This window comes from Trifolium pratense, linkage group LG4 (genome assembly GCF_020283565.1).
Source record: "Trifolium pratense cultivar HEN17-A07 linkage group LG4, ARS_RC_1.1, whole genome shotgun sequence".
NCBI lineage: Eukaryota > Viridiplantae > Streptophyta > Magnoliopsida > Fabales > Fabaceae > Trifolium > Trifolium pratense.
In genome coordinates this window covers 20222808-20292534 of record NC_060062.1, presented here as the reverse complement: position 1 = coordinate 20292534, position 69727 = coordinate 20222808, and the positions used below count along the sequence as shown (strand labels likewise).

Here is a 69727-nt window from a genome sequence, read left to right as displayed (position 1 = left end):
AAGAACACCACCAACCAATTATATCCAAAACACCGCCAACCAATTAAGAAGTTTAAATTACAAAAATTAAATTTTAATATTAATAAATCATACTCCCTCCGAACACAAATATAAGCAAAAAAAACGCTTCAAATTTTGGTCATTATTATAAGCAAAAATTAACTACTTTTAAACTACTTAATATTACTATTCCTAATATACTCTTATTTAATTATATTTTATTTTAGGCATTTATTTCACTTTTACACTTTTCAAAATGGGTAATATAGTAAACTTAAATCATGTTTTACATTAAATCAAGAAAATTAACTACACTTAACTAAATTTCTTAAATACCGCGTAAACAATTTTCTTTCTTATATTTGTGTCCGGAGGGAGTACACAATTGTCTCATTCTCATGTATTAAATATGAGTCATAGAGTCCTGCATATCAATCACAAAAAAATACGCAAAACCAATTATCACATGCATAACCCCATTAATATATTAGAATTCATTCTCCTTCATTTTTCATGCAATACTAAATTCATAAATATTTTTCTCTTATTTCTTTTCATATTATTTTTTGTATTTTTTTTCTTTTTTCCTTTCATCTTTTTTGCATATATAAAGGCAATTGTGCAAAATTACGGAGTACATTGCTACTACAAAGCCAAAAATATATATTAAATAACTATTTACAATACAAATAAATTAAATTTATCTTCCTCCAATATTTATACATATTATATATTTTACCAATAAATATTTTGACGGATATTTATTTTATAAATTTATTTTATCTTCATATATCCGCTAAGCTATTTATCTCGTGCTTATCATGATTTTTATCCACAACCACATTTGTCGTGTCGTGTGTATGATTTTTTGTTATTTTATGGTTATATGTACCCATTTTATTCATTCTATACATATATTTTTGATTTTTTTTTGTGAATTGTACTTTTAATTTATATTTCAACAAAATTTATTAACTTTATACTTTAAATTTATTAAATTATAAATCTAATTCTAATATAATAAAACTGATTACTATCAAGTTTACTACTCCCTCCGTTTCAAATTACTTGACGTTTTAGAAAAGTTTATTTTTCTCAAATTACTTGTCTTTTTGATAATTTAAGGTTATATTTTGTCTATTATACCCTCATGTAAATTTCAAATATTTAGGAGTAGTTGTTGAAACCGAAAAAAATTTAATATATATTTGAAAAAACTAAAGTTTTTTTTTTATTTTTTTTGGTACATAAACTATTAATTTTTTTTGGTACATAACATATTAAATTTATTGGAAAGAAAAAGTGTATGCAAAAAAAAAAAATTGGTAAATTAAAATAAAGGTATAATAGGAAAATAAGGTGCAAAAATACACTTTCTTAATTTCTTGTTTTTTTTTCTAAAACATCAAGTAATTTGAAACGGAATGAGTAATTTGTTGGTATTATTATTTTTAATAATATTTCAAATTTTATATCATTCGTTGTAATTAAAACGGTCCTTGAGTTGAAATTTTTACTTACATGTCAAATTTCTAATGTTCGTTCGTTTAAATTTTTAATAATATTTCAAGTTTTTACTAACATGTCAAATTTTATATTGTTCGTTTAAATTTTCACTTTTAAATTAAATTTTCATTTTCTATAAAAATAAAAACAAAATTATTTAAAACTAGAAGTTAAAAGGGAAGGAATGGAGAACGCAAACTAGCCATTGAAAGGGGTAAAATCAAAATCAGGGTTCCTCCATTGTTGAATGTAAGAGACAATTTACATGTTCAATTTATTTGTTTGAAATAAATTAAAAGGGAAAACAATTAGGGGAGAGACTTGTTCAGGAACATAGAGAAGAATCACAAAGAACAAAATTGTGCTTCTCTAATTAATCAAACTCACACTAACACATCAACAAACACACGCAAGAAAGAATAATGTGATTTTTATAAGAACCGTTTGAAGTGTTTCACTATCATTTGGACAAAAGTTTATTCCAAATTGGAAAGATGAAATTGGAAGAAAGGTATGGTCTTTGAACATGAAGATGAAAGGGAAGAAAGATAGTCTTCAAACACTAATCGTACCATTATCCAACCATCTTCCCGGCCATCTTCAAGAAACATGAACACAAATTTATCAGTAACTTTTCACAATTAGCATCTGTCAAATAATAAAAAATTAGACATAGCCAAAATCTTTACTTCCAACGATTTGTTTATTTATTTATTTTGTAAGTTTTGAGATTTTGCAAGGACTTAAATCAATTTTTTTGCTTATAAAAAAAATCAATTTTTTTTTACAATGACCAAAATCAAAACGGACCATATTTACAAAGACCAAAATCATATTTAAACCTTAAGTCAAAGTAAAAATTTGGCTAAGTATATACAGCCATGCATGGCACTAGTATACAATATCAAGCTTAGAGGTAATCTTATTATGCAAATTTATGTTCTCATAATAATTATAAAGTTGTATTCCTAACTATCCTAACAATTACCAACTAATATCAATTCTTAGACCGTCAATCCATGAAGAGCATTAGTCACAAATAATTTGATTCAAAATCAAAATTTTCCATCATGTTGAATTCAGAAAAATTAATTTTCATATGTCAAAATAAGGTTCATCTGATCCTTCCCTAAAATATCGAATTACGCTTGAAAGTTCCCTCGGCTGCTTTATTGAGCATAAAGTATAAAATAATTCTAAATAGCAAACAAATCAGCCCCAAAACCTAAGCATTTGAGTCAAGACATTGTGTGGTTTTCTGTACAATACACAAAGTGTCGTATATCACTTTTAAGATATTTTGGTAAGTACCATTTCTTCACATGTGTATTAAAATATTGCTGCTGGATTTACACAACTATTTTCACAGTCTCGCTAGTATAATACAAAATCATGGGACTGGATCAGTATTCTCTATCATAATTTATAAAATATAAAAGAACCCACATATACCGATGCAATTTTCAACGTAGTGACAAGTGGAAAATGATGCAGATCCCTGTAATTTTTTAGATCGCCCAATTTATCATTTCTGTCGAAGGTCAATCACATCGAACTTCATGTTGGCATTCATATAGACATGAGAGCAGTGCTCATATATTGGACTTCCATCTGAAGGCTCTTCATGGGGATGAAATCCACGTTGTTGACAATTACGAATTACAGAAACACCACCTGGATCAGACAGATGAAATATGCCATGTGGACTGCAACACCAAATAAATGCAGAATTATTGTAGATGTTTCCTTGCTTAATGCATAATGATCATGATTCATAAATGTCAAATTAAAAAAGGTACCTTTCTGTATCGGTAGGAGCCATGACTATTGCAATTGCCTCCGGTAACATGATCTAAAATAAAACCACAAATGCACACTATCAGCTAAATACATCAAAATGAAAGAAATGTTACATATAGTTGCTGATTAAATGTTGGAAGAACTTCAAAATTAGGAGTCATCTATTACCTGATATGAGTAATGCGTATGCAGATCCACAGATGACATGAAACACGTCTGAGACGGGTGTGTCTTGAAATCCAAATATAAAAAAAAAAAATTAGTTTAACCAATTCAATTATATGAGCAGCAGAAGTGACACAAATTTCATAGGTCACTAATTAATCAGCACACAGAAGCCTTGTAGTAGGACGGTACAGAAGAATAAAAATCAATACTAGGGGTAGGGGAAATGCTTAGTTGGACACAAACCCAAGAAAAAATTATTTAGGCACACACACTCATAAATGAAGAAAAGTTAAAACAAAATTAATATTGTCACACCATTCAATCATTTTTTCTTTAATTTTTTCTTCCTCATGTTTGTGTGCCTAAATAATTTTTTCTTGGATTTCCCAAGTAAGAATTCCTCCAATACTAGATATGTTATTTGCTGCTATTGTACAGGATAGAAAAACAAGTTACTCCCGAATATAACATCCAAAGATAAAGATGCACTTACATGTATCCAACCTAGAGGAAAAAGTGACAAGCGGTCTTGAACGTCAAATATTTCTCCTTCATCCAACGTTTCACACTAAATAATAAAGTCAGTTTAGATGCATTAGTGCCTAATGGAAAAATAACATTGCAGGGTAGAAGAAAAAAAGCATCAATGAGCCATATTTAAATTACAAGTCTTTGAATTTTGGTATGTATTTGGTAATGTCAGATTTTATATTGGGCCTAACTCATCCTCACAAAACCGGCTTGTAAGGTGAGGGTTGCCAAAGCTATATAAACGCTACACAGGCCATATCTCTTAGCAATGTGGGACTAAATCCACCCCTTCACACCCAACACAATGAAGGTGTTGGAGGCTGCAATGAAGGCAACCCAAATGCCGCAATTAGGCAGATGGGGGCGGACCGCAATGAAGGCGGAATATCCAACACACCCCCTCACGCTCAGGCCCAATGGGCCTGAAGCGTGGACGATGCGGGAAGCCCAACAATAGATCTAGGATAGACTCTGATACCATGTCAGAAATGTGTATTGGACCTAACTCATCCTTACAAAACCGGCTTGTAAGGTGAGGATTGCCTCTAGTATATAAACACTTAGTCAGGCCATCTCTCAACCGATGTGGGACTCTTAACACACCCCCTCACGCCCAGCACTATTGGGCTTGGTGCGTGGATATAAACGGTGGGTGGCCCGATAGCAGAAACCTGATAACAGGCGGCACATTGGATCTTGGAGAGGCTCTGATACCATCTTAGAATTGGGTATTGGGCCTAACTCAACCCTACAAAACCGGCTTGTAAGGTGAGGGTTGCCAAAGCTATATAAACGCTACACAGGCCATATCTCTTAGCATTGTGGGACTAAATCCACCCCTTCACACCCAGCACAATGAAGGTGTTGGAGGCTGCAATGAAGGCAACCCAAATGCCGCAATTAGGCAGATGGGGGCGGACCGCAATGAAGGCGGAATATCCAACAGGTAATATGTTAGCTAACTCACTCTATGTATATATAATATGCATCAATCCATATTTATCTAATATAAACTCAGATATTTGATTAAAACAATCAAAATATATCCTAATCACAACTAGAACCGCTGAAAAATCACTCTCTAAAACAAAATACGTGAAATGCACTGCATCACTTTAAGTTAAAAAATGAAAAAAACTAAATCAAATAAAGCTTCTCACACATTTCACTTTTTTCCTTTATTCTGCGTCCTTTGTGATGTCACCCACAGGGTCTACTTTTGTAATTTGTACTTTTATTTATTTTCCCCAACTTGCACCAATTTCTCTATACCTCAAAACATTATTTTGAGACATTATTTTGGAAGAATTACATTCGTGTCTATCAGTTTCTCCTGTGAGCTAAGTTGGTGGTGTTTATTGAAGTTTAGGGTTAGCAGTTTCAAATATTTTCAGCATCATCATTTCTTAGCAGGCCTCCTTTGATTTGGTGGCCAGTGGCCCTTGATGTTATTTTTGAACATGTACATTATGTAGCCATAAGGAGGCTGGTGTTGGATTCATTTTGGGTTGTATTATAACTATAACACTTCCTAAACTTTTGTATGGTGTATTTTGAAACTTCTGGTTGGTGACATCTGCATTATTATCAAATGTTTTTATGTTTTGACATAGTTATTTGTGATACTATTCTAAATTTCTAATGAGAGTATATGATTCTGAGTATTAGGATTACTAGGCTACGTTTACGCAGCTTGAGTTTTCAGATCCATCACTCAACTTCTGCATATATCTTCCCCCTCCCTTCTCTTCGCACATATCCCCCACTCAACCTGGCTAGTCACTCATTTTCCGCTGTCATATAGGCAGTCTGTAACACTGCCGGTCATTAGCTTGAATATTCTCCATCCAACAGCTACAGTAGCCGTGAGCTGATCAACTGCCTTCCATTTTATCATTCCTCGCATCTCAGTGGCAAGGGCCAGGGGGTTTATCACAGTCATTGGAATTCCCAAGGACGACTCTATTAAAACTGACTAAAGAACCAGTTGTCTTAAAAATATGTGTGAATTATTCAAACTTACATAACTGATGCAGGTTGAAACGGCATTGTGACTAAAATGTTAAGAAATCATCTCCAATATCAATAGTTCCTAATTATGCCATATTCTACAATTACAACATATGTGCAGCATAACCTCAAAGCAGATAAATGCAGAAAAGGTAGTCTTTTAATGTTGGAAAATGATAGGAATCAAGAATAAAAAGTGAGCCAGCTGATACCAAATGCGGATAATGTGCCCAAGGTTTGGAGATGGCAAAAGAGGGGGTTGAATGTCACGCGATGACTTGACTATATAAGATAAGTGGCTAAGGAGAGAGGGTATCATAGAATTATGTTACAGTGAGATAGTGGGATCAACGAGAATCTTTTGTAGACTTCATTCTCTCAGATTTCTATTTTATTCACTTGAAATTTGCATTGTTTATCATACAAATTACTGGTTATTTAGTATTTGGCATCCTCTTGAGACAGATATTATGATGGCATATATAATTACTTAAAACAGAAAACTGTATCACAAGCACTTAAATATGACCATCTTCTTACCGAGTCAGAAGTCGATTCCTGCTTTGGGATTATAAGTGTTGTGATCTGAAAAACCCTGTTTTTCTAGAGCCACCCAAATTGCAAGCACAAATAATTGTTAAAGTTAGCACCAAGAAATTTTCTTGAATCCGGAGGTACACAAAATTACAACGGCTCTTACCAGAGACCCTGCAAGAACACCACACGTCTCTAAGTTCTTTCGCGTGTTTGCTGAAGCCAATCTCAGAAAATCTTCCATCATTTTTACAGGCTGCAAAAACAAAGCAAAAGTATGATTTGCACAATGAATGAAATAAACAAACCAAACACAAATAAGAAAAAGTTCCAGTGAATGACCAAGAGAGTCCAAGATATATGGTGCAAACTTCTAGTAGAAAACTAAAATAGGCTTACAATGTGTAGGTGTTGATATGTAGTGGGACCATGTCCAGAATCATGAGAAGATTTCGCCGGTCCTGGCCTTGGATCTGCAACTTTTGAAGGAGGAATAGAGGCACGTTCTGGGTGAACCTGAGCAAGAACAGGAGGAGGCAAAGGTTGCTTGATGTTGAGCAACTGTAAGTAGTCCTCCCTTGATTCAGTTACAACAGGAGAACAGGACTCATCCATAGGATGCGACCATCTACCATCATCCAAGGAAAGAATTGAATCCATTGTGGATGTAACTGGCCCTTGGTCACCATCTTTAATGCCAACAAGGTCATACTTTACAACGCTATCAGCATGAACAACACAATAGTAAGTATGTGGCCTGTTATATTTTAGAGTAATAAAGCTGAACAAAATCTGATATTAAGATTCCAACATATTCCCATAATCAGTTTTTTTTTTAAGATTGTCTTACAATGAGAAACATATTAAAAAAACATGAAAAAAACAAAACGGTTTTACTAAAAGAAGTACTCTTTGTAATGGACAGAGAAATGCATCACATGATCCAAAAGATTGAGAACATGAGACTTGTACAATTTGCACAGCATTAATAAAGAAAAACGACGTTTCAACTTCAAATCAAAATAAACAGAGTTCAACCTTGAATCCTTGGCATGCGTAAGATCATTACTGCTTGGATATTGAACCTGCACAGCAGCAAATATGAGTTGATAAGTGTCCAAACACTTAGTGAACCCTCCCTTAAGAGCTAGTTATCAGGGGAGAAGAACCAAGTCACTTAAATACTCCACCAAAGAACATCTCATACCATTTGATGTGGGACTTGGCCCCATAGTACCCAAAGTCCCTATCATCGGTATTGTTTAGAACTATGAAAAATTATCTCGTAATATCTCTATAGCATCTTCACAGTAATTCAAAGTATCTTAGATTATCTACTAGGGTATGTTTTCATATCTCCTTAGATTTCATGATTTGTTTCCTCGTGTAGTTAGATAAACTGCAAGTCTAGTATCAATTTACATATGAGCTAGTGCTATATGCTTTGGCGCACATCATAAGTCAATATCAATTTCAGAGCATTCAGTTTCTATTCTCTCCTAAAACTCCATTGTCATAACAAATATTATATCAAAGATATATATTATTCATGATCACTTAACATAACAAAACCCGAACTTCAACTTTACCTTAATTTCTGCACTAGGTCCAAGCCATTGTCCCCGAAGACCATTTGGTCCTAAAAATGAGTGTCTTGACAAGGTCTCCTTATTTGGTAGTGGCAGATTCATAGATCTGCAAAGTCCAGAGAACAATTATCATATTTCGTCCTTCAACACAGCAGCATGTTTTTCTTTTGAAATATATCTAATGTTCAATCAAGACAGAACCTCCTCAAATCACGACGATAATAGGAACATATATGCTAATGAAAGCAAAGAAGAATTATACACTAGATGTCTGCTGAATGAAAACGGCTAGGAATGGAAATAATATATAAGCAACCAAAACATACAAATAAAACATTACAATTAGATTCAGTTAGGTGTAGAAGTAGTAATGCAATGAATTCTTCCTCTGATAACAAGAAACACTTATGCTTATTCTTTACTTTTTCTTTTGGGGGGAATTGGGGAAGAAAAATGGGAAAAACAACTGATAAACCTACAACATGAAATCTGCTTAGACATCTAAGTGAAAAAATAAATTTTGTTTGAGGACTAAAGAATGAGCACAGGCAATGCCTATCCATAATCTGTAGGGGTGGCCAAATGAGTTGAACCCGTCGGGTTGGCTCAGTTAACCCGCCAGTGTTTGGCGGGGTGGATTGAAATTTTCAACCATTCAATTTGTGTTGACCTGCCCCACATAACCCATAGAAAACAGAGCAGGTTGACCCGTCATATTCATTTTTTTATATAGAATTAATAATGCATTTTTTATATACTTTTTAGACTATTTTTGCAGGCCAACCTGTGGTGGGTGATATGTTTAACCCACCATCGTAATTTAACCTGCCCCGCCCCATTTTAGACGGGTTTGTTGTGGGGCAAGACGACACAGGTTTAACCATTTTGCCACCCCTATTAATTTGACCATCATAATATTTATCTCAGAATTGGCAAAACCCCAAAGAAACCACTCCTAACAAAATAAGGCCCTGTTTGGCCCTACTTATTTTCTACTTCTCCTTAAATGAAATAGAGAAGTAGAAAATTGTATTTGACCCTACTTTTCCTTAAAAGAATTAGAGAAATAAAGTAAAGAAGTAGAAAATAAGGAGAAGTTGGGTCAAACACAATTTTTTACTTATTTACTACTTTTAAGGAGGAAAAAAAAAAGTGGAAATAGGGCCAAACGGGGCCTAAATCACTTACTAACAGGCCTCATGTAAGTTATAGAAAGAATAACTGTTAGGCAGAAATACTTACAATTTCTGAAACTGCTTATCAATAGGCGTGGAAATTGTAGATAACATGTTATTAGGTTTCGATGAAGATTGTGAGCCCAATCCAGCAGACTGCAAATATGTCAGGGAAAAGATGAAAAGTTGATATCGGCAAAAGGTATAAACCAAATGCAAGCAGTTGAGAGCAGAAAAGTATGAAATCTTGTGCAATATGCACAACTCCTTCACAAATGTATATTGATTGCAATGTAATGAATAAAAAATATAAATAGAGCCCACAAAGATTTTAAAATTTTCAAGCACTTCAAGATGTATCTAGATCAGGCACCGTGGAAGGAACAGATGAAAATAGGTAGAGAATTTTCAGTAACCCGACAATTGAGATAAAAAAAATCATGCAGTCCTCACATGTTTGAAATCCATGCTTGAGTTATATCTTTTATTGACAGCTGGCCATTCCAAACTTGAATTTGCTGGACTCTGCATAACCATATTGAAACCATTTTCTTCAGGCAATGGAGCTTGTACACGTGATTCATTCAATTTGTCCAACCGACGTTTAAATTCAGGCTTCAAGGACTCAAGCTCATCCAATACTAGTAGTGATCTCTAGAAAGGATAAAAATGACATAAAAAAGTAAAAAAAAAAATATTAAATTAAGAAAATAAAACTAAACACATGGACATCTACCATAAAAATTTGGCAAAGCATCTTCTCACCCTCTTATATGCTGTTCTTTCATTGGGAAGTGAAGCTTGGTAATCTCGGTGATATGGTATTGTCTCAGAAACCAAACTTGAAAAGATACAAAAAAAAGAGTACAGTAAGGGGGAAAAAATGGATAGGTTATACTTAATTTAACAGCAAACTTATAAGTTTAAAGAATGCCCATAAACTATCAAAATTGTACCTTATAAATCTAAGGAGTATGATGTACAGGTCAACTATATTATTCTCCTCCCTGTAGACACTTGCCTGTTGATAAGAACAAAATTAATCACACGGTTAAACTCGCCTAGAAGGACTGAATTTAGTGTTATTAGTGTAATGCAGGTTAATCCACACAAAATTAATCACACGATTAATCCATACACAACACAACTTGTGGCACTGGCACCTATCAATGCAGGTTATTAGTGTAATGAATTTAGCATCTATCTTTCCAGAGAGGTTCCGCGTTGCGTCGTTTTAATGAATCAAGCTACCAGCATTCATGCACCATTTTCATATCAAGTTCCACGACTAACATTATAAGTAAAAACACAAGTCCCACATTGAATAAAGATAAGGTCTAAAATGAGTTTGTTGGCATTCTTCACGTTACTAGTCAATTTTGTTTTGTACGAATGAGTTAGACCTGGTATAAAAACCCAAGTCACCCACCATTGACATTAACATATCAAACCTAATAGTGTCTCAAATGAGTTCATAAAGAGTGACACTCCTTATCTTACAAACCAGTTTTGCATAAGTGAATCAAGTCCAAATATAAAAACCTAATAAACATATAAGTTTTATATTGATTTGTAACAGTAGTGGTGCTGTGACAAGCTAGAAGAGGAACAAGCTACAGTCTCATAAAACACATCCTACCGAATCACGCCCACAATCGGATCATCGGTGAGCCACCGCAATTTTGGCAACAAAAAAAATAGGATTGGCGGCGGAATTGTCACCAAGATTTTGGCAAAAACTACAGTTTTGGAGCTTCTAAAGAATCACGATGGCACCGTGATTTTGAAAAAAGCACCACTCATCTAAACATACAGTTATGGTTAGAAGCGGACACTTTAAAGTTATTATAATTCATAAATAGCATGAATTGGCACAATCATTAGTCAAGCTTCCCTAAACCTAGAGGGAGAAAGTAACAGAAATTATCGTTCAAATTAGAATTCATCTTCTCGGGAATTCGAGAAGAATCGAGATTAATCTCGCAAAGCCCTAACGTAATTGAGGAAGAATCAATTTGAAATCGGAAGAAAGAAGTACCTGCTTGAGGAGATTATCGGCAATTCGATAGTAATGACGGAGAGGAATGCGATTATCAACATCGACTCTGCGAGTTTTCGAATCTAAGTCGATGGTCATCTTCTTCGGAAAGGAATGCCAGTGCTGAAAAATTTCAATTGATTAACGAACCTTTTCTGTCTCTGGAATTCACGAGCAAGGAAGGATCAAAAGTGTACGAGCCAAGTTGCCGTTTGGGATACGGGAGAGGGAGATACTAGTCTATTGCTGTATTCTTTCATTTATATGACTGCCATACACGACATAGTGAGGTAATCGTAATACTCAAGAAAAGAGATGAAGAATCCTACGTTTTTTTTTTACTCAAGAATTCTACATTTAGGGTCTGTTTGGTTCAACATAGGGGGAGGGGAGGGGAGGTATTTTAATGAAGGGGAAGGGAGGTGAGGGGAGGGGAGGTGAAATTTGTACTTACACATATGTTTGGTTCAAAAGAAGGAAGGGGAGGGGAGGTGAGGGATTTTAATTAGATATATGTTTGGTTCAAGAGGGGGAGGGGAGAGATTTTAAAACTAATTTACTTTTTTCTCCTTATAATTTTCATGTAGTCTGACAATTTTATAGCTACTTGGTGCGAATTAACCTATATATCCACAATATTTTCTCAATTTTTATGATTGATCTAACCCAAAAATAATATTTATAAGTTTAAATTACCTATAAATATATTTAAAAGAATTTTTTGATAATTATTAACAAAAAAAACCTTGTACTAAGGGTCCGTTTGGTAAAAATAAGCTATAAGCTAGCTGATAGCTGATAAGCTAGCTGATAGCTGAAAAGTTAGCTTATAGCTGATAGCTGAAAAGCTAGCTTATTGAAATTAAAGTGTTTGGTAAAATTAGCTTTTAAAGTGGTTATTAAATATAAAATTACATAATTGATAGTGGGTAGTTTATTTTTTAGAGTGCGTAGTTATTAAATTAAAGGGTAAAAATGGAATAAAGTGTAAAAAGCTATAAGCTATAAGCTCAAATGCTACTTGAAATAGCATCTGAAAAAAAGCTATAAGCTAGTACAAAAAGCTTGTTACCAAACACCTCTAATTTTTTGAAACAAGCTTATAAGCTCATATAATAAGCTATAAGCTAGCTTATTTGTGTTACCAAACAGAGCCTAATACTAATATTGTACAAAAAAGTAATATTTATTTATAAGTATAAAGATCTTGTACTAATACTAATATCGTAAAAAAAAAAAAACTTTTGTATATTATAAGTTATAACGTAACAAACTTAATGATATTTTAAAAAATATAATAGTGCATATAAATACTAACTAATATGATGCAGGTAAAAAGTAAGTAACAACGTTGATTTTCTATAAAAAAAAAATAACATCGTTGATTCAAAAAATTATATGAACTTTACAAGATAACAATGTAATACAAAAAAAATTAGCACAACAGTTTATGAATATAAAAAGACATGCGTAACAATAAAAGAAAAGTTTGAAAAAAAAATTAGAACTAAAAAATGGATAATTTAGGCATTTTAAAATAATTATGAGGACAATTATGTCAAAATAATTAAAATGGTAATAATATCTTTCTCCTTCCCTCCCCTCCCCTCCAAATCCCCCCAATTTGGGGGGAAGCAAAAATTGGGATTTGGAGGTATTTTGCTCACCTCCTCTCACCTCCCCTCCCCTCCTAAAAATTGAACCAAACACAATTAATTTAAAATATCTTCTCACCTCCCCTCCCCTCCCCTCCAAAACCCCCGAACCAAACAGACCCTTAGGGTGCATTTGATTGTAAAACAGCAAGGACGGGACAGAACAGTACAGGACAGAACAAGATAATACAGGACAGGACAAACCTGTACCGGAAAGATATAGGACGATAATATTTTTATATTCGAAAATAAAATGGGTATTTTCGTATTTTTTATATTTGTACTGTGGACAAAAAGTTATCCCGTGGTTTAGTGAGGGACAAAAAATCTTGTTTTTGTCCTGTCCCTTGCTATATAATTTGTCCAGTCCCATAACAAATTTCAAATCAAACAGAGTACAACAAAAGTTGTCCTGTCCAGTCCCCTGTTTTTTAGCAAATCAAACGCATATTATATAAAAAGATAGAAAAATGCTAATATTTGTGTACTAGCTTGTTAAATTTTAGCTTTAAATTTATGTATTCAATACTTTAAAAAGCTTAAAATAATTTTGTCTTTTACTATCATATGTATTTCTTCATTCTATTTTTAAGTTTTTAGAAAGAAAAAAAAAAGCGATGAATTGAAGAGATATACCAACAAAAGAAAGAGTTATCAGAAAGAAAGAAAAATACAAAGTGAAATAGTAATCTATAGGAGTCTACATCTAAATATCATAAACTTCACATTCTCACTCAGTGACGGAGCCAGAAATTTTTAATAGAGGGGGCACTAGATCAAATAAAATTTAAATTTTGCTTATATTTAAAATTGGAGGAAGTAATATCAATCATCGTTACTATACTTGTGTGATTTGTTTCTTTTTTCTTTGGTCAAACAACCATTTTAGTCTCAAAATGTGTGAGACGTTGCCACTATAAATTCTAAATGTATCGAAATTGCAAATATATCTTTAGTGTCCCTATTATTAGTAATTTTATGGATTAAACTGATCAATAAAAACTACATTTGATGACTAAATGAATTACAAAACAGTCTTGATGATCAAAATAACTAATAATAAAAATATTTATGAATATGTTTACCATTTTGATACATTCAAAGATAATGTAACAACTAATTATACTATGTAAGTGGATTAATGGAGCAGCTTATACAATTTCTCTTGGGTGTGCAATATCAAATAGTAGTAGTATGCTACTAGAAAAATTTGCTTCTAAAAAATAGTGCAGGCATGAGCCCCCATTGTAACCAACGTGGCTCCGTCCCTGTTCTCACTCCACTAATGATCCATTTAAGAAATAGACCATTAGTGGCGTAAGAAAAATGAAGTTTATCATATTTAGATATTGACTCATATAAATTATTTTTTCTTATGGTATACTTTGTTTTTGTTCTTTCTAATAACTCTTTCCTTTCTTGGTACATCTCTTCATCGTTTTTTCTTTTTTAAAGACATAAAAACAAAATGAAGAAATAAATGAGAGAACATGTTATTACTAGCTCTTATAATAATCTATTTTTTAAATAATAGGGACTAGTGGGGTGAAAATGTGGAATATATGATATTTAGATGTTAACTCTATAAATTACTGTTTCCCTTTTTTTTGTTTTGTTGGTGCATCTCTTTTTCTTTTCTAAAAACATAAAACTAGAATGAGGAGATAAATGAGAGAATAAGTTATTACTAGGTCCTATCATAATATCTTTTTTAAATAATAGGGACAAATGGAGTTTATGATATTTAGATGTTTACTCATATAAATTATTCTTTTCCTTGGTATACTTTTTTTTCTCTCTTTCTAATAACTCCTTTTCTTTTTTTTGTACATCTCTTTATCGCTTTTTCTTTTCTAAAAACATAATGAAAAAATAAATGAGAGAACATGTTATTATAGGTATAAATAAATATTTACAAATGATTTTCAAAAACACACACTAATTTTTGTATTATCTTTATATATAGGTATGATGAGCCATTAGGAACATTATAAAATGAGTCGGGACTCGAATTTTATATTTTTCACTTTTCCACATTTTTAATGTGATTCTGCCATTAGGCCACAAAAATCTTAAAAAAGAGGGTTAAAAATGAGCTTTCATTAGGTTTATTGGTTGGAAAATAGGAGTCAGTAGAAAATAATTTTTTAAATCCAATGAATAACTTTAATATTTTTTGACAAAAATAAATAATTCTAATAAATACTGTAAAAGAAATAACTTTAATAAAAGAATAACATATAGAAAATAATATAATTTTTTTTTAAAATCCAACAAATAACTTTAATTTATTTTTTGACAAAAACAAATAATTTTAATAAATACTGTAAAAAAATAACTTTAATAAAAAACAAATAAATTGAGTTAAAAAAAAATTAATCCAACAAATAATCTAACAAAAAATTTTAAAAATAATAATCTAGGAGTAACAAATAAGAATGAAGGATAAACCCTGTCGCTAACCTTGCGCCGTGATAATTGAAGAAGGTACGCCCTAGCACCTCGTTCCCGCGCCGTCGTCACCATTGCGTAAGTCATTGTCTCCATAGTTGCACCGTCAACTAAAGTGAACCGCTGCCTCTGCCGTGTCACGCAACTTTCCTCAGGTGCACGCATCCAGTGGCGGAGATGCCACCCGGCATGCCCTGGCACTTGCCCGGGCTGCCCCACCCCAAATATTTTTTTTTTTTTTTTTTTAAAAAAAAAAAATTAATAAAAGAAACAAGAGAAAAAGAAGTAACCAGTTTGCGTTTCTCCTTCTCTCCGTTTCATTCATTCCTTTCGCCATCGACCACCGCAGCACCGCTCTCAAATCCGCTCTCAAATCTCTCTATTTCTCATTCTCTCAGTCTCAGGCCGCTCTCCGCCGCCGCTCTCAGCCTCTCTCTCTCGCAGTCGCAGCGCAGACAGGTAAAGTAAGCAACCCTAAAATTGAGAAATTGCATAAAATACTTAGAAATTGGTATTCCAATTATTATTCTATGTCTAACTTGATGATATTAATCATTATCCTTTGATGTTGGGTTGTAGTATGAGAAAAAATATGATTCCTGTTTTAGGTTATTTAGAAAAAATTGGGATTTCAATCAAGGTCTAAACTTGGTGGATTTGTTAAGAATTATCCACAAGTTTTGCATGCTAGTGTTATTGTTGAGCTTGCTCCTGTTATTAAGTTTCTTAGAGGGCTTGATGTGGAGAAGATGATATTGGGTTTGTGTTGCAAAAATCTCCTGAACTTTAGGCTATGCGCTATGCTCCTGTTATTAATTAAGTCAATATATTTGCAAAAATATTCTTAGCTTGAAGGTACTATGAGTACTTCAGTAGCTTATCTTGTTAGTATTGGTGTTAGTCCTAGAGATATTGGTCCAATGGTTACACAGTATCTGTGATAATGTTGTTTCTTTTTCTGCATTTTCTCAGCAGTATCCTAACTAAAATTGTTTTAAAATTGTTATTTTGTGCATTATCAGTTTGGCTAAATTTTGTATCATTTAATTTCATAGATGAGGAGGTTTTTGGTTCATTCTTCAATTCAATATATTTAGCCATTTTAAAAAAAAAAATTCATCTCTCTTATTTGATTATGTTTTGCTGGTTTTTTCTTATTTGACGCGCCAAAAAAATATTGCGGTTAAAATTGTGCCCAGGCTCCAATATAATCCTGGCTCCGCCACTGCACGCATCTAATCTCAGGTGTTAATTTCATGCTCTGTTAATATCATATTTTAACAGTGATTGATAAATGTTACATTTCAACTTCGTTACGCCATTTCTGTTCGCATATTCATGCTTATACTTGGTATTAGGGTTTCATAAATGTTATTACATTGTTCACATTTTCATTAATTTCAAAGTGTTTGCTTACATTTTCACTTGGGCTGATTGCGTGAGTGGTAGTTAGGAATTAGGGTTAGGGTTATCTAGGTTTTCTTATCATATTCTTTACTTTCTGATTTCTGATAGGAGAACGAGATAGAGATGAGAGAGATTCAGTTACAGTTGAGTCAAACTCAGAAGGTCCGTCTACAGAAGGCTCTAGAACACCTGGAATCTCTATCTTCTAAGGTGAATTCCGATGCTTCGGTGACCATAGCAGATTCTATACCTGTCAACCATGAAGACGGCGTGCTCAAGGGACACGGAACTGCCGATCTTGAGGGAGAAGTCGTTGCCACGCTCTGTGGTGTTGTCGAGCGTGTTAACAAGCTTGTTTATGTCCGCACGTTGCGGTCAAGGTAGTCGTTCTTCTTAACTTGTTTGCTTTCTTCATTTGTTATGTTTTTGTTTGTTAATGGAATCTAGTGACTAAATATTAGGTACAAACCTGAGGTTGGTGACATTGTTATTGGGCGTGTCATTGAGGTACAGTTTTATTGTGTCAACCATTTTCTGCATTTTATTTGAAGTTTTTCCACTCTAGGAACCGGGAGGGGATTGTCTCCCGTGTAAATACCACGGGAGAGTATCCAGTTTCAAAATCCACCCTTCATTACTTTTTTTTGTTATGATTGAACACATGCAAAAAACAAAATGGGTGGTTTGGATTTAATGGGAGAAAAATGTGACTGGAGACAATCTGCTCCCCTAGGAACCTTATTGTTTGTTGTGTTGTGTAGGTTGCTCAGAAACGTTGGAGATTGGATATTAATTACAGTCAAAATGCTTATCTGATGCTTTCTGCTATGAATATGCCTGATGGTGTGCAGGTATTTTGCAACCCTCTTTATGAATATGCCTGTATAGCAAGCACAGTTCTTTGTTTTCTTTTTTTGAAATTGTTAGGGCTCTTTGCGTGTTTTATTGAGGAAAATTAGTGTCTTTCTAAATAAAAAAATGTCTAAGAAATTTTATGGTAGGTAATTATGTTTCAGAAAATGAAAGAGGAAAAAAAATCCAAGAAAAGCAGATTAGTATGCAGATGAGAATTTAACTATTTTTTACAACTGGGTGTAATAGAATTGGAAATCATTGATGAGTTTTTTGCTGTATTGTTGCCATAGCATAATGTTATTGTTGAGTGGAAGAATAGATGAACAAAAAGCAGATATGTATTTAGTAGTATTTATATAAAATAGCAATGAGTGTATGCAGTTCCTAATGAATTTTGGATTTTTGGTGAATTGATTATGGGTAATTCTGCAATGTTAGATGATTGGAACAGTGCCTTGGGATAGATTTCGGAAGCTCTTAGTTGCAGGGGCAAGTTCCCCAATGTTAGCAGTTTGATCAAATTACGCTACGCAATAGTGCTATAGTGCCGCTATAGTTGCTATTTGACAATTTTTTGTACTAATTAGTGTATCGTGAAACAATAGCGGATTGTTCTAATTCTGCTATGCTACAGCGCCGCCATGGCTGCTATTTAACAACGATATAAGTAAACCTTTTCCCTATCAGTAGGATCATACGGTCCGTGCTACGATCCTTGAGTTACGATATTTCAATCCCCTCCCGATCTTGTGTAGACTCTTGATTTTCAAAACACTGGTTGATATCCATTTTTCCTGTTGCAGTCTAAACTGATAGTCTGATATGTTGGTTGAACACCTATTATTATTTTTGACCTGAATTGTGTATTTGGTGTGTGTCAACTTTTGATTTGATTTTTATGCTTGCATAAAGAAACTGCAATTCTGGAAGAAATAATACTAAGTTTAAATTCAAAGAAAGTAATAGATGATGGTGAGGAGTAAAAATGTAATTGTAAAACAATTATGGTCATCACTTATCAAGCAGTTAAGTCCTGTGTAAGTTTTGATAAGCACAGAAATAGGAACTGTGCACAATTACCTTCAGTTTTGAGAATACACGATTGGGTTTCTTTCCTTTTTGTTTTTGTATGTACCATATCATATTTTTGGATTTCTTTCCCAATTAAGCTTGAATACCCCTCATTTATAATTTTTCTTTACACTGGTAGAGGCGAAGGACAGCTTTGGATGAACTAAATATGCGCTGTATTTTTGAGGAGGCAGATGTCATTTGTGTAAGTGCAGTCATGTTTATTAAAATTTACTTTCTTTTATGAAGGAAGTAACAGTTGACTAATATCGTAAATTATGTACATGTCCAAAGGCCGAAGTTCGTGGTTTTCAGCAGGATGGCTTACACCTTCAAGCAAGAAGTCAAAAATATGGAAAGGTTAGTCTTGAAAACTTGCTTCTTATTCCCCGAAAAAATCATTGTTTGCTTAAAAAATACAAAACTACATGACTTACTGATACCTGTATATATGATTGAGATGTAATGCAAGCATCCTGGAATGACGGGGTGTATACAAATTTTGCTAACTATGGTGCTTACAGTAATTTTATGTAGGGCTTGTAACTTTGTAATACATTTTGGGTTCTTAAAATTTGTTTCAAATTTTCAATTATATTCTACCGTCTGTTACTAATGGCTTTCAGTTGTATTGCAGCTTAGTACTGGTCAACTGATTACAGTCACACCTTATTTAGTGAAGAGACAGAAACAACATTTCCATCATCTGGAGCAGTATGGAATTGATTTAATAATTGGCTGTAATGGATTCATATGGGTTGGGGAACATGTTGAAGTCAGAGATGACATGGTAGAAGATCAAGTGAGCCAATCTGATCCACAAGTTTTAATTCCCAATAAAAATTCTGTGAGTCTTGAAGAACAAGAGAAAAACTATACGGCATTGGAGACAAGAAAACACATATGCAGGGCTGCTAATGCTGTTAGAGTATTGTCCACTTTAGGTTTCATTATAACTTTGGAAATCATCAAGGGAGTTATTGATCTAAGTCTTTCTATGAATCTTGATATACACGACATGCTTGGTTCAGAGTTCTGTGTTCTGGTTGCCGAAAAAGAGGCAGAAAGAAGAAGCTCAAATAAAAAGAAGCGGTAGATTGTGAAATCGTGGTTATTATAAAAGCCAAGTTTTACTATTCCTTTGCTCGTCTGCAAATTGGGTAAAGAAGAGTAAAGGAATCCTTCTAATTGTAGCAAGTTTTTCTTCAATCATGTTGGATGGACTTATTTTTTATGTTAAAGCTATTGCACCTGCAGAGATGTTAAAGCAGGTATAATGAAATTGGGTGAACTGTTTTCCTCATTGGCCGTTGCTACCTTGCTTTTCAGGATTCACACTAAGTGACCTGTGGCCCTTGTCTGTAATCTGTATTGTTTGCATAGTCTTATGGGTTGTTTTTGGATCTTCGATTTGTATACTGAATTAGAGCAAAAACATTAGTATTGATACTTTCATTATAATTTACAAACGCAGATCAAAATTTTTATGGACGTATTTTAATTGTAGTGGTTCCAACAAGAATGTTTAAATGCGATTTATCTCCAACCAGACCTGTGGTTTAAAATTTACATGAATTTTTTTAGTGTAGAGTTCGTGAATTCCATGAATTATATAGTTTGCAAATTTTAATTCATGTCAAATCTTCAATAATATTTTTTTTATAACTCATGTCAAATTATAGTTTGGATTTTCTTGCTGTTTCTGGCGCAGGGCGCAGCCATGTGTGCTATTTTTGTGTTACGCCATTTTGTGTTTCACTGGTCTACTTTTTTTGGTACGGGTTTCACTGGTCTACTTGGTTCCTCATTTTATTTCCTACTATTTATTTTCTATTACTTAACCAAATCTTAACATGTGCTAATCACTCGTCCTAATCCTAATATGACCCATCAGAAGCTATGTTGAGCTATGTTTGTTGAATTTCTGGTATTTAAGCGAAAGAATGAGAGAAAATAATAAAAAAAGCATGTCTTATATTATAGTGAGTTTGTTAATAAAAAAAATTTGCTACTAAAAAAAATGTCTTATGTTATGGTGAGTTTGTTAATAAAATAATTTTTCTGCTAAAAAAAAAAAATTTAAGGGTATTGTTGGTATTATGAAAAATTCACACCAAATTTTTTTGTATCCTCTTTATATAGGTATATATGATGCTAATGACCTAAATATATTATTTAGGAAATAAAATAGTATGATACTACCTTTTTGGTATTTATAACAAGTGAATATATTTAAATCTACATTAAATCCCTTAATTATAGGGAATAGAAACAGACCTAATATTTTCTATTCTAACACCCCCTCAAGTTATAGCTTACTAAGCTTTAAGCCTGTTACAAAATTAACCCTGAAAATAAATTAAATCCATTGATAGCATAGTCAACGAAGAGCAGCAACCAAAAAAGTAGTAGAGCAACGGCCGAAGCAATGAATCCATATCAAATTATGTAAACATACTCGTGGATTAAAGTATGATAAACGGGATGCCTGCAGATTAAAGGATCACAAACGGGATGCCCCGCGGATTAAAGTATCACAAATGGGATGTCGCGGATTAAAGTATCATAAACGAGGACCCGCAGATTAAAGTATCACTCATGGGGATTATTAGACCACCAAAACAAGACCAAGAGAGACTAACAATCGATTTGGAAAAAGCAGTGGCTAAAGGTAAAGTATTCATGAAAAAGTGGCGTGTGGGATGCATGTGTCAGCTAACATATGAATAAAAAACAAAGGCAGTAAGAAAGAACCACAAAGGTGGAACAAAATATAAAAAAATCCTAATGACGGCTAACTAGAGTTTATATGAAAAAAAGGAAAAAAAGGTAATGCTATTCTTCAGGATTATTTAGGTGAAAGAATGAGAGAAAATAATAAGAAATATAAATATTATTGATATGATGCTAATAACCTAAATACATTATTTACATAATAAATAGTATTTTTTGTTGTGTAAAAAAAAATAGTATTTTTTTTTTACAATGAGTTGAAAATCGTACTCATGACCTATAGCGTACTACCCAAATCTCTCACCACTAGACTAAACTTAGTGGTTTTACATAATAAAATAGTATGATACTACCTTGGTATTTATAATCAAGTGAATATATTTAACCGTATATGTGAAAATTGACTTGAAAATCAAGAAACAGAGATTATGTTTGTTATTAAACTGGATATGTTTGAAAACACTCGATATGTTTGAAAACAAAACGAGATTTAGTTTGTTTTTAAATTGGATATATTTAAAAATAAATTGAGATTTTGTTTTATTTTTAAAACAAAATTGTTTCTATTTTCATGGCTTGTATTTTTCTATAAATAAGATTGTTATATGCTTTGGAAAATAAGAGAGTAAGGGAGAACAAACTAAGATTAGGATTTGCCACCAAGCTGGTTTTTAGAGAGAAACAAAATATATTTTCTTTTGGTATGTTTTTAGGGTCGGGTAGATTATCTTTGTATTTACCTTGTGTAGTCTAAATCATTGAATCTCTTGGGCACTGGAAGAAATTTCAGAAAAGGGTAGAATTAGGATTGAAGACTAATTTTTGTAGCAAAACTCTTTATATAGTGGAACAACTGGCTACTGCCCCACAAACGCAGGTCATTATTGGAACGAACTGAATAGGTCATTATTGGATTGAACTGGATAAACAATATTGTGTGTTACTTCTTCTCTTCGTGTTGCTTGTTTTATTTTGTTTGTAATTATTATTGCCTTCCTTTAGTTTTTTTTAACAGCAAATATATTATTAATCAGGTTTCTGCACAAGACGAAACCGATAAAAAAGAACTACAAAACAGATGTGTCATATATAGGCGGAACATCGAAAATAAACACCAACCTGACCCAGAAAGTTGTCACTAGACACTAATTTCCGATCTCGAAGCAAAAGTGTTGGCCTATCAGAATCCAATAAACAACTCAGTAGGGCAAAGACTGACACGACCGAGGAAAATCCGTCGTCACCAGCGCAATAGATCTTAACCAGAGACAAAGATTCCTGCAAATCTATAGATTTGAAAACAATCGGAGAATCAAATCTATATCTAGAGAACCAACTAGTTTCGAAACCGCCAGAACCAAGCATCAAAGAACACGACCCGCGGAAAATCATTCGCCACCGGCGCACGCGGTAGAGGTCAACCAGCTGCAAATCTCAACAGATTTGAAAACAATCGGAGAATCAAATATCTAGAGAACCAACCACACGCGACAACAACCAAAACACCGAAGACTACCACCACCACGAGGGCGACAATTTCGAAACCGCCAGAACCAAGAATCAAAGAACACGACCCGAGGAAAATCAATCGGCACCGGTGCGGTAGAGGTCAACCATAGACAAAAAATCGGAGAATGACAAAGATTCCTGCAAATCTATAGATTTGAAAACAATCGGAGAATCAAATCTATATCTAGAGAACCAACTAGTTTCGAAACCGCCAGAACCAAGCATCAAAGAACACGACCCGCAGAAAATCAGTCGCCACCGGCGCACGCGGTAGAGGTCAACCAGCTGCAAATCACAACAGATTTGAAAACAATCGGAGAATCAAATATCTAGAGAACCAACCACACGCGACAACAACCAAAACACCGAAGACTACCACCACCACGAGGGCGACAATTTCGAAACCACCAGAACCAAGAATCAAAGAACACGACCCGAGGAAAATCAATCGGCACCGGTGCGGTAGAGGTCAACCATAGACAAAAAATCCTACAAATCGAAGAGTCAAATATCTAGAGAACCAACCACACGCTGAAGACTAGAAATCACCACCACAAGGGCGGCAGTTTCGAAACCGTCAGAACCAAGCATCAAAGAACACGACCCGAGAAAATCAATCAGCGCCGACGCAGTAGAGGTCAACCAGAGACAAAAAAATCCTAGAAATCTCAACAGATTTAAAAATAATCTGAAAATAGAAAAATCTAGAAAACCAACCACACACGACAAAGTATTAGTGTGACTATTATGAATTCACAACAATATCCGGTAATAGATATATTTAGAGATGTCTCTCGAATATTGTGAGGAAGGAACAACTACAAGTGAAAAATATATTTTGGGTCCGTTTGATGGTAGAGATGAGATGATATGGTCAAAAAACCTTGCTGTCAAACTCTTTGAAAAGATGTCATCAAACCATAGACTTCAAAATAAAATGCACAAAGTTCACGCATCTTTGAAGTCTAATTCTAAACATCAACAGGTACATTTACAATATTTATACAAATATTCAAATTTGGTCTATGGTATCTCCGGTTGACACTGACAGGATATGCTGTTAACATTTTTGTTTTCTTTGTTTAAATTAACCATTAATTTGATATTTAAAAATGAATGACAATCGTCATGTAATTGATCCGAGTAGTAAGAAACTCAGACACCTTAAATAAATAGTCATATGTTTAATTTATAACTTTGTATGCAGAAAATCCAATTAAAGAAAAGAATAGACTTTGTGTGTCTAGTAGATTTTTTAACAAAGAATAGTCATTATTAAACCATTGATATTTCATTACATGATTATAAAAACATGAATGACATAATAATTTTAGGCTCTCTACACTTTTCATAAATTATATAAATTTTTACTACATTAGATACACACACTTTAAATTATACTCCATTTTCTATTATAAGCAAAAATTTAATTTTTATGTTCATCGAAGAATTTATGTAAAAAATCATAGATTTTTGCCTATAAGATAATAGAGAGAATTCTTCTCTAAAATGTTTATAGGTTTGTGAATAGTTTTATTTATAATAGGCTCAATTATTATTTTTATTTTTATTTTTAATTTCAGAAGAGGAAATTTGATCAATACATATGTGATGGTATATTCACTACTAATTTTGAACCGATCAATAGGGAGAAATATGGTAGTGAAAATGCCAAAGATCATATAAGAGGCTCATCTTCTTCCCTTTCATGTTCAACCCTATTTGATAAAAAGCAGACTCTTTTACAAGGAACTTTAGATGACAAAGAAGAATATAGTGAAATTTGCAAGGAAGACAATGCTCACCTTAGTGACTCCGAAGACTCTATTAAGGAGTCAAGTTACCCTATGTATCAAGGGAGCATGAAAATCCAACCTAGAGATTTAATGGCTAGTAGTTTTTCTATAAGTACTAAGGCGTCATTAAAGGATAACCAAAAAATGGAATTTGTGGAAGTATCAAAGTCGTTGATTGAAGAAAATTTTATCGATACTTCACTTTCATTAAGCTCAATAGAGGAAGATACAGAACTCGTATGCAACCATTTTTTACCTTCCAGGGGTAATTATCTTCCAAGACTAATTATTCCCATTGGTCCTAGGTTTCAAGTAGAAGTTCCTAATTGGGAAGGCGGAATCCACATAAAACAACAATATGGTGATGATAGTTTGAAGTGGTTGGGTACCCAAATTTGGCCAATACCTATTATTTCTGAAACTAATATAGAAGGTTCACGAAAAAGTTTGCGTGTCGTTAACTCTTGAAGTTATGTCTGGCACATCAATGAATGACAATTTAATAAGGAGTGGAATTATGAATGTTGGCTCTCAATTTTATAGTCTTGACCGTAGATGTGTTGAGTACGACATCTATTTTTTGGTTGTGAGGGCTCTCATAGGATGTGGTGTGGTGTGCGGAACTGGTTGGATATTCAAGGTGCTCTTACCAACAATGCTCTTTCTCATGCTTGTATTTTCAGTGGCCTCTGGTTGCATTTTTTGAAGATCAAATATAGCTTTAAAGTCAGTTTTGGTTAGCGACAATTTGGATGCTTTGGAAAGCTAGAAATAATCGAGTTTTTAATCAGAAGGTTTTTGATGCGGATTTTGTGATTCACAATATTAAATTACAGGTGTGGTGGTGATTTAAAACACGCTTCAAGAATTTTGATTGTTCTTTTTACATGTGGAATACGAATCCCTTAATTTGTTTAGGGGCAACATGACATGCTTCTCTTAAGGCACTGTCTCTATTCTTTTTTTGGGGGTTCCCGTTGTAATTTGACTTTTGTCTAACTTCTTTATTGTGCACACCTTATGCTAATGGGGAGTGTATTTTAATTTAATATATGTGGCTCTTTAGTTGATTAAAAATATATATAATATGTACCGTATATTATATATAAGCCGTGTAACGGTACATATCCACATATATATACATATCCACATAATATATATGTATCAGGGTGTTCAGTGAATTTGAAAGTTTATATCATATAAATCATCCATAAAAAAATTTATTATCGAGTAACCGCCTGAACCACTAAAGTGGCTAAATAGTTATAAATCCCATTAGTAAAATAGCCCTATATGTATCGGACTGTTCACCTTATTTTTTTTCTTTAATAATTCAAACTGAAGAGTCTGGAGGGTGTATGTTGACTTATGTTCTATAGCAAACATATGGCGGTGGTCGGCCATGTTATCTCCCAAAGCATTATTTAACGAACACCTACTCCATAATTATATTCCAATTTGGTTGATGATATAATTAATTAATCACAGTCTCACATTTCATAACATCACTTATCACTGGTCAATACATGTACACTATGATATTTTAAGTGTGAATATTTCATTGGAGGAAAAAATTGATGTTGAACACTGAACCATAGACTTTAAAATTTTGAATTAAAATGTGACGTAAAACTCACAATTATTTTGTTGTACAAAACTTGATGATCTCATGACCCAACACAGTATATATAATCTAACACCGAGTTTCCATTACACCGTGTGTGTGAAGTAATGGAGAATCAAAGTTCCGTAGCACTAGTCGTCGGAGTAACCGGAATGGCTGGTCTAAGCCTAGCCGAAGCCTTAAAGCAGCCCGATTCTCTCGGAGCACCATGGAAAGTTTACGGCGCAGCTCGCCGCTCCCCCGACGACTGGTTCCCTTCGTCTATCCTTGACGGCTTCATAACCTTCGACGCCGTCAACTCAGCCGACACACACGCCAAGCTATCACCCATAGCCCACGAAATCACCCACCTCTTCTGGGTCACATTCCAGTTTAACGCCGACGAAGATATTAACATCTCCGTTAACAAAACCATGCTTCTTAACGTTCTCAACGCTCTCAAATCTTCACCGTTATCCCCTCTCAAACATATAACACTCCAAACCGGAACAAAACATTACATGGGTCCGGTTCAAGATCCGGTCCAGTCCACCCAACTAATCACACACGAACCGCCATTTAACGAAAACATGCCACGACTACCTTACCCGAATTTCTACTACGCGCTTGAAGATCTTGTTGCTTCATACGCGCCTAAAATAACATACTCAATCCACCGTTCCTCTATCATAATAGGCGCGTCGGTGAGAAGTGCACACAACGCGCTTATGATGTTAGCAGCATACGCTGCCATATGTCGCCACGTGGGATTACCGTTTCGTTACCCGGGAAATAAGTACACGTGGCATCATTTCTGTGATATGACGGATGCGCACGTGTTAGCAAAGCAACACGTGTGGGCTGCGGTTACAGAGAAAGCGAAGAATGAAGCGTTTAATTGTACAAACGGTGATGTTTTCAGTTGGAAGAGTGTGTGGAAGTTGTTGAGTGAGGTTTTTGATGTTGCGTTTGTGGAATTTTATGAGAATGATGAGTTTGATTTGGTTAAATTAATGAGTGATAAGGGTGAGGTTTGGGATTTAATTGTGGAGAAATATGGGCTTCATAAGACCAAATTGAAGGAAATTGCTTGTTATGAAGCTATGGTCCCAGTTGTAAGATTTGAGTTTCAACATGTGTCTAGTATGAATAAGAGTAAGGATTTTGGGTTTTCTGAGTATGTTGATACGTTTAAGAGTATTAGATTCTGGTTGGCTAAGCTCAGGGAGATGAAACTCATACCCTCCTACTGAACTACGTACATTACATTGTTTTTTGTTTTATCTCTTTTGTTGTTTGTTGTTGTTGTTGTTGACTTCTTGTGTTGTAATAATATCGTTTGTTTTTATCTTGTGTATTGCTACTATGGGTGTCAATTGTAAGGTACTAATTATAAGAGTAGTCATTTTCTAATAGGTGAGATCTATTTAAATTTTAGCTACTACTTAACAAAACTTTTCTCTTAATTATATGGGCACTGTTGCTTACAAATACAAAACTATACGACTTACTGCTAACCGGTATATATGATTGAGATGTAATGCAAGCATCCTGGAATGAGGGGGATGTACAAATTTTGATAACTATGTCTATGGTGCTTACAGTAATTTTATGTATGGCTTGTAACTTTGTAATACATCTTGGGTTCTTAAAATTTGTTTCAATTATATTCTTCTGTCTGTTACTACTGTTACTAATGGCTTTCAGTTGTATTGCAGCTTAATACTGGTCAACTCATCACAGTCACACCTTATTTAGTGAAGAGACAGAAATAACATTTCCAATTGCTTGTTTGAATTTTTTTTTTTCCTTTGCTCGTTTGCAAATTGGTAAAGAAAATCCTTCTAATTGCACCTGCAGAGATGTGGGGTGAACTATTTTTCTGATTGGCCGTTCCTACCTTGCTTTTCAAGATTCACACTAGCTAGTGACCTGTGGCCCATATCTGTATTGTTTGCATAATCTTATGGGCTGTTTTTGGAGTAGTTTATAAAGAGCACTACTTTTGGCGCCCCTGTGTTTCTCGTCCGCTCTACTAGTTTTAAATTTTGCTCTTCCGCTTTAAGTAGCAGATTTTATAAAAATGATAAATTTTGACCTTTTTTTTAAACCATCGTTCGCTACTAGTTTAATGGACTTCTTTCACTACTTAAGTAGCATATAAATTGATGGTCAAGTCTTCTGCATCAGTCTATAATTTGTCAAAGGGCCAATTTTAATTAAGCCACTTGTGCGACCATAAGATGACATTGACCAATGGGGAGCCAACAAAATTTCTATTAAACCCCCCTCATTCTCTTCTCTCATTCTCTTTTTCCTGTTTTTTCCCCTTCACTAGTTTAGCTTGTAGTTAAAACTCTTTTATTTTGACACCTAAAGTTTTTTTGGAGGGAGTCCTATTTAGGCATGTCAAATAACCAATTATCCCAAAAGCTTAAGCTGTTAGGATAGGGCCATATCAATGGTTTTATATTATTTCTAACACGCCCTCTCACGCAAGAGCCCACTTGGGCTTGAAGCGTGGATAATGCATAGGCCCACCTACCATATGCTTAAATTCCACTTTTTAATTAGAAAGTGAGGGGAGTGGGGATCGAACTCTAGACCACTTAGTCATAGAGGCTCTGATACCATGTCAAATAACCAATTATCCCAAAAACTTAAGCTGTTAGGATAGGGTCATATCAATGGTTTTATATTATTTCTAACAAGGCACTTGAAGTTGAAACAAACACTTGTCTTTTAAGAAAGCCTTACAACCATGAAAGTAGTAATTGGTTGTGAATAAACTCGTTTTATCTAACAATTGCTTGATGGTGGTAAGAACTTCACACATGCGCGCACACAGGAGAACCATTGTGCATCATGATTATGTTTTTTTTTAAACACAGGCATTATGATTATATAGATCTTTTGATTCTTTTTATCATGTAGCATCAGTGAGGCACATGGTTCCTTTACTTTATGAGAACAAGAGGCACATGGTTTCTGAAAAAATTTCTACGCAATGATAGTGTATATATTGCTATCAATGTACTAGGTTGAGTTCCATCAGTTTTGGGCCGAAAATCATGAACATAATAAAAATTATAATCCCTTAATTTAGACTTTTGATCATATACATCTTCAGTTTGTTTGAATATTGAGTCATGCGGATGAGATAGAACGAGTCAATTTTAACGGGTTCGATTGAAACTTTATAACAAAAGATAGAAGAAATAATTAAACAACAAAGAAGGTGAGATTATTTTGTTTGAAATTTATAAATTTAAAGATAATAATAGATCACCAGATGAGAAGTAAAAAATTAAAATAGATATATTAAAATAGATATGGAATATTATAGTATATTATAGTATCTTTTTATTTTTGATTTGTTCTTTTAGGGTGTGTTTGATCTGTTAAAGGGTAAGTACTGGACAGAACAACACAACACATGATAGAACAGCACAGAACAAATTTTTTGGATATTGAACATTGTTTTGTCTTATACGATATTTGGTTAATAAAATGGTATTTTGGTATTTTAGACAATTTGTACTGCGGAAAAAAAGTTGTCCTGTCCGGTCCCTTATTTTTTAGCATATCAAATGGACCCTTAGGTTAGAAGAGTGCTTATAAGCAACTTTAACCGCTAATTTTATCAAACAATATAAATCCAATCAACTAATTTATTTTTGATTTGTTTTTTGATGATGTGTCGACATACTAATGGGCTGGAGCTTTCTGATTGACATGTGATTGTCCTTTTTGATGGATATGATATGAATAAGAGCTTCATAGTTAAGTAGAGGCTAGAAGGCTATCACACACTTTTTTCTCTTTTCAATGACCGGTAAAATATAGTCGGGGTGGACAGCTGTCCTTTAGAAACTTTTTGTGCACAGTGCACAAATTGTACAATTTGTGCATGCTAAATGCCACCCATTATGATTATATAGTTGACTGTTTCACACATGCCGATGCATAACTTTGACGATTAATATTTTTAATTTTATAATAGTAAAAATTATAATAATTTGATATTTTGAAAATACTCATCGAGACGAATCAAACAACATCTTATATGCTAATATTTATTTTTGTTTATTAGTAGAAAAATAAGATCAAAGCAACATGTGTGAATAGTGCACAACAGTCAACTGTGTCAATCAAATTGGGACGGAGAGAGTAATTAATAATAACTTTTTTAGGTTAGAAGAGTGCCTATAAGCCACTTCAACCGTTAATTTTATCAAACAATATAAATTCAATCAACTAATTTATTTTTGATTTGTTCTTTTAGGGTGTGTTTGATCTGTTAAAGGGCAAATACTGGACAGAACAATACAACACATGATAGAACAGCACAGAACAAATTTTTGGGATATTGAACATTTTTTTGTCTTATACGATATTTGGTTAATAAAATGGTATTTTGGTATTTTAGACAACTTGTACTGCGGACAAAAAGTTGTTCTGTCCGGTCCCTTATTTTTTAGCATATCAAATGGACTCTTAGGTTAGAAGAGTGCTTATAAGCAACATTAACCGCTAATTTTATCAAACAATATAAATTCAATCAACTAATTTATTTTTGATTTGTTTTTTGATGATGTGTCGACATACTAATGGGCTGGAGCTTTCTGATTGACATGTGATTGTCCTTTTTGATGGAAATGATATGAATAAGAGCTTCATAGTTAAGTAGAGGCTAGAAGGCTATCACACATTTTTTTTCTCTTTTCAATGACCGGTAAAATATAGTCGGGGTGGACAGCTGTCTTTTAGAAACTTTTTGTGCACAGTGCACAAATTGTACAATTTGTGCAGGCTAAATGCCACCCATTATGATTATATAGTTGACTGTTTCACACATGCCGATGCATAACTTTGACGATTAATATTTTTAATTTTATAATAGTATAAATTATAATAATTTGATATTTTGAAAATACTTATCGAGACGAATCAAACAACATCATATATGCTAATATTTATTTTTGTTTATTAGTAGAAAAATAAGATCAAAGCAACATGTGTGAATAGTGCACAACAGTCAACTTTGTCAATCAAATTGGGAAGGAGGGAGTAATTTGATGAGAATGATGAGTTTGATATAGTTGAGTTGATGAGTGATAAGGGTGAGATTTGGAATTTGATTGTGGGGAAATATGGGCTTCATAAGACAAAATTGGAGGAAATTGCTTGTTTTGAAGCTATGGTGTCAGTTTTAAGATTTGAGTTTCAACATGTGTCTAGTATTAATAAGAGTAAGGAATATGGATTTTCTGAGTATGTTGATACGTTTAAGAGTATTAGATTTTGGTTGGCTAAGCTCAGGGAGATGAAACTCATTCCCTCCTACTGAACTACAATACCTCCCTCATGCATTTAGAGTACAGGAGAAAATTTATTTTTTTAGATATATTAGTAATTAATCTATCTAAAAAGTAAATCTTCACTTGTACTAAGTTAGTACATTATTTTTTGTTCGGCTAAATTGCATTTTGATTTTTAAATTTTCAAAAATTTGCAATTTTGGTCCATTAATTTTTAAAATAGCATTTTTGACACTTTAACTTTCGCAAACTTGTGATTTTTGCTCCATAATCAAGTCAATGCACGTGTGACAAGTGATTCACATGCCACATTAGCATGTTTTGTCACGTGGACAATGACTCGCATGACTCGTCAACATGTTTTGCCACATAGACATTGACTCATACGACATATGTGGTAAGTCGTGCTGATGTGGTCAAAATTCTTTTTCAAGAGGGACTAAAGTTATGGGATAAAATTGTAAGTTTGTAAAAGTTAGATGCCAAAATTGTAAGTTTGTAAAAATTAAGTAGCAAATGCAATTTAGCCTTTTGTTTTTTCTTTACTTTTCTAATGTTGTTGTTGTTGACTTCTTGTTCTTGTTGTAATCATATCGTTTGTTTTTATCTTGTGTACTTGTTGTTGTTGTTGTTGACTTCTAAGGTGTTAATTATAATAAAGATGTTAATCATAATAGTCATGTTCATATAGGTGAGATCTATATAAATTTTAGCTACTAAAATATGGTGTTGGTACAAAAATATTTGAGTGAAGGTCGGAATAAGAGTGTGTATATTTTTTTTAAGCATAGTTGGTCCTTTTATAGGTTGTTGAGACTGTCATGACTCATGTGGATTTTAGTGGTTAGACGATTGTATTTTTTCTGGTGTAATTTGGGTGATCATCTTTTTTTGGTGGTGATCGAGGTGACCATTTAATTATTAATCAAAGGGTCTAGATTTAATCCAGATGTTTTTCTCTCTGCTTTGCTGTCTCACACCAGTAGTGATGATGGTTCGTAGCTAGGTTAGACGGACGTCTTATTTGGCCTTCAACCAATATGGATATGGATTGATGTAACTTCGTCAGAACATTTGAGTTAAACAATTGATAGCATATATGTGCATTCATGTAGATTATGTGCCACCATCAGTTTGAATGAAAAAATGTAGAAAAGGAACATGATACTATCAGTTGTTTGAGCACATAAAAATAAAATAATGAACTAAACACATTGCATTGTTAAGGAGACTTGAGTACCTTCCAAGGGAAGGTAAAGTTATATATGTACTACTTAACAAAGCTTTTCTATCAACAAGTAATAAACATGTATACTATACATGTAAGTTGTGCCATACATGTATACTATACATGTAACAACATGCAAGTTTAACTTCAAATATGTGTTGCTTGGATTATCATAAGACATCTTCATTTCCTTGCACAAGTTCATGTTCATGTCTGCATAATCAAGCTTTACTTACAATGTTGTATCTAATCTAACTATGCAACTGACTAACAATGACTTGAGTATTTATTTTTGCTGTTGAGTAACAGCATCCTTAACCATGCAATGACTAATGTATCATTGGTTACAGATAAGATCATATCATATAGTTAATAATTTGTAGAACTCATAAAGTTTGTATATGCTATAAGTAGAGTTGAATAGAGAAGTTCATTCCAAGAGTCTGGAATTCCAGGAAGGCACCAATGGCTGCAATCTTGAACCATTCTATGACCTTTGTTATCACTGAAACCTGGTTCTCTATATATTGAAGGATGTCCATCTTTTCTATAATCAGTCATTTTGGTAATGTTGAGATAAAACACCGGGGTCTTCATCTCTGCTATAACCTCTTCAACAATTCCCATTGTCCATGGATATGCCGAAAGATAGCTCTCATTTGTAATAGGTTGTCTCTCCCCATCACATTTACCTCCAGAGTTCCATTGCCCCCCTCTGCAAGTTACACACATAAAATCAATTAGTCCAATGTATTCAAATGTTAGGGTACGTACCTGACAGATTTTCGTTATTTCGTATACTTTAGGGATTAAGATGGCGGATTTTATATACTTCACGGGATGCTTATCATTTTTATACACTTAAGGTACTAAATTGGAGAGACTATGGAATCATTCATAAAAATCTACCTGTAATGAGAAGCTGAAAAACCAGTGAAAAAAACTCGTGTGCGCGTGCTATCAACTGTAGTATCAACCCACTTAGCCCATGTCTTCAATGCTTTTCTTAGTGCTTCAGAAACTTCTAATCTCTCATAGACATGATTACCTTCTTGAAAGTAATTTCTACTGCAAGTATGAAAATTTATACTAGTTAGACTTTGAATATTGTTTCGAAGCAGAATTGTTTTGTTAATAGTTACCCATTTTTGGTCTTGTCATGATTCCACCAATGTCCTGTGTTGAAAATGATTATATCAGCATCATAATACTGAGACTTAGAAGCTTGAATCATGTCAAGCCTGAGAGTTTCTCTTTGAGGAACTCCACCGTTATGTACCACTCTCCATTCTTGAACTAGAAACGGCGATTTCACAAAGTCTATAGAGCATCCATAATCCTAATTAACATAACAACAACAAAAAACACAAAATCAAACCTTAACAATGCAAGCACTATAAAATTACTTATAAAAAACAGCTTGCAAATTCTTTTGAACTTACTTTGAATTTGAAAGAAAAGAAACCTTGAATCCTGAATTCGCGACGTCCTGAAACTTCGTAGATTCTGCTCTTATCTTTAAGAGAAGCTCTCAAAGCACATACCAAAGATTGCCACATGTTCCTGTTCAAGGAATCTCCTACAAACACCACTCTCTTGCCTCTTAACATATGCAACATTTTCAACCCATCAAACCTATACATATATATTGATGAAAAAAAATTCAACTTTACTACACAAAACATAAAAAAATAAAAAATAAAAAATCAACTTTACAAGGTAGAGTTAAGAAACTACAGAACCTTGGAATTTGACATCCATGTGGCTTCCAACGATATTTAAGAAACTCGTAATCTGAACGTCCATTCTTGAAGCAGTTAAAAGTATCATCAAGAAAAGGACATGACCCATGATGATAAGGGGTTTCATGAGAATCATCTTGAATCCAAGAGCCATCAAAGATATCACATGAATCGAGGTCTTGCGAGTCTCCGTCTGTTGAATTTCCTCGTGTTCTTTCTGCTGCTGTAACAGAAGAGAATGTGTTGCTCTGTGATGATTCTGAAACTGTGTAGGAAGTAAACGGTGCGTGTGCCAATACATTGTTCAAAGAAAATGAAAAACGAGAAGGAATGATGATAGTGTTGTTGTCACTGATAGGTGAGTTTGTAGTGTATGATGCTGAGAGGAGAAAGAGGGAGAGAAGGAAAAAAGGGACTGTTAAAAGGTGAGTTCTTGGACGTAACAGAGGGTGTTGAAGAGTTCTTTGAAGTTCTGATGAATTTAGCAATGGTTTCTTGAGTGCCATGAGAATTTTCAAAGAAGAATATACATGTGGAAAATTTGAATATATATAATGAATAGTGGAGGAGCTACTTATATATTTTTGTATTGTATTAATGAGACTAATTATATACTTAGTCGCTTTTTCTTTTAATATTTGGTCTAATTTTAGAACATATATGATTATACAAACCCAAATTCTGTAGGAAATAGAGTAGGAATCAGTGATGGAAAATTAGAACCCAAAGTCTAATAACATTTCACATAGGTTAACTACATTCAACTAATCAATAATAACTTTAACTACTTCTAATAATAATAAGACTTTATGTATCAATCAAGGAGTATTTTCTGAAATATGTTAGTACTATGAAAGGTAGGATCCAAATGACATTGTAATAATGGAATAAAAACATTGAACTACTTATAAGAACAGCTAAAAGCTTTTTATTATTATAGGACAATAATTCTTATTGATTTTCACAATTCTAATGATACATCACATAGGCAGCAAGAACTCGTAACTTTTTTCGACATTATCACTATAGCTATAACATGATTACAACTTGCTCATCTTATTCTTGACAGGCCCCATTTCCTTTGCCTTGGCCCTCAGCAGATGCTTCTGTACCTTCCCAGTAGCTGTCTTAGGTAATGGTCCAAAGACAACCGATTTCGGAACCCAATAAGCAGGCATCTTGGCCTTGCAGAATTTCAGTATATCATCAACTAGACGCTGCTCGTTACTACTATCCACTCCTGGCTTTAATGTCACAAACGCACACGGAGACTCACCCCATTTCTCATCTGGCCTTGCAACAACCGATGTCTCCAGTATCGCAGGATGCGAGTACAGAGCATTCTCTACCTCTACACTGCTGATATTTTCAGCACCCGAGATGATGATGTCCTTTGATCTGTCTTTAATTTCTATATATCCATCTGGATGCTTTACAGCAAGATCGCCGGAATGGTACCATCCATTTGCAAAGCTCTCTTCATTAGCTTTAGGATTCTTTAAGTAACCTTTCATCACGGCATTACCACGCATCACGATCTCACCAACAGTTTTGCCATCAGCAGGAACAGGCTGCATGGTTTTCGTGTTTACTACGTCCAGGCCTTCCAAAGCAATGTACCTAACCCCTTGTCTTGCATGGAGTCGGGCTCTGGATTCTGGTGGAAGTGAGTCCCACTCTGGTTTCCAAGCACAATAGACGGATGGGCCAAAGGTTTCTGAAAGACCGTAAGTGTGTGTGACACGAAATCCTCGTTCAGACATGCCGGAAAGCACAGAAGGAGGAGGAGCAGCACCAGCAGTATTCACATGTACAACATGAGGTAGAGGAAGTATGGTTTCCTCAGCTGGAGCATTAATTATTGAGTTAAGCACCACTGGTGCTGCACAAAAATGAGTCACTTTGTACTTGGCAATGGCTTCATATACTGCCTTTGCTGATACCTGCGTAAACACATCAAGAAAATTTGATTGAGGGTAGATAACAGCTTACTCGTTGTTAATGAAAACAACTCTAAACAAAGTAGACAACAATATTAGTTAACATGAGAGCGCGTTATCAGTTATCACTAGTTAACCAACTACAAACTGCCAAAAAATTACAGCATTTAAAATCCTGGTCAAAAGTATCACAAGTTTATGTTTGAATTATGCTACAATTTGTTCTAAAACAGCCCTCAATCATGTGTTCATGAGACATTCATCAAATTGCATTAGCATTAACGATAGCATCAAACTTGAAGCTAAAATTACAAATTATCAACAAGACTTGCACAGAATATTATATTAATGTAGTTGACCACAGATCACAGAAATAGCAGTTTGTTCAAAACTTCAAATTCTACAAGCCTACAACAACTATTTAACAACACTTTGTAGTTGTACTAAATCATGTCTCACAAAACAATAGCAGTTTGTTCAAATTCTGCTCAAATAAATGCACAGGAAAAGAAACCAAACCCATCAGACATTAGTTTTACCTGGCGGAGACATATGTTTGTGCCAAAGAGAGCTGCCAGTGTCCAAGTGTAGCACCAACCATTGCAATGAAACATGGGTAGAGTCCAAAGATATACAGCTCCTTCATTCATTCCCCAAATAAGTGCACCACTAAGAGACATGAGATACGCTCCACGGTGATGCAAAACCACGCCTTTCGGACTAGCAGTGGTCCCAGACGTGTAACCCAAAGCAATGCTCTGCCACTCATCCTCTGGTGGTTTCCAATCATATTCAGGGTCACCACTTCGAAGAAAGTCCTCATAATCAATGGCTCCTTTGCTCAACGCATATCTAAGTGACTCAGGGTCGCAGTTTTCATCGCCAATGACAATTAAAATCGGAGACTTAAATGTTTTGGTTTTGTCAGACCATATTTTCAAAGCTTCTTCTGCCAATGAAAAGAACTCTTGATCCACAATTACAACTGATGCATTGCAATGACCAAGAAGAAAAGCTACCGTGGAAGCATTCAGCCTTATGTTCACAGGGTTCAACACTGCCCCTGCCATTGGAATCCCAAAATGAGCTTCATAGAGAGCTGGAATATTTGGCGCAATAACAGCTACCTGTTGTTGTTGCAGTAGCATAAGAAAACTAGGTTACACATTACTGCTATTTATCACTTAACCCAAAAAAAACACAATAAATTGAAAACTTAATTAGAGTAAACATGAACCGTTAAGAGTCCTACATTGGTCGAAAGATGGTCTGAAGATATGTTTATAAAGTTACAAGCTCCATCTTAGAACTTTGAGTTGGGTTTAACACAACCTTATAAAACCATCTTGTAAAGGATTGTACTCAGTTATAAACACATCTTCAAACCATCTCTAAACTAAAGTGAGTCTCTTAACATAAATACACTCCATAGTTCATAGGCTATAAAACAATGTTGATATAGATAATAATAGAATAATTCCAAACAATTTTTTATCATACTAGATGATACTTAGAAGAAGAAAATAGTCTTCTTTTTTTTTAAATATATTAAAAACGACAAAATAAGATCACCGATCGATCGTCTCCATGAGATTAACTCAATTGGCAGATACATTGCACTATATGTGCAGGAGCTGGGGTTCTAACCCCAATGCTCCACTTATTCACCTTTAAGGTGGATTTTCGCCACTATGCTACTAAAAAAAAGGAGAATGTTAACTTGTGCCCTTAAGGCACATGTTAAGGAAGCAAAAATAGAAATTATTAAATGCTAATCTGTGCATTTTGACTTTTGAAGCATTAAATTTCTTGTATCATTAAATATTGAATTTCTATTTTGGTATATCGCCGTACCCTAAAAAAAAAAAAACACCGACTAAGCAAAAGTCAAATTAAGATTACCGATTAGAAAAAGTCAAATTAACATAATTTATATCAGAGAGATTCTGGAAAAAAACAATCTACCTAATTAGAGAAAACATTAATACTGTAAAAAAAAAAAAAAACAGAGTATGATGAATTGCGAGAAGTAGTTACTACATACAGTGTGTCCGAGAGAGATGGAGTGGTTAGAAAGAGCGGAAGCGAATCGACGGCAACGTTGATAAGTCTGATGCCACGTGTAATGAAGGGATCCATGGATGATTGATTTTCTGGTTGGATGAATCTTAGCAGCTCTTTCTAAGAACCATAAAGGTGTTAAAGCTGTGTAGTTAGCCGCGTTCTTTGGAAGTTCATCTATGTCCTGTTTCCTAACCATCATCTTCGTCTCGTCACTGTATGTATGTATGTACTTTCTCTCGCGCTTCTATTCTCTCTGTCTGTCTGTGTGTTCCTTATAAAGTAATAAGACATAAATGTATGACGAATGAGCAAACTTTGTCTTTATTTATACTCTCATCTCAGTTTTATGCTAACTCGTTTGTCTCGTCCTTATCTATCTCACACAAATTACTCCTAACTCCCGTTACCAAATATCCGTAGGATGAGTTGTATGATATGACCTCTTCACACTTTTCTTTATTATTTTGACAAGATAAGATCAACAAATTTAATTCATCTCCATAATTTTTTCAATAATAAAGTCTTATATTTAAAGGACTATCTGGATAATTTATATGTGTAGATAGTCGTTTGATGAATTTAATTTATATGCACCGTTAGTAAAATTATTTTACACGTGCGTTCAATAATATATTGATATATACATGATGTATAATATTTAAAAATAAATGATATTGTATATCACATTCATTAAATGACGTGGTTACGCATCATTAGATGTATGTGTAAAAAATTTTACGGTGACAGTGCACAGCAATTAAACTCTCTGTGTAAATCTATTTTACTATTTTATCTGGATAATTTATATTTGTATAACAATTAGTAATTATCAATAAAAATTAAGCTATTTTAGTTTTTAAAAAAATAAAAATTAAACTATTGAAAATTAACATGATTTCTATAAATCTAAAATGACAGATAAGATATTACTATTATTTTATATTTTTATAATAATAGAATTACTATCTTTGTACCAAAAAAAAATAAATATTATTATCTATAAATCTAAAATGAATTTGATGTATTTAGGCTAATGAATGTACCAAAAATACCACGAAATATGAATACATTGAACATTTGTATCATCATTGCAATATAATTATTCGGTGAATATTATTTTAGAGTTTAATAAAATTTAATATTTTGTTTTTGTAAAATAATTTTACATCAACGTTAAATAATAAAAAATTATTATATTATCATGTAAGTTTACTTTGTAATTAAAATTTAAAAGTAACTGCAAAATACTGATTTTTATATACTGGTATATATTTTTTTGGGTAAATAGGGTTTTACCCCCTGCAAAATAAGCCAATTTTGCATTCCTCCTGCAAAAAAAAAACTTGGGATTACCCCCTGTAATATTAAGATTCTCTCTTTTTACCCCCTGCTTGACAACTTGGCATAGAATCTTTATTTTTTATGAGGTGGCATGCATATGTGGCATTTAATTTTTTTTTAATTTTTTTTTAATTTGCACATGTCATTTTTATTATTAAATAAACTAAAAATTAAAAAAATAATAATAAATTCTTTGATTAATTTCTCATTCATCCCTACCACGATAACTTTCATCATTCAACAAGAACAACAACATCAACACCACCAAGAACAACAATCCAAAAAGAACCCAATTTTTTTTCTTCCAAAAATCAATCTCGGTAAACCTAGAAACATAATCATAAATTTCTTTTGTTCTTCTATTCTTCATCCCTTTGCAACAACCCAATTTTTTCCTAACCCAAAAACATAATTCTTCTTCCAAATTCTTCATCCCATCAATTCAATCCCTAACCCATAAATTCAAAAACCTAGTTTCTGCCTTTATAGGAAATTCGGTTCCTAGTTCCTGCCTTTGTTCTTCATCAATCATTTGTTTCGACGAATTCGGCGGAGTGATTCGGCGGATTTCTAGGTTTTATTTTAGAGAAAAAGGATTCTGAGATTCTTAGTTTGTGTTAGAGAAAAAATGATTTTGTGTTTTGAGAAGAAGAATGAGAAGGAGAAAGATTTGTGTTATGTTACAGGAAAAGATTGTGAGTTTTTTTTTTTTTTTGCGTTAGAAACAATGGATTAACATATCTTTTTGAATTAACATATTTTATTTTTAATAATTTTTTTTTGACACAATATTTTTTATTTTTTTAAAAACTAATTAAGTGGAATTTTTTAAATATTTGTCACCAATTTATTTAATAATAAAAATGACATGTGCAAATTAAAAAAATAAAAATGAAATAAATGCCACATATGCATGCCACCTCATAAAAAATAAAGATTATATGCCAAGTTGTCAAGCAGGGGGTAAAAAGAGAGAATCTTCATATTGCCGGGGGGTAATCCCAAGTTTTTTTTTTGCAGGGGGTAATGCGAAATTGGCTTATTTTGCAGGGGGTAAAACCCTATTTACCCTATTTTTTTAGATAAAAAATTTATAGCATTACATTAATCAATAAGTGCTTAGTATAATTTGGTATTTTAACAAATATTTGAAGATTAGCTACATATATGATCGACTTAGTTAAACTACGAACAATCTCATTTATCTACCTCGTAATAAACTCAACACTAAACTTAACGTAAAAAGAGTTAGATGATTTCTCCAATGCTTTTACACCATGCCTGCCAATTAAACTGATTTTACACCATGCCTGCCAATTAAACCCATTAGTTAATTCATCTCTCATTCAATCGAAACTAATGGAACAAATTGGAATAACAAACCCCAAGCTTACCCAACCAATATTCCAGTTCCAGATCTTTGAATTAATGAGTAACAACCATGAGCTACTCCATGTGAAATGCCATTTGATTATGCACACTACCAAAATACCAAGCGAGTCTATGCTAGGTGTGAAAACCACATGATAAATAAATATTTAAGACATTAAGTTTGATTTAGTGGTGAGATGTTTCAGTAATATACTAGAGATCATAAGTTCAATTTTCAACTTCATTGTGAACAAAAAAAAATTATAAATATTTATTATATCTTATAAGGATAAATGAGTAAACCATTTTTCTATTTTATCTTGTTGGTTTCTAACCTAACTCGCATCCTGGATACATTTTTTAAATAGAAAGAAAAATGAGCTAAAGTTCAAGATTAATTTAGTACTTCCTTCGTCTCAAATCTTTCGTCTTTTAGCTTTTTATTTTTGTCCTAAAACATTGGTTAAAAATCAAAATGCAATTAATGATGTTTTATCATTTGTACCTTTATAAAAAATGTTAGCCTCAGCGAAAATGGACAGGTCTTCATTTATATTATTATTATTATTATTTTCAATAGGACCAATAGGCGTTTCAGAGATTCCATTATAAAAAAAACGTATTTCTTGATCATTTTCTCTAAAAATAAATGGAAACTCGAAAACTCATTAAATAAAATTTTATCTTTATTAATAAAATAGGGATAAAAATGACTTAACTTATAAATATTTATAATTTCTTAATTCATGTGAAAAATTTTAAAATGCTAAAAAAATGAGACGGAAGAAGTATATTTTACTATGATGAGAGAGAATAATTTTTACATCATTAAACTATTGAATGCACAATTTGCGATATTAAATTTCTATATTTATATCATTAACTAGTGTCACGAGACATTGTTTAACATTTTCCATTTTACTAACTAATTAAACATTGAATTAGTGCCCCGAAGCCACTATGTTTGATCTAGTGGTGAGAGGTTTAGGTAGTACGTTATATGTCATGAGTTCGATTCTCAGTTCATTGTAAACAAAAAAACATTGAATTACACGGAGATTATTCGTTTTTTTTTTTTTTTTTTGAAAAAATAACTGCAAAACACTGATTTATTGCTAGTGTGGTAGTTGGGGTGATGCAATTGGATTTTGTACTTTAGTGTGGTGTTTCCTTGTTCTTCTTGTAAAGATGTTGTGGATTTCTTAGCTAATCTTTGACAAGTCTCCTTCTTGGATTAGTCATATTAATTCATTCAGCCTTTTCAAAAAAAAAATTAACTATTCAGCATATGATTTTTTCAATGGCTCGTCATTTATTAATTTATTTATCTCATTTTTACCATTCTAAACTCTAATTAGTTTTTCTTTTTTTTTTTATGAAGAAAAATTCAATGACCTTTTTTGGAGTAATGACAAATTCTTGACAATAAACTATTTTGTCAAAGTGTATTATCATCTTGACAAAAGACAAATTCTCCCCTAACCATTGCATAAAATAAAAAAACAAAATTAATCTTGAGATGGGACACATAAGATAAATTTTTTTCTTTCAATTAAATTTTCTTGTTATGCATAAGTTCGTAATCGAACCATTGACCATATACTTAAGAAGACTAAAACATTTACCATTTGAATCAAATCCCTAACCTGCATATGTATTTGTAATAGATGTTATAAAAAAAATAATTTAAGTAGATGTAACACATGTAACACGCTTAAAAAAAGGAGATGTACAAAAACAAGTTTAATTTCTTTTTTAAGGTTTAATTAGTCTATTGGTCTCTTAAAGATATTTTAGGTTTCACAATGGTCCCTTAAAGAAGAAAAAAAAGTCTGGATTGATCCCTTAAAGACACATTTGTTTCCACATTGGTCCTTTTCATCAATTTTTCACAAAAAACGTTAGTTTTAGTTGACTGAATTGTGGATGTCGTTAAGTCTAAGTGGTCCACAAAAAACCTTATTAATTTTTAAAATTTTAACAATTGAAATTTTTTGTATATTTGGAGTTAAAATTTAACGGAAATGACCAATATGACAAACATATATGTCTTTAAGGGACCAACCCGGACCTTTTTTTCTTTAAGGAACCATCGTGAAACCTAAAATGTCTTTAAGGGACCAATAGACTAATTAAGCCTTTTTTGAATTAACCTTATGGTTTCTAAGAGAAAGAAGTTTCGGTAATAGTTTTTACCAGAAATTGAATTCGATTTCTTCTGAACGATTTATTTTATTTGAGTTCATTAACCATTTGAATTTGAGTTTAATTTAAAGAAAATATAAAAAATTATACAAAATTAATAAATTGTCATATTATCTTACCCAAAAAAATAGTCATATTATTTTTTAAAAATATTTATATTTATTTATTACTCCGTAATAATGTAATATAGTGATAGTGTCGCAGACAATAGAAAAGGAAGGTAAATTCGAACATATTTCTCCGTTCTTCCAATTGGAACAGACCCTTCTCTATGATCAGGTAAATTCATCATCTTTTCTGTTATCTTTCACTGCCCTTTTAATATTTCATCATGTTTTTTCATTCTGATTGATTTTCTTTTCCCTTATGAGTTTTTTCTGCAGCTGACAACTTGCGGTGAGAAAAAAAAGTGTTGATAATCTTCAGAGGTTTATGAGATGGCAAATATCTTATCTGGTCAACTAGTGGGATCAGAGATACATGGATTCCACACATTGCAAGGTTCCTACTTTGCTCTTTCAATTATGCTGTTTTTTTTGTTTTTTTTAGCTTAAACATATTTTCTAGTATCAATTTTTATAGTAATTTTAATGGTTTGCTTATGTGCTATTTGTCTTTGGTGGCATAAACAAAATGGAATTTTTTTTTTTTTTGTGTAAAACAACTCAGAATTTACTTGGGTCAAATTAAATTGTTAGTACTTGTTAGTATGTATATCATATAGTTAAAGATATAGTGATTAGTGCAAAATATAGTCATGATGTCAATATTACTAGATAATAGATTCTCAAACACAATGTTAAGACAAATTGTTAAGGGTGAATTAAGAGAGCCTGAGTTTGAATCTCGGGCGGAATAATTCTTGGCCAGACTTTACTTACCTCCTGCCTGAATTTTGGAATTTTCAAGGGCCATTTCCCATGGGAACCGGAGGGTTAAGACCAAAATAAGATTCTCAAACACAATGTCCTAACATTTAGCTGGTTGGCCCTTTGATCGCATAAATCATATGGAAAGTGCAATATTGCATGAATTTGATTTTTTTAGGGCATATGAATAGGGAACTAGTAAAAAGTTTAAGTATTTGAATATGAAGTTGCTCTATCTAAATTTTCATTCAATATGGTAGAATGGTGTAAATATCCATTGTTTTTAATATTGGGTTTTGAAGTATGTTGTTCCCTCCTTCTTCTTCCAACTGTAAATCTTACTGGTACTGACTACTGGTTGTTTTGGTTTTGATTTTATATGCCTCAGAGCTGGATGTTCCGAGCATTATGGAGGAAGCAAGAACAAGATGGCTTCGTCCCAATGAGATTCATGCCATGCTTTGTAATCACAAGTATTTCACCATCAATGTCAAGCCAATGAATTTGCCCAAAAGTAATCATCTGTTGCTATTAGTAGTAACCTAATGTTTGTGAACAAGATATGCATCAATCTCATTCTGCTCCACCATTCATTTTCCCATATGATGTTTCTCATTCCATTCATTCCTGTATTTTTAGTCTCTATTTCTTAATTTCCATAATACAGTTTACCTGCAGATAATAGAAAGCAGTCCATGATAATCATGTACCGTAGGCCGTAGCATTTTGTATATAGCATGAACAAAGTAGTATAAACTATAAACTTCCAATGCATATGATTTTTCAATCATATTCATTAAAGAATTTTGATTAGCTATTTTGCACCTAAGTAATAAGCTGTTGCTGTTAACAGTTAGATGATGTCAAATCTCCAACGACAATGGTATCTTATTATTACTTACTACTATTTTGTGCATCAACAGGTGGCACTATTATATTATTTGACCGCAAAAAGCTTCGGAACTTTAGAAAAGATGGGCACAACTGGAAAAAGAAAAAGGATGGAAAAACTGTTAAAGAAGCTCATGAGCACTTAAAAGTGAGGATTTTCATTTTCTCGGGTGTTTAACTGTTTATATTTGAATTAACTTGTAATTGTGATGGCAACTAGCAAGTTAAATTCTGTTTATTCAAAAGATTTTACATGGGATAATTTATCATCATCTCTGCTTTGTATGTTCTACAGTTTTTGTACAATGGTTCAATCACACATTTATCACTGTTAATTGTTTCTGGTTAATATTTTGGGGAATAAATTATTCATTCATTCATTCACCAGATTACAATGTTATTATTATGTATGATAATATTTCCTTCCCATAGTTTTTGTTATTATTAATTCTGACAAAAGAACGAGTGGTTAATGGCGTATCTGATTTCTGAAATTTTTTATCTTTTCCCCATCAATCAGGTTGGTAATGAAGAAAGGATTCATGTATATTATGCACATGGTCAAGATAGCCCAAACTTTGTTCGTAGATGTTATTGGTTGCTTGATAAGTATGTAAACCAACTGTTAACTTAACTATTAGGCCCTGGCTCCAACATATGAATTTCCATATTTCCGAATTATTTGTTTGTAATGATGCTTCTCAAATTGTTATATCTATTAGGTTGAGAATATAATTTGAACAATTTTGCATATAAAAATTGTACTTAAAATTGTTTGCACCATTTTCTTTTCAGGAGTTTGGAACACATTGTCCTAGTTCATTACCGTGAAACACAAGAGGTTTGTGTAAATACTTGCTCTATTTTTGTTCCTCACAAGAATTTTAATTTCACCTCATAACACAAACCATAATTTATTTGTCATTGTTTTAGCTGAAAGAAAGACCTTATATGTTTGCTGTCATTGTCGGTCTGTAATTTACTGACCTAGTGACCTTATATAGGTTGTTTCTTGTTACAGTATTAAAAAAATGACGTATAATTATGTATATCCGACTCATTGTTTCATTATGTTGAAAACTGCGTTTCATCTTCCAGTATTCTTTTGGAAATTTGAAAAATAGTTCTGTTTTGTCTTTAAACATAAAGATAAGACATACTTTTGAAAAGATGCTTACCTAACTCATCAGTGCTAGGACATTGTTAATCAGTTTCTATTTGTGTTTAAAGCCATATTTATAATTAGACATAAATACGTGCTTGAGGTGCCATTTATGCTTTAAAATTTGATTATGAGAATGAACAAAAGATGTCTTTGTAACATTCTTTGAATTGTGGCTCATGATACAGTCTCAAGGTTCTCCCATCACTCCCGTACATTCAAACTCTACTACTGCCTCTGATCCAACTGCACCGTGGATTTTGTCAGAAGAAATAGATTCAGGGACCAAAACTGCATATGCTAGTGGTGAGAAAAACTTTCAAAATATTGCATTCTTTCTATTAAAATATTGTAAAGGAACTGTTGATGACATGATTTTGTGATTTAAAAAAAATCATGGATACTATAGTTAGTTGTCTTTACTGGACAAGATATACATTCTCATCCCTTCTGTTTTGGAGATGAACAGAGATTAATGACAATACAACAGTCAAAAGTCATGAACTGAGGCTCCATGAACTTAATACACTTGAATGGGATGACCTAGTGGCAAACGATCTTAACACCTCTACTGTGCCTAATGGAGGTAAATGGTGATCGATTGTACTTTAACATAAACAGTAACGTGCCTGTAAAGCACCTTATTTATTTTAATTTTAAATTAACTTTTTTGCAGGAAAACTTCCATATTTTGATCAACAAAATCAAATTTTACTCAATGGCAGTTTTAGCAATGTAAGAAAAGATTGTTTCATTTTCAATTTATATTTCACTTTGCTTCTTGTTCCTTTTTCTGGAGATACTCGCTTTGTATTAGCTGCTGTTCTAATGTATGATTTTTCTCACCAGGTAGCCAGCAATGCATCTGCGGGAATTAATTCTTTCGATAATTCAACTCAGCCAATTGCAGCGAGCAATAGTGTTCCATACACTTTTTCAGGTGTTACTCTTCAGACAATTTACAATCAAGGAAATCAAAATGCCCAGAATAGTCATCATGTATCTTCAAGTGGTGTTGATTCGTTAAACACTTTGGTCAATGACAGATTGCAAAGTCAGGACAGCTTTGGAATGTGGGTGAACCAAATCATGTCTGATTCCCCTTGTTCAGTTGATGATTCTGCTCTGGGATCCTCAGCTACACCCGTTAATGAACCGTATTCATCTCTGGATGTGGATAATCAGCAACTTTCCCTTCCAGAACAAATATTTAATCTCACCGATGTGTCCCCTGTGTGGGTGTCTTCCACAGAGAAATCAAAGGTTTCCTTTTCCTTTTCCTTTGTCCGTGTATCTACTTACTAGCAATTATACCTTTCTTTAACCATTACGACTTATGTATGAATCGATTTCTAACTTCTAGTTGATTCCTCAGTCTTTTCGTTCGATCTTAACGAATTCCAAAGCTGTAAACTATGGAATATAAACTCTGAAGAATATGCACATCTTAATGTGTAAAACTTATAAGCATGGACACGACACTGACAGTCCACACCGAAAATAATTTGAGAAAATTGCATTATTGTATGTAACCCCATGTGTCGGACACCAACAAATGTTGGATATTGGATACACGTTCAATTTGAATTGTCAGTTCTACATAGGTGTATAAATCATAATAAAACCCAGTAAATACATGCCGTAAGACCAGTTCATATGTATACTGTTATTTTACAATTGTTGCTTACCTTTCTTGGTTCCTATACTTCTTGCAGATTCTAGTGACTGGACTCTTTCATAAAGACTATTTGCACCTCCCAAAGTCCAATCTAATGTGTGTCTGTGGCGATACAAGTGTTCCTGTAGAAATTGTTCAGGAGGGGGTCTACCGATGTTGGGTACCACCGCATTCTCCGGGAATCGTGAATCTCTACTTGAGCTTTGATGGTCATAATCCTATCAGCCAAGTTGTTAATTTTGAGTATCGTACGCCTGTTTTGCACGACCTAGTTGCTTCTGTGGAAGAGAAGAACTGGGATGAGTTTCGACTTCAAATGAGGCTTGCTTATTTGCTCTTTGCTAAACAGCAGAGTCTCGATGTCATCTCTAGTAAAGTATCGCCTAGTAGACTAAAGGAGGCAAGAGAATTCTCCTTAAAGACGTCATTTATTTCTAATACTTGGCAATACTTATCGAAGTCAACTTTAGACAACAAAATTCCATTTTCACAAGCAAAAGATGCACTGTTTGGAATTGCATTGAAAAACAGATTAAAGGAATGGCTTTCAGAAAGAATTGTTTTAGGATCTAAGACTACTGAATATGACGCACAAGGCCAAAGTGTCATCCATTTGTGTGCAATTTTGGAATATACATGGGCTGTTACTTTATTTTCATGGTCAGGCTTGTCGCTGGATTTTCGGGATAAATTTGGATGGACTGCTCTTCATTGGGCAGCATATTACGGCAGGTATATTACACAAACACCCCACTTATTTAAACCCGTTGGATTAGTATATAATATAAAAAACCACTCATATGCCTTTACCTAATTGCGTATGTTTTGTAATAGTTGGTTCAGGACGTGATATCAGAGAATAGCCTTTGTTGAGTTGTGACCATGTTTGTCTAAATTTTTATTATTCCAGGACTCATTCTTCTAATAAAAAGTTAAATTTTAATCCAAGGTAATAAGCCGGTGCATTGTCTATGTTTCGAGGCCAAAGGGCTATTGTGTAAGGGGGGTTGATTAGATATAATATAAAAACTGTTCATATCTTAATGTTAGGGATTTTTAATCCTTTAGATATGTTGGTTCATTACTGTCAAAAAGAAAAGTTTGTTCATGACAAAACCATTAGTCCTATTGTAACCACGTTGGCCTAAAAATCCTTTTCTGACATGGTTTCAGCATCCAAGTTTTTTCTGTTTCTAAATAATTAGAGATTAGCATAGCCTATATGAATTTATCATAACTTTAGGTAAAGTAGGCTGCTGGAGTTTTGAATGAATATTTTGTTTTATATTACTATATTTGATTTAAACGTATCTTCAGAGAGAAAATGGTCGCAACTTTATTGTCAGCTGGGGCAAAGCCAAATTTGGTCACAGATCCAACTCACCAAAACCCCGGTGGATGTACTGCCGCTGATCTTGCTTATACAAGGGGTTATCATGGCTTAGCAGCTTATCTTTCGGAAAAGTCTTTAGTTGAGCAATTCAATGATATGAGCTTAGCGGGAAATATCAGTGGCTCACTGGAAACTAGCACGGATGATCCAGTAAATTCCGAGAACCTTACTGAGGAACAGCTCTACCTTAAAGATACATTGGCAGCTTACCGTACAGCCGCCGATGCAGCAGCACGCATACAAGAAGCGTATAGGCAGCATTCCTTAAAGTTACAAACTGAGGCGGTTGAGTTTTCCAGTCCGGAAGCTGAAGCACGCAAAATAGTTGCAGCAATGAAGATTCAGCATGCCTTCCGCAATTTTGAAACAAAGAAAGTGATGGCTGCTGCTGCTCGCATACAATATAGATTCCGTACATGGAAGATTCGTAGAAATTTTCTCAACCTGCGCCATCAGGCTATCAAGATTCAAGTAAGAGCTATACTTTCTGCCTTTGCCATTAGCGATAGTCCTTAGTAAAACACGTTATTTATTCACAATTGTTAAATGGTCAAGTGACTAAAGATTGATTTCAATTGGCACAAACGTTAACATGATTTTTTTTCCACCAAGTATGACTCAGTTTAGCTCATCATAGATCCCTTAGTCAGTCGGTTGATACAGCTGCTCTTTAATAAATCATTTGATACAATGCAGGCTGCTTTCAGGTCCTTTCAACAACGGAAACATTATTGTAAAATCCTTTGGTCAGTTAGTGTGGTTGAGAAAGCAGTGTTGCGTTGGCGTTTAAAGAGAAAGGGCTTCCGCGGGCTCCAGCTTAATACTGAGGAAGCAGATGGAGATCAGAATCAGCAAAGTGATGCAGAGGAAGATTTCTTTCGTACTAGTAGGAAACAAGCTGAAGAACGTGTTGAGAGAAGTGTAATACGAGTGCAGGCTATGTTCCGTTCTAAGAAAGCACAAGAAGATTACAGGAGGATGAAGTTAGCCCTTAATCAAGCAAAGGTAACAGCTAATATTAATTTATTATTCCTAGTATTAAGACGGTTTACTTTTGCACCGCATGTGTTTTTACCTGTAGAATATTCTTCTTTAAATTGGGATTTGGGCCTAACTCAACCCTACAAAACTGGTTTGTATGATAGTGATTGCCTCTACTTATAAACCCATGTACATGTCATCTCACATCCGATGTGAAACTTCGTAACACCTCCCCTCACGCCCAACACTGTTGGGTATGGTGTGTGGATATAAATGGTGGGTGGCCCAACGGGTCTTGGAGAGGCTTTGATACCTTATTGAAAGAGAAAAAGGAAGAATACAAGAGACATATGGTGAAAACCGTGTGTGTCAAGAGCATCACGACATTCTATTATATAGCCAATTCTACAATTAAGAGCATTAATTATAAAAGGAATATGTACTATGAAATATGTTATGCTAAGAATAATCTAGGATACTTTAGAGTATATTTACATATTTATTCCTATATTAAATAAATAATATTAAATATCAACAACTCTTTTGTGCAGCTGGAACGAGAATATGAAAAAGTGCTTAGTAATGAAGTTGACATGGAAAAGAAGACCCAGTTTAGCCGAAGATCTTAGAAATGTTACACTCAGCAGAATGTGAAGGGAGGTTGTTGCTGTTTTTGTATATCAAATACACTTTGTAAGTTGTAAGTTCCCTTCTTTGATATCCTAGAATGGATTATGTATGAAGTTTTCACGAGTGATTGATCTGTCAATGCCATCCCAGAGTTGAATAAACATAATACACCAAAAAGCCCAGTATGGGGATGGTAACTAGCTTCTCCTTTTTCTTGCACAATTGCACTTTCGAAAAACTGGAGCTGAAGCAACTGAAGATCAGTGGCTGAGGAAATTTTCATATTTGTATTGATATTACTATATTATGCGCCAACATATCTTAATTATTAACACATGTATAAAAAGACATTTTAACTTTTCAGTAAAGTACACACAATCAGTTATTTCTATATTAGTATTTGTTTTTGTGGTACATTTGGAAAAAGAAAGCAAAAAACAGGAAATGGTGACTACATTGTAGGAACAATGGTCCTCGTAGCATCTGACAGCAGAGGTGAAGACATATGAGATGGGGGATTGTCCAAAACAATGAATGAATCTTTCATTCTGAGATGTTTCATACTTTGTCAAGAATTCACCCCATGACATGAAACAGCTGCATGGTTCAAGAAAACGCTAAAAATAAGTCTTTTTTAACATTTTGGATGATGGTAGCATCGACTTGACTTGTGATGGAGTAAATAAGTGGTTGGAACATCTTGGTGAGCTGCAAGCAACGGAAGAACACAAATTTGTTCCAAACTAACTACCAATCCAAGAGCATCTGAATCCTGAAGATGGAGTCCTAACTAAGCCTTAAATAACATTTGAAAACAAACCAAAACGTATATAGAATGGATGGTTGAATAAAAGCATATGGAGACAACCTTTTTTCTTTTTTCGTTTTGTATGGCCTCAACCTTTTTTCCTTATTTTATCACGTGGTAGTTACTAGTCATATGTAGGCTAACCTCAAAAGGCTCGAATGTGATTGTTAAAAAGTCTCGCATCAAATGTGAGATGACTTGAATATAGGTTTAAAGACAATTCTCATATGACTAATACAAACATCATAATGTTTTACTAAGTATCATGTATTCATTTGTTTTATGTGAACATATTTTACTAAGTATCATGTATTCATTCCAAGGTGTTTCAAATTATTGATGAAGTTAATTCCACTGTGATGCCTAAAGTAGCAGTAATGGTATGGTGGAGGAGAAACCAAAAATGTTGGCAAGAAAAAATACCAACAGTTTTTGAGGTAACAAGACGAGCAAGAGATACGCTGCAGGACTGGTTAAAGGCGCATCAGAAGCTGCTAGAATTTTAGAGGTGCTACAATGGATATATCATTCTCATATGTGGTAAATCAAGTGGAAACTGACTGCTTGCAAGTGGTGCAAGCAATTGATATAGGGACTAGAAATCAAACTGAGTTTGGTGTGCTAATAAATGAATGTAGGAGATTATTAGAGTTCATCCAAAACCGTAAGGTCAGTTATAGTTATGTTAGGAGACAAGTCAATCGGGTGGTCCATGATCTAGCTCAGACAACTCACTTTAATGCTAGTCCCCAAGTTTTTTATTATTGTCCACTTTATATTGAAATTACTATTATGAATGAAATGCATTAAGTTTGATCTTGTAAAAAAAAATGTATCATGTATTCATGTGTTTTATGTGAACAAAATAAGTAACTTATAGCATATATCATTGTTCTTTTTTTTTCCTTTGGTAGATAGCATATATATTTCTATTATTTAGTTTACGTAAATCAAATAATGATAAGATAAATATCATATTCAAAACTACTCTATTAACAAAAAAAATAAACTCAGATAAAATTATATTCAAATTTAAAATATTCTGCTGGACTTTAAATATTTTATACTGTATTAAATAAAATGACTAAATTACCTTTGTGATTGAATTATACGTAACTTTTCAAAAAAATAAATTCTCAAGCATACTCTTACCCTCTTATTACTTGGCTGGCACACCTCTATACGTAACTTTTCAAATAAAGATCTCTCCCGACATATACTATTCTATATTCACACTCAAAGTCGAGTTTAGGAACCTAATTGTGTGTTGTACCATGCTGACAAAGAGGGACAACTATCATATTCAACATCATTGATCACAAGTGTCCTACTCCTAACAACACTGCAACCAATATATTTCGGCTTCTGAACGTAGATTATGAATAAATTTCTAGGAAATTCTAACATTCAAGCCAATTCTAACATTCAAGACACTATTATTAATTCTGCAACTTCAGTAACCTGATATAGACTGCAAGACAATATTTTCAACTGCTAAATTAATATTTCATAACTAAGAAAAAGTAAAACTACCATTTTAAGTATTATTATCCAATTTACATGAGCAAAGACGTATAAAACTACGATGCTAATGTTGAAACTGCATCAAAAAGATTAAAATCAAGAACTACGAGCACACTTGACTTCTTTTCCTATTTAATATACTGAGAAAGCCACTTAAAGCCTTCACCATATCCCATCTTGCGGACAATACTACACATGAAAACCTCCAATGGACGGACATTGGAGTCAGCAAGAGTAACCTTGCCCTTGCCTGTAGTGAAGTTAGTCAAGCCCATATGATAACGTAACTCGTCCTCTGAAGCAGCATAAGGAATGTCAATCTTGTTTCCTAAGATAAGGAAAGGTACTTTTGCTAGTGACTCATCAGAAAGAAGAGCATCCAGCTCCCTCTTTGATTCTGAAAATCTTTCCTTGTCAAATGCGTCAACCAAGTAGACTACAGCATCCACCTGTATGATATAAAGTTTACAATTAACATGAAAACAACAGTATTCGCTCAGTTCCTATTTAAGACCAACATTTCGAATTAAAGGCTCTTGTATCCAACACACATTCACATAATAACATGTTACAGTCAATTACTTCCATATTATTATCAATGTCTGCATGTCAATGATTCGTAGCTATAGAAATATACAACAAGCAGCCACAAACCACAGCATAAGGCTTTTACAAAAAACAAAAACTGAAGTGCATACGATTATTAAGGTAGTCATATCTACTCCTCTTGGACCACAAAATTTTATGTGATTCCAAATTTCTAAATTCAGAGTTTGGTAAATCAATTTATTCATAAATCAATTTATGAACAAAAGTTAGACAAGCAAAAAGCTGCGCTGCTAAACCTTCCTGTATAGCAAAACCCAATCTTTGAAAAACTAAATTCAGGGTTTGGTTAATTCCAATAACCAAATTGACATCATACAACAATTTCAATACTACTTGGTGCATGCCCAGACTATGTATGAACATCTTGTATTCCGCCAAATCACAAAGATATTTTGAAAGCAGTTATATGACGTCATAACAAATTACAAATTGAAGGTTTCTTATTGCATGATCATGTAAAACTACTTGGTGCATGCCCGTTAAACTCTTAAACAAACAATTAAACAGCTAACTATAACAAATTAACAATTAAGAAACTAACTAAAAACCATTAACAATTAAGCAACTAACTATAAATCATTCATCATAAATACTTAAAAATAAAAAATAAAAATAAAAACAAACCTGAGCATAGTAATCCTTCCAGACCCTACGAGCAATCTGGTGACCACCTAAATCAAAAGCTTTAAACCTTATCTTCCCAATGCTCAATTCCTCCGAAGTTGGATATTGAGTTGGTTGATGCTGAACTAATCTCTACAATATTTCAAAAATTAATTAATTAAATTTATATAAATAAAACTTATATAATTTAAAAAACTGCAGAATTAAATAAAATAAAAAACCTCGTCTTTGAGCATGTGAAGCAAAGTGGTTTTCCCAGCATTATCTAACCCTAAGAACAAAATCTTCGCCTCCTTTTGCCATAAACCAAGGGAAGCAAGAATTCCATAGAACCAATCAAAAAGAAACATTGTAACGTTCAACGGAAAATTTCAAAAGTAGTGAAAATTTTAAACAGAAAATATCTCCGACGCAGTAACGGTCGCCGGAACTCTAATCGGAGTATTTTGTTTTGTTTTCAGTTATTTTTCGATCACTGTGTTATATATAATGGAGAAGATTTGAGACTTGTTACCGGCTTGGACGGTGAATTTATAAGCAAAGGGAAGTGATGATGTGAGCAAAGGGTGACACTGGCGTAGCCGGTTATTGTGAAGAAATTCCACGTGTGCGGGTTTGATTGGATTGTACGCGTCATCGGGTTTAATAATTATTAATTGTTAAAGTTAAAATTAAAATTAAACCGTAGTCACGTCAAATAAAAACCCACAGATTTTCTCATATTTTTTATTTTTATTCTTTTGGGCACAAGATTTTCTCAAAAATAAAATAAATGCCACAAAGATTTTTTCAAATTATGTTATTAACAGATTCCTTACCAAAAAAATATATTATTAACAGATTTTTTCAAAATATATTACTCCAATTAACAAATTATCACCAAAGTAGGTGTTGGGATAAGAGAAAACTTTATTCAAATAAAAAGATTGGACCATGACTCATAAAAAAAAGTCTTTTGAATTTACAAGACAAGATCATTCAAATTAAGTAAATATAAATAATATTTTGGCTTTAATGCAGTTTTGATCCCCTATTTTGAAAAACCTGAACTTTTGATCCCCTATTTTAAAACTCAGCACTTTTGATCCCCCTATTTTAGTTTTTTGTTAGTTTTAGTCCCCCACCTCAATTTGGTCAAACTTTTGCTTATGTGTCATGCTCACTGATGATGTGGCATTGTACATGTGGACAACTTGCTATGATGATGTCAGAAAAATTGGTGACACACAATATTTGACCTATAGAGATGCATGTTTTGCAATGGGATTCCTTAAAGATGATCATGTTTACATCACTGCAATCAAAAAAGCAAAAGATTGGGGCTCGGGACACTATCTAAGGAAATTGTTTGTCCACATGTACAATGCCACGTCATCAGTGAGCATGACACATAAGCAAAAGTTTGACCAAATTGAGGTGGGGGACTAAAACTAACAAAAAACTAAAATAGGGGGATCAAAAGTGCTGAGTTTTAAAATAGGAGGATCAAAAGTTCAGGTTTTTCAAAATAGGGGGATCAAAACAGCATTAAAGCCTAATATTTTTTATTAAACTTTTATGGTTTTTATCAAGATTTTTTTTTACAAAACTATTAGTATTATATTAAATTTTGTATTTTATATTAAATTATAAATTTATTAATTTTTTCAATAATTTAATATGTTGATTTTTTAGTTTAATTACTATGCACCCACAGTGTAAAAGTTTTTTAAATATATACATGTAGGTGATGTTTATTCTACTCCTTTGATAATTTAGAGGTATTTATCCAATAACCTATGAGAGGAAGTTATATAAGTAGATTTACATTTGACACCCACATAGTTTATTTTAATTGATTGATGGATAAATACCTTCAAATTATCTAGAAGTTAATTAGAAAAAAACCCTTTTATAAGTAAATTCCTAAAGTATCCCCACAAATAGCTACAAGGCATGATTTATTTCTATGCATGTCTAAAAAAGTTTTACATCCATTGTGTATATAAATTAAAGAACATTTTATGGGTACATTCAAAAATTCAAATACATTAAGTCGCTAGATTAATAATTAAATGAGGGATTAACAAAAAAATATAATAGTCAAATGAGTTTTTTTTTTAATTTATTATTCTTTTAAATAGTTTATTCAAATAAATAAGTTTTTGTTAATTCATAGGTTTTTTTTTACTTACTAACGAAATCTGTATCTTCATAAACTGTATTTTTTATATATAAAATACATTGATAAAATTATAAATAGTACATAAAAATTTATCCATTTGTATAAATTGTTGTGTATGAGTTCAAAAATAAGTTAATCTAAAGAGGGTTTCGTCTAACATGCACCACTTAATGTATGGTGCACAAGTCTTCAGTGTTTTTATAACGAATACGAATTTTACAAAATTCACCGTTGGATGAAAAATTTATAACGTTTAGATCATCCATAAATTTTTTAAATTTTTTGGAAAATCATTTGATATGTTATTGAGACTCATCAAAATTAACAGTTTATGGATATTTTTTTTGAAAGAGTTTATGGATTTTTATTGAATACCGTTAATCTTGATGGGTCTCAATAACATATCAAATGATTTTCAAATTTTTTTAGAAAAATTATGGATGAGCTATACGATATAAATTTTCAATCTAACAGTAAATTTTGTAAAATTCGTATTCATTATAGTATTTTCGATGACTTGTGCATTGTGCACAATTTGGTAGACTTATGCATATTAGACTTTGCCTCTAAAGAGTCTCATAGTTCAATTACTAACCACCAAAATGAAAGTCTTCACTATTCAGTTTTCTTTGAATTGATTTTAAGAATATTTTAAGTACATGTTTAGAGACTAACTATTTTTCTTGGTTAATATTTTATTTGGGTATCGTTAAGACAAAACGTTTGTTTTTATTAAACCTTTGGATTGGTTTTCTTTTATTCATGTTTTTTTTTTATATAAGATTCTTTTATTAATGTTAATTTAACATGACCCTCAAACATTAATAAAGAATCTGTATTATTCAAAATAGGACCCATTTAACATCGTATTTTGTCAATAGTTTAAAAGCCTTAAAAAATCCAAATACAAGAATCTGTAGTTGTAATTGGCTAAACAAGGTAGTGTATCCTATAGTTGTAGGTGTCATTTGAGCTAAACACAACAGGATGGAAACTATACCTTTGACTCAAAAGCTAACTTCTATATATATTTTTTTATTTGATTGTTATTACAAAGCCAATCAAATTACTATATAAACATGAAGGAGTTCTCTATATATATACTCACTTAAATCTCCCCAAATCATCAAACACTAAGAAGAACAACAAAGAGGAGAAACAAAGAGTTGCATAGACAAAATGAAGAGATTTTGTCCCGAAGCTTCTTTTCTTTTGTTAGTTACTCTCATTTTAACAAGTTGTGTGCACTCAGAAGCTCAAAATTGTCGCCCAAGCGGTAGAATTGAAGGAAAGAATGCTCCTCCAGGACAATGTAATCAAGAGAATGATTCAGATTGTTGTGTACAAGGAAAAATGTACACAACTTACGAATGTTCTCCGCCAGTGTCTACTTACACGAAAGCATATCTCACTCTTAATAGTTTCCAAAGCAGTGGAGATGGAGGCGGTCCTTCAGAATGTGATAATCAGTACCATTCAGATGACACTCCGGTTGTTGCACTTTCTACCGGATGGTTCAACAACGAGAGCAGGTGCCTCAAAAACATTACCATCAGTGCTAATGGGAAAAGTGTAGTGGCCATGGTTGTTGATGAGTGTGACTCAACAAAGGGATGTGATGAAGAACATGATTACCAACCACCTTGTTCAAACAACATTGTTGATGCTTCCAAGGCTGTGTGGGAAGCTTTAGGCGTACCTCAAGATCAATGGGGTGGCCTTGACATTACTTGGTCAGATGCTTGATATAGTATGAGTTGAAATTCATGTTTGTGTGTCTATGGTTTAATTTAGTGATATTTTGTACTTCTATTTCTAATCATATGTGTATCATATACTTGTTGCGATGATTATATTGTTATAAATTAAGAAAATTCAGTGCATAACATTTATCTATAGAGCTTAAATCCTCAAATTAAATATTTTCCTTTATCAAAACTATGCTCCCTTGCTAAACAGTAAACACGGTTGATAGAACAACAAGCTTAAGGAAGAAAAAAAGTATGGATAAAGGAGACAAATAATATTTCTTCAAGTTTTTTATTTTTGAATTTGGATAATAACAACTACTCAACGATTTATCTTTTGTTGGTTGAGTTGCATTAACATAACTTGCATCGTGTTGAGAATGGCTGCAGAATGGTAATGTTGCTTGCAAGTCAGGAGATTCTAGCTTTTGGAAAAGGCTGGTGAATGTGTAGCTTAAGTTGAGGAATGGGAATATCGGTCTGTGGGGAATGGAAATAAGTTCAAAGCGATAGTGTGACATTATGCACATAGAAATTGATATGATAATGATTATTAATTATCTATATGATAAATCAAGTAATTGCTTTTTACAAAAAAACTAAATAAAAAAATCAAGTAATTGCTAATGTAAAAACTATTAATTATATGGTAAATCAGGTAATACAATAGAAATAGCTCCAATAAGAGTTCCTTTTATGATTACAAAGCTAAGAAGTTTTTAACATATCATTTTTGGAATTTATATGGTTAGTCATACAGATGATGTAAGAACTATTGATTATTATAAACATAACCCAAAATAAAACAACTTTGTAGTATAAATTAACCTTGATTGTAACAAAAAAAAACCAGGTTATTTTTTATGAAGTTATAAATTAACCTTATTGTAGATTTTTTTAATGTTGACTAGCAATATACAAAAAAATTGGATCCTAAAATGAACGGCCATGTTATTCAATGAAAACCATTTTTATTGCTTGAAATTTGTTTGATTTAACGAAATAAAGAGGTTTACATAGTTTATAATGTGTTAGTTGTATATAAATTGTTTCAATAATATTAGAGATAGTGCCAAACTTTGACAAAGAAAAAGTGATGGTGCCAAACTTCACAAATACACAGTACATAGTATTTCTACAAACAATTTTAGGAAACTTATATAATGTAGAAAATCAGATTATAAGCATGTCATATAATAAACTCGTTGGAAAATAGGCTATTAATAATACCCATATAATATGTTTCGAAAAAGGAAGAAATAGGGACAAACTATGTATCCCAAAACAAATATATATTAGGGACAAACTTCACAAACACATTGTGCAAAGTATTTCTATAAATTTAGGCAGCTTATATAAACGCAGATTATTTTTTATTTGTATATGCAAAAAATAGCTTCATTTGTTTTACTATCATAGAAATAGAATATCTCAAATAATGTCATAAACTCGTTCAAATAGGCTTATTAAAACTCCCACAAAATGTGCCTTGAGCAACATTAGAGTATCAAAATCTTAGTTTTCAATTACCACCAACATCAATGCTTCTACCATCAACAACTATTAATTGGAAAATGAAAGACTGGAAGAAAAAAAAATCAGCAACAAGAGCTCATCGACTCTAGGCAATGGAGGGGAATGACAATTGGGAAGCACAATATTATAGTTCAAAACTAAACCATGCTAATAAGATAAATGAAGCATAACTAAAACCAATTTTGGACCAAAATCAAAAGGCAATAAGATGCTACCATGACGTTAAAATTTGTAGGTTATATAACAGTACCTCAGAAGGGAGAGGTTTTGTGAACAATGAGGAGCAGAGTGAAGGGAGATGGTTTTTCACCTCAAGGAAAAGAAAAAAAATGGCAAACCACCATTTTAGTATCCGAAAGTGTAACTCAACGTGATATTAATCCTAAATGTATCAAAATCGCAAATACATCCCTAGTGTCTCTGTTGTTAGTAATTATATGGACTAAATTGACTAACGAAAAATACATTAAGGACCAAATTGACTACGGGTGGTTTGCCCAAAAAAAAGAGAGAGAAGGGGAAGAAAAGCTTGATTTTTCACCAGGGTTTAAGATTAATAAACATAATTTAGAGAAACTAAACATTGTACAAGATAACTGGGAAGAGTTCTACAGGGCAATTTTTGTGCATAAAAATACTAATGCCAATAAATTGATAGTGTTATAAGCATTTTCTTCACATCCAAACTCAATCAAACCATGGTATATAAGGCCAACAACTATCATAGTAAATCAATCGATCAAACGAAAAGGTAGCAATCAATCAGCTCACTTTCAATATTAAAATCATCAACATAAGCAACTAAATATTCAGAATTGTTTTAACAAATAAAAGTGCCAACATAGTAATGCATTTTCATTGAATTACACAAAACATGAAAATACTGTCTAAGATAGATTTAGCATAAAGCATACAGAGCATGAATTAGAAATCGTCTAAGATGATAAAACAACTTTCCTATTCTTCGGTGGCAATTTCACCATTTTTCTTGTTGTGCTTCCTTGCATACCTCTGATTCCTCAAAAACTTAGGATCCATCTACAATAATCGATAACAATAAACTATTATTATTAAGCAAAAGAAATCGATAAAAATGAAAAACTGAGAGGAGAATGAATGAATGAATACATACTCCTTTGGTTGAAGTGTGGCGATGCCTCTTTGGCTTTTTGATGCCATTTTTGTGAGCCTTGTAGGACTGGTTGTGAGCGGTGTGATTCTTTGACTTCGCCATCTCTGCAACTCAACGACGCGAACGGAACGAAGCTAACCCTAATTTCTGCAGCTGAACAACAAAACGAAAGAGAAGTCGATGGAACGTTATATGGGTCAGTTGGTGAGAAACGTTTGGGCCTCGTGGTGAGGTTGGTGAGGCCCATATATACATTGGGGTAAACTTTTTAAAGTTTTCTCTTCCAACCCCCAACTTGCTTTTCTAACCACAAAACACGCAGAAAATGTCGGAACACGTTTTCCGAATTTCAGTAAAATTTTATTTTTTTTTATTACAAATTCTATTTTAATTTTCAACTTGTTCAAAAAAAATTATTGAAAAAACTTTATACTTTTTCTCTATAAAATTTGGGTTTTAATTATTTTTTATTGTAAGTAATATAAAATAAAAAAAATTGGTCTCTTTTTGTCGAAGGTTTAATTTAACCAAGTTATTGGGCTTAAGTGGTTAATAAATTTCTCCCATGACAAATCATTCAGAAGAACCCAAATTCAATTTTTGGTTGGAACAATTTTTGGCCAAACTTTATTATTTTTCTTCAGTTTTAATAATATAATGACGTTAAATATTTTGAGGAACAATTATTTGTCCATGGTAGTTCTACTCATTTTAAAGGATTAGTCACTGAAAATGAAATTATATACCGAGGATATCAATTATATATATATATATATATATATATATATATATATATATATATATATATATATATATATATATATATAAAAATAAACAATTAACTATAATCCTAGTTTATCTCTTTGGTCATGTTTGTGATTTAACTATAAAAGTACTTAACCATTTAACGAATAAATAAACTATGTTAAGTTCTACCATTACGATGATTTAACCATTGCAAACTTTCAAAGTTATATTTTAGGAACTCCTCTCACAACAACGAACAAGAGCGAAGTGCCTAGTAAATTATCACAACTTTCGGCTTGTCAAAAAAAATCGTTTAATGTACAAAAAAAAAACATAAAAAAATCGTTTGTCTATGAAATAAAAAGATAAGGAAAAACTCTACCAAAAAAAAAAATATAAGGAAAAAAATGTTTGTTTTTGAGGTCAAGGCTATGAGTCCTATCTTGTCATGTTTAGTCCAAATACAAGAAGAAATACTAAGAGTTGATTTTTAAGTATTGATGGTCGAGTCAAGCATATAGTTCAATTACTAACCACCAAAATAAAAGTCTTAACTATTCAGCTTTCTATAAATTGCTTTTAAGAATATTATAAGTACATGTTTAGAAGCTTACTATTTTTCTTGGTTAATATTTTATTTTTGTTATCATGGAGGAGACAACACATTTGTTTTTATTAAACCTTTGGGATGATTTTATTTATTCATGTTAATTCAACAACCTTAAAAAAACCAAATACAAGAATCTGTAGTTGTAATTGGCTAAACAAGGTAGTGTATCCTATAATGTTGTAGGAGTCATGGAACACATACCTTTGACTCAAAATCTAACTTCTATATATCTTTTTTATTTGCTTGTTATTACAAAGCCAGCCAAATTACTTTACAAACAGAGAGAGTTCTCTATATATATACTCACTTAAATCTCCCCAAATCATCAAACACTAAGAAGAACAGCAAAGAGTTGCATAGACAAAAATGAAGAGATTTTGCCCCAAAGCTTCTTTTCTTTTGTTTGTTATTTTCATTTTAACAAGCTGTGTGCACTCAGAAGCTCAAATTTGTCGCCCAAGCGGTAGAGTTGAAGGAAAGAATGCTCCTCCAGGACAATGTAATCAAGAGAATGATTCTGATTGTTGTGTACAAGGAAAAATGTACACGACTTATGAATGTTCTCCACCAGTGTCTACTTACACAAAAGCATATCTCACTCTAAACAGTTTCCAAAGCGGTGGAGATGGAGGCGGTCCTTCAGAATGTGATAATCAGTATCATTCAGATGACACTCCGGTTGTTGCACTTTCTACCGGATGGTTCAACAACGAGAGCAGGTGCCTCAAAAACATTACCATCAGTGCTAATGGGAAAAGTGTGGTCGCCATGGTTGTCGATGAGTGTGACTCAACAAAGGGATGTGATAAAGAACATGATTACCAACCACCTTGTTCAAACAACATAGTTGATGCTTCCAAGGCTGTGTGGGAAGCTTTAGGTGTGCCTCAAAATCAATGGGGTGGCCTTGACATTACTTGGTCAGATGCTTGATATAGTATGGGTTGAAATCCATGTTTTTTTTGTCTATAGTTTAATTTAGTGATATTCTGTACTTCCATTTCTCATCGTATGTGTATCATATACTTGTTGTGACCATTATATTGTTATAAATTAAGAAAATCCAGTACATAACATTTATCTATAGAGCTTAAATCCTAAAATTAAATACTTGCATATCATTATAAATTTCAGAAAACTGTTATCGTACATATGTATTGGGAGGGTGAAAACTAAACCAAAAAAATAGGCCACTTTCAAAGACCTTCTCAATGACTACAACAAGGAAAAGCAAACTAGTCTAAAAAGAACAATAATATTAAATAGAAGTATCTGTGAAACGCTCTATAAATATAAAGAAAAAAAAATTCTACCAAAAAAAAAAAATATAAAGAAAAAAATCTATCAATACAAGTAATATTCGTTGGATATCCATTATCAGGCCAGTGGTGCTCTCCCGCATACAGTTCCCTTCTTTTACAGGATTCTGAATGTGCTCGTCTCTTCCGCCTGAAGGTGCGTAATATTTTGGAAGTCCCTAATACAAGCAAATTTCTTCAAAAAATTATACTTTTTTTTGGAAGATTAGACTGCAACTGGTTCACTTACTGGGATAGAAGCGTGTTCTTTAACCTGCCACAGTAATAGAAGAGGATGCGTATTAATAATACAGGTGTTACAAAGCACTAGCTCTATGGGTGTAAATAGGCCAGAATAGATATACTCTATGATGTTGAAAGTACATTAAGGGTTCTCTCACCTTTGCTGATTTAAATAGCTCATCAAGAACCTCAGACAGAGTTGGATGTGCATGAACCGCAAGTTTTAAGTCCTGCATTGTACCACCAAATGTTGAACATCAGCACATAGACAGGACAAGAAAATAAAAGAAATTGGTGACTATTATTAATAGTATAAAACCTAGGTGCATAATTGCGTATAAATTACAGGTGTTGATAGAAAAAATACCTGAATACGTGTTCCTAATGCTATAGCATTTGATGCTTCATGAATAAGATCTGCTGCATGCAAACCAAAAATATGAACTCCTAGGATCTCTCCATTGTCAGGTCTGTATATCAACTGCATGACAGTGTAAACAGTTAGCAATGTCAAGCCTGTATGAACAGAAAAATAAATGCATCCAGATAAAAATGGACAAGAAAATATAGAACAGCAGTCATAACCAAATAATTTTGGTACCACCGAAGTAATTCTTTGGTAAAGAATTCATCAAAAGCATTTAACACTTTAATAACCCATATTGGAATAGCATTGAGGAGAAAGATACAAAAGATAACCTTGGCAAGTCCCTCCCCTTCATTTTCTGCTAGGGCTTTCGTGTTGGCTTTAAAACTTGTTTTAGCAACACTAACTTCAAACCCTTCCTTTTCACCTTTCTCCCTTGCTTGAGGCTGCAAGTTTTAAGTTAGATCATAACAGATAAGAACTTCAACTGAAGGACAACAAGCGGTAATTTTATTGTATGAATAGAGTGCCGACCACACAGTTGAAAGAGAACTGGTTGATTACAATACTCATTGCAATGAAAGTTCTGATATACCTCTGTCAATCCAACCATGCTGATTTCAGGATGAGTGAAACATGCAGCTGGGATACTTAAATGATTGAGCACATGATCTCTTCCAGTGACTTGTTCAACAACTGTTCGAATTTTTTTAATCAGGTGAAACTGAAGCAGAGAAAAGTAATAATGGAAAAGTTACATCAGTTTCCACTTACCGGAAATTCCTTGTGCACTGGCAGCATGAGCAAGCATCATTTTTCCATTTGCATCTCCAATACAGTATAAATGAGGTACCTATCATTTCACATCCTATATCAGTAAGTAACAATAAGTCGACAAAGAGTTCATGAGAAATCGAGACAAACCAGCTTGCCATTAGCATCAATTACACGCATGCGCTCGTCCACAGGAATAAAACCTCGCTGTGTTGCCACATCAACCTGTAGGAACAACATACAAAAATTTACATTCATTTCCTCCAGGGGATATTTTCCTATCCTAAACACATTTCAGTTAGAAATACATACATTCTCCAGTCCTAGACCTTCTGTGAATGGAGCCCTTCCAGTTGCTATTAGTGCAGCATCGACCTGTAACAAAGTAAATATAAAAGTTTATAACAGAGTACAATAAGTGCCATCTCTGTAACAAAGCATGGAAAACTGACCCTAAGCAAAGCAAGAAAAAAGGAATAGGAGAACAAAATGTAATCAAATTATATATCAGTCGTAGATTGTCAGCCCCGGTGCAGCTTCATGCACTCGCAGGCTAAAAAGATAGCCAGTACATTAAGCACTTATGGCCTTTGAAAATGAGATCTGAGTTTATTGAATCAACAACCAGAAGCTTCAGCACTTCAGGTTAACACATTAGCACGTGAAAAATACTTTCCCATGGGAGAAATCTTAACAATCAAGAACAATGAGCTTACTTGAAATCTTTCAAATACAAGATTAAGTTACCTCCAAAGTGTCCTTTGGTTCCTTAGTTTTTGCATCAATAAGCTCAATCAAGACAGGTTTTCCATCCCTTGCAGGCGTAATCTATAAGGAAAACATGAGGACAGAAGCATGTCTAAGTAGCCAATCAACAAAAACTGAATCAATAAATTACAAGATATAGTTACCTTGGATGCAAACACTCCGGTATGATAATCAATATTACGGGGATTTACAAGAACCCTTTGAGCCAGCTTGCTGATTTCAGGATCAAATCCAGGCATAAGCTGATCTAAAGCTTCAACAAAAGTAACCTGCATAATACCAATAATTACTTAGCTTACAATAAACTAGGAACCTAAATTTTATAATAAGGAAATGATATAAAAATTATTTATTTGTTAACTTCTAGAACTAATAAAAATATTAAAAAGTATAGCAAGCACAATATGATTTACATCACAAACATAAGTTTCAGATTTCACTGGATAACAATCAATTCTTTACAAAAACTTCTCATGAACAAAAGATAGTGGAAAAAGAAAGTAAAAGTATCATAAAGATGTGTTTACCTCGCTTCCAAGTGCCGTATATACATCACTGAATTCGAGGCCAATATAACCGCTTCCTACAATTGCTATCCATTCGGGAACAGACTCCAGTTTGAGTGCATGGTCACTGGTAATTACAGTCTTCCCTGAAGGTGATGGTTGGAATATTTTTATTAAGAAATTATCATAGCCAATAAAACTTAAGAAATCAAGAGATGGGAAAAAAGGATACACGGTCTGAATTTAAAAACGAATATCAAGTTTTTTGTAGAGAGGAGAAGAAGGCAACTAAATTAAGTACAACCGGAATGAGGACAAGAAGTCAACTAAATTAAGTAAAACTAGAATGCGGACAAAAAGTCAACTAAATTAAGTAAAAGTAGATTGAGGAACATGAAAGGAAAAGATTGATGCATACCATCAACTTCAACACCCTTAGGAACAAAAGGAACAGAACCAGTGGCAATGATGATATCTTTTGCAGTTACTATGTTGTCTGAAGAGCCAATCTTCACCTTTTGAGGACCCTGCACAGATTTATGCATGGCAGCAAATGAAAATGTAAAAAATTTCTTCTGCCATTTCAAGATATCCTCAGCTAACAAACAGATAGTTCCATTCACTAAGAGTGTGCTAGAAACAATAAAAATGAATTTGGGTTGTAAATTGAGTAAAGAAAAGAAACAGGGAAAACAATAAAGAGAACAAAGTGAAAACAAGGTGGCCTTTTTATAGTTCAAACTAAAAACAAAAAATGAAAATGACAACCAATGAGGCCCTAAAGTAGAAAACGAAATTTGGTTTTCAATGAATTAGCTGCGTGCTTGATGAGGGAAAAGTATATCAAGGTTTATCTCACTTTTAGGAGTGAGTACTCTAATTTATTGTACAAAGGTAAGTTACCTCACTTTCAAATTTCATTTATTATCCTGCTTAGTATCTCCTAGGACCTAAATAGATGATATTAAAAAAAAAATGTTTTTCATGTAGTTTCTCTCAATTTGATTAGTTTGCAGATACATGCAGATATGCATCAATTGTTCATATGATGTTGTCATCTCCACCGCCATTATCATGATCAGAACAGTGCACAATATTTTTTCATTGATATTTTTTCAAAAATATTTGTTGATTCACATTCATGTATCGTGAATTAGAGTGGACCATGATATTCAAGCAGCTAAATAGATCAAATTTTAATCCAAAAGGGGGATTGAAATGAACAAATCAGAGATTTAAGAAAATGAATAATTTTAAAGCAAATTAGGAATTTTAAAGGTGTCTAGTCATTTGATACTTGAAAAAAATATATTAAATAACAGTGAAGACGAGTGTCTTGAGAAAGAAATAAGAAAATAAGAAATGCTATTACTCCTTAATAGTGAGGACTCTGTTTATTATACAGAGGTAGATTGTATAGGTTGGCCATTTTATCCTTACACAAAAATTTGATTCCTAAATCAATTCAAATTCCATTGTTTAAAACGAACGTAGAATCTGTTTTTCAGCATCAATTAATTCAAATCAGTTTATTAAATATTTCAAACACAGTTTAAGTGATTGTACAAATATTTATTCCTGAAGCTATATAGAATGTACAAAGCATAGATTGCATAATAATTAATATACTAATATGCCACTTACCACTACAGTACCAAAACCTGTAAGTATGTCTACTCCTATCGCTTTTAGGGAGTTTGTCAAATTACTACGGATTTTTGAAGCAAGATTATTAGCATGATCAGCTACTCCTTGTCTATCATACCCAGCAGAAGAAACCTGAAAAAAATTAGACAAAGGCAACATAATCATGCAACCGCACTCGCTCTACACCTCTCTTCATCATGTATAAACTATGGTACTTCTAATTCCAATTCAAATTCTAATTACAACACTAGATTTAAGAGAACCTTATAAGTAACATTCTTACATGTAAGCCTAAGGATTTCAAGTGATGATCACTCTTTAGTTCTCGCATACGACCGCTAACAGCTAAAAGAGCTTTAGAAGGAACGCAGCCTCTGTTTACACATGTCCCTCCCACCACGTCTCCTTCCACTATAGCTGTTTTCAATCCCTGCAAAAATAAAATCATGACATTCACCTTATTTATCGCATAATCAGCATAATTAGCAATTAGTACTTGATTTATCATATAAATAGTACTAATCATCATTTTTATATCAAATTCTAAGCACATACAGTCACATTGAAACTTTGAACTTATTTACTAGTTTAGTTACAAAATTGAGTGTGAAAATATGGATCAGGATTGTTGAGATCAAACCTTTTCAACAGCGTGAAGAGCAGCACCGTGACCACCAACACCAGCACCAATAATCAACAAATCATAATCGAAGGATGATCCAGAAGTGCTGCCATTGTCTGAACGTGCAGCGGATACTACGGCGGAGTATTGACTGCGGGGAAGCTGCTGCTGGTGGAGATTACGGTTGAGAGAAGTTGAAAAGCCTAAACCCAAAGCCTCGCGTCTGAGACCGCAGAAACGGAGGTTGAGAGGTTTGGTGGCAGTGGAGAGTGGAAAAGAGTGATGTGATCTGGAGATTGTGGTGGCAGAGGAGGTGGGAGAGAAAGAGAGTGAGAGAGAGGATTGCATTTTGAGAGAGAGAGAGAGAGAGCAAATGGAATTGTAGAGAAGAAGAAGAAGCAGAGAGATCTGAAGAAGAAGAAGTTATAAAAGAAAGAGATGAACCTCGTAGAGTCCGTTGGGAGTTAGGAGGAAAATGAGAAAGCGGAGAAAACAAAGAGCGGCGGATAAACCATAATAAACCCACCACTTTTCTCTTTAGGAAAAAAAAAGAGTAAAATAACTTTAATCTAACAGTAGTTAGTTCTGTTTACATAATTATTACATGTAGATCTCAATTAACTTGGATCCCTTAACAATTTGGTCATTGGTTCGATCCCGACGTATGTAAAATATTTGTTAGGAGAGGTCAATCTCTTAAATGAATCGCACTTAGATTGAGAGAATTAGTCTCTACAGTTGTGTGCAGATGAT

The 69727-nt window shown here is 33.2% G+C and overlaps 9 protein-coding genes and 1 pseudogene across 12 annotated transcripts; 4 read left to right on the top strand and 6 right to left on the bottom strand.

Moving 5' to 3' along the window:
• Nucleotides 1–2718: 2718 nt before the first annotated feature.
• LOC123882066 (AMSH-like ubiquitin thioesterase 3) lies at nt 2719–11729 on the bottom strand. The gene is made up of 14 exons (XM_045930854.1): nt 11352–11729; nt 10270–10334; nt 10079–10154; nt 9767–9967; nt 9381–9469; nt 8139–8244; nt 7588–7634; nt 6949–7270; nt 6716–6805; nt 6556–6618; nt 3968–4042; nt 3475–3537; nt 3306–3358; nt 2719–3212 (listed from the first exon to the last, which is right to left on the bottom strand). Exons 1-14 carry the CDS (start codon nt 11448–11450, stop codon nt 3032–3034), a joined length of 1530 nt encoding a protein of 509 aa, XP_045786810.1. The 5' UTR covers nt 11451–11729; the 3' UTR covers nt 2719–3031.
• Nucleotides 11730–15705: 3976 nt separating this feature from the next.
• LOC123882065 (exosome complex component RRP4 homolog) lies at nt 15706–20281 on the top strand. 3 transcript variants are annotated; one of them, XM_045930852.1, is made up of 8 exons: nt 15781–15916; nt 16657–16702; nt 16973–17244; nt 17326–17371; nt 17626–17715; nt 18930–18995; nt 19085–19150; nt 19428–20281. In XM_045930852.1, exons 3-8 carry the CDS (start codon nt 16988–16990, stop codon nt 19884–19886), a joined length of 984 nt encoding a protein of 327 aa, XP_045786808.1. In that variant the 5' UTR covers nt 15781–15916; nt 16657–16702; nt 16973–16987; the 3' UTR covers nt 19887–20281. The 3 variants fall into 3 exon arrangements, with proteins under 3 accessions (XP_045786807.1, XP_045786809.1, XP_045786808.1); XM_045930851.1 differs by lacking the exon at nt 16657–16702 and having other exon boundaries at nt 15706–15916; XM_045930853.1 differs by lacking the exon at nt 16657–16702 and having other exon boundaries at nt 15712–15921.
• Nucleotides 20282–26032: 5751 nt separating this feature from the next.
• Nucleotides 26033–27929, top strand: LOC123882064 ((S)-8-oxocitronellyl enol synthase CYC2-like). The gene has a single exon (XM_045930850.1). The coding sequence runs from the start codon at nt 26560–26562 to the stop codon at nt 27682–27684; it is 1125 nt and encodes a 374-aa protein (XP_045786806.1). The 5' UTR covers nt 26033–26559; the 3' UTR covers nt 27685–27929.
• A 5250-nt stretch (nt 27930–33179) lies between these two features.
• LOC123882063 (protein trichome birefringence-like 4) lies at nt 33180–35239 on the bottom strand. The gene is made up of 5 exons (XM_045930849.1): nt 34723–35239; nt 34423–34615; nt 34123–34319; nt 33890–34048; nt 33180–33695 (listed from the first exon to the last, which is right to left on the bottom strand). The coding sequence occupies exons 1-5, from the start codon at nt 35226–35228 to the stop codon at nt 33350–33352; spliced, it is 1401 nt and encodes a 466-aa protein (XP_045786805.1). The 5' UTR covers nt 35229–35239; the 3' UTR covers nt 33180–33349.
• Nucleotides 35240–35630: 391 nt separating this feature from the next.
• Nucleotides 35631–39282, bottom strand: LOC123882062 (acetate--CoA ligase CCL3-like). The gene is made up of 3 exons (XM_045930847.1): nt 38707–39282; nt 37202–37789; nt 35631–36665 (listed from the first exon to the last, which is right to left on the bottom strand). The coding sequence occupies exons 1-3, from the start codon at nt 38923–38925 to the stop codon at nt 35763–35765; spliced, it is 1710 nt and encodes a 569-aa protein (XP_045786803.1). The 5' UTR covers nt 38926–39282; the 3' UTR covers nt 35631–35762.
• A 4542-nt stretch (nt 39283–43824) lies between these two features.
• LOC123882061 (calmodulin-binding transcription activator 5-like) lies at nt 43825–51638 on the top strand. 2 transcript variants are annotated; one of them, XR_006799688.1, is made up of 15 exons: nt 43828–43922; nt 44027–44144; nt 44901–45026; nt 45436–45551; nt 45924–46012; nt 46199–46244; nt 46754–46871; nt 47035–47151; nt 47242–47300; nt 47415–47828; nt 48281–48975; nt 49561–50107; nt 50333–50641; nt 51169–51310; nt 51398–51638. XR_006799688.1 is itself a non-coding variant. In XM_045930846.1 (14 exons), exons 2-14 carry the CDS (start codon nt 44081–44083, stop codon nt 51244–51246), a joined length of 2778 nt encoding a protein of 925 aa, XP_045786802.1. In that variant the 5' UTR covers nt 43825–43922; nt 44027–44080; the 3' UTR covers nt 51247–51638. The 2 variants fall into 2 exon arrangements, 1 of the variants encoding a protein (XP_045786802.1); XM_045930846.1 differs by having other exon boundaries at nt 43825–43922; nt 51169–51638.
• A 1836-nt stretch (nt 51639–53474) lies between these two features.
• LOC123881692 (GTP-binding protein SAR1B-like) lies at nt 53475–55310 on the bottom strand. Its single transcript, XM_045930415.1, has 3 exons — nt 55034–55310; nt 54813–54944; nt 53475–54028 (listed from the first exon to the last, which is right to left on the bottom strand). The coding sequence occupies exons 1-3, from the start codon at nt 55160–55162 to the stop codon at nt 53708–53710; spliced, it is 582 nt and encodes a 193-aa protein (XP_045786371.1). The 5' UTR covers nt 55163–55310; the 3' UTR covers nt 53475–53707.
• Nucleotides 55311–58050: 2740 nt separating this feature from the next.
• LOC123921870 lies at nt 58051–63682 on the top strand (annotated as a pseudogene).
• On the bottom strand, nt 61013–61574 carry LOC123921871 (60S ribosomal protein L29-1-like). Its single transcript, XM_045974576.1, has 2 exons — nt 61393–61574; nt 61013–61298 (listed from the first exon to the last, which is right to left on the bottom strand). The coding sequence occupies exons 1-2, from the start codon at nt 61492–61494 to the stop codon at nt 61218–61220; spliced, it is 183 nt and encodes a 60-aa protein (XP_045830532.1). The 5' UTR covers nt 61495–61574; the 3' UTR covers nt 61013–61217.
• A 157-nt stretch (nt 63683–63839) lies between the features above and the next one.
• Nucleotides 63840–69513, bottom strand: LOC123921189 (dihydrolipoyl dehydrogenase 2, chloroplastic-like). The gene is made up of 16 exons (XM_045973622.1): nt 68993–69513; nt 68636–68782; nt 68350–68484; nt 67124–67232; nt 66727–66851; nt 66343–66468; nt 66179–66259; nt 65744–65806; nt 65582–65656; nt 65432–65510; nt 65253–65353; nt 64990–65103; nt 64658–64771; nt 64449–64520; nt 64298–64321; nt 63840–64226 (listed from the first exon to the last, which is right to left on the bottom strand). Exons 1-16 carry the CDS (start codon nt 69320–69322, stop codon nt 64059–64061), a joined length of 1863 nt encoding a protein of 620 aa, XP_045829578.1. The 5' UTR covers nt 69323–69513; the 3' UTR covers nt 63840–64058.
• Nucleotides 69514–69727: the final 214 nt, after the last annotated feature.

What these genes read in the sequence shown, in the direction of transcription:
- LOC123882066 (XM_045930854.1), bottom strand. Translation starts at nt 11,450, where the DNA reads ATGACCATCGACTTAGATTCGAAAACTCGCAGAGTCGATGTTGATAAT. An exon ending in CCGATAATCTCCTCAAGCAG is followed by an intron (nt 10,335 to 11,351) that starts GTACTTCTTTCT and finishes TCTTATCAACAG; the next exon opens with GCAAGTGTCTACAGGGAGGA. An exon ending in ATACGCATTACTCATATCAG is followed by an intron (nt 3,359 to 3,474) that starts GTAATAGATGAC and finishes GTTTTATTTTAG; the next exon opens with ATCATGTTACCGGAGGCAAT.
- LOC123882065 (XM_045930851.1), top strand. Translation starts at nt 16,988, where the DNA reads ATGAGAGAGATTCAGTTACAGTTGAGTCAAACTCAGAAGGTCCGTCTA. An exon ending in GTCCGCACGTTGCGGTCAAG is followed by an intron (nt 17,245 to 17,325) that starts GTAGTCGTTCTT and finishes ACTAAATATTAG; the next exon opens with GTACAAACCTGAGGTTGGTG. An exon ending in AGGAGGCAGATGTCATTTGT is followed by an intron (nt 18,996 to 19,084) that starts GTAAGTGCAGTC and finishes ACATGTCCAAAG; the next exon opens with GCCGAAGTTCGTGGTTTTCA.
- LOC123882064 (XM_045930850.1), top strand. Translation starts at nt 26,560, where the DNA reads ATGGAGAATCAAAGTTCCGTAGCACTAGTCGTCGGAGTAACCGGAATG.
- LOC123882063 (XM_045930849.1), bottom strand. Translation starts at nt 35,228, where the DNA reads ATGGCACTCAAGAAACCATTGCTAAATTCATCAGAACTTCAAAGAACT. An exon ending in CATGGATGTCAAATTCCAAG is followed by an intron (nt 34,616 to 34,722) that starts GTTCTGTAGTTT and finishes ATATATGTATAG; the next exon opens with GTTTGATGGGTTGAAAATGT. An exon ending in CATGACAAGACCAAAAATGG is followed by an intron (nt 34,049 to 34,122) that starts GTAACTATTAAC and finishes TCATACTTGCAG; the next exon opens with TAGAAATTACTTTCAAGAAG.
- LOC123882062 (XM_045930847.1), bottom strand. Translation starts at nt 38,925, where the DNA reads ATGATGGTTAGGAAACAGGACATAGATGAACTTCCAAAGAACGCGGCT. An exon ending in CCATCTCTCTCGGACACACT is followed by an intron (nt 37,790 to 38,706) that starts GTATGTAGTAAC and finishes CAACAACAACAG; the next exon opens with GTAGCTGTTATTGCGCCAAA. An exon ending in CAAACATATGTCTCCGCCAG is followed by an intron (nt 36,666 to 37,201) that starts GTAAAACTAATG and finishes GTGTTTACGCAG; the next exon opens with GTATCAGCAAAGGCAGTATA.
- LOC123882061 (XM_045930846.1), top strand. Translation starts at nt 44,081, where the DNA reads ATGGCAAATATCTTATCTGGTCAACTAGTGGGATCAGAGATACATGGA. An exon ending in AAGCTCATGAGCACTTAAAA is followed by an intron (nt 45,552 to 45,923) that starts GTGAGGATTTTC and finishes CCCATCAATCAG; the next exon opens with GTTGGTAATGAAGAAAGGAT. An exon ending in CTTCCACAGAGAAATCAAAG is followed by an intron (nt 47,829 to 48,280) that starts GTTTCCTTTTCC and finishes TACTTCTTGCAG; the next exon opens with ATTCTAGTGACTGGACTCTT.
- LOC123881692 (XM_045930415.1), bottom strand. Translation starts at nt 55,162, where the DNA reads ATGTTTCTTTTTGATTGGTTCTATGGAATTCTTGCTTCCCTTGGTTTA. An exon ending in TTCACATGCTCAAAGACGAG is followed by an intron (nt 54,945 to 55,033) that starts GTTTTTTATTTT and finishes GAAATATTGTAG; the next exon opens with AGATTAGTTCAGCATCAACC. An exon ending in GGAAGGATTACTATGCTCAG is followed by an intron (nt 54,029 to 54,812) that starts GTTTGTTTTTAT and finishes TATATCATACAG; the next exon opens with GTGGATGCTGTAGTCTACTT.
- LOC123921871 (XM_045974576.1), bottom strand. Translation starts at nt 61,494, where the DNA reads ATGGCGAAGTCAAAGAATCACACCGCTCACAACCAGTCCTACAAGGCT. An exon ending in GCCACACTTCAACCAAAGGA is followed by an intron (nt 61,299 to 61,392) that starts GTATGTATTCAT and finishes CGATTATTGTAG; the next exon opens with ATGGATCCTAAGTTTTTGAG.
- LOC123921189 (XM_045973622.1), bottom strand. Translation starts at nt 69,322, where the DNA reads ATGCAATCCTCTCTCTCACTCTCTTTCTCTCCCACCTCCTCTGCCACC. An exon ending in CCGGAGTGTTTGCATCCAAG is followed by an intron (nt 66,260 to 66,342) that starts GTAACTATATCT and finishes TTTTCCTTATAG; the next exon opens with ATTACGCCTGCAAGGGATGG. An exon ending in AAGGGGAGGGACTTGCCAAG is followed by an intron (nt 64,772 to 64,989) that starts GTTATCTTTTGT and finishes ACTGTCATGCAG; the next exon opens with TTGATATACAGACCTGACAA.